Below are 64,529 nucleotides of genomic sequence, written 5' to 3' on the forward strand. Positions count from 1 at the left end.
AGCAAGAACCAATGAAATTTTTTAAATATTATTTTTCTCAGGTGCTCCCTGTTTGAGGGCGTAATCACCTGGGTCAGAGGTGAGACCAACATGTGGTCTTTTGTTTACTACTTAGCGGCTGTGTACCTGTGGGTTTATTCTGTGTGTTAATGGATGTTCTAATCTTGGTGTTTTTCCAGTGATTTCTCTTGGTGCAATCCAAATACAGTAGGTGTGTCTTGTTTACCTGAGATTTGCAAGAGTTTGAGATGGCCAACATGTTAGTTTTTTTCATATGGTTGATTACTGGCATGTTGATTTCCCATTTTTGAGCCATATTTTCAACTTTCTTCGTCATTTTCATATAGCAATCTCGTCATATGTTAACATTGTCGTCTATGGAAATTCAATTAGTGGTATGAGCCCTACAAGTGTGTCAGTCTTAGTTGAAAAAGAATCCCACAATACATCTCTTTCTCCGGATTTCCCACTCTGCACTGCAGGGCTATGAATGCGCAGAACACTAAATAGTATACCAGTTGTGCGCACAGTGCATGTGCCTGCTGTCTGCATTTGACAAACAGAGACCAGGTCTATCAAATTTACGCGACTAATTCGATGAGAAATTATTTTTTTTACATCCACAAAAGCTTTATCGTCTGTTTTGGGGTAAGTATGGCTAATCGTGGAATCGTGCGTAGAGATATCACCGCCAATGGCACAAGTTTACTTAGCGACATGGCGTATAAAAACCACGCCGAGTCGGCTTCGTTTTCTTCTTCCTGGATTGTTTTTCGGGTCGAAAATTCTTCTCGTCGCAAATCGTTCTGTATTTCTATTTTAACGCATTCTCTGTTGTACCGCTTAGGTAATTTTTCGATTTATGCCGGTATAACCAATGTGTTTCTTTACTGTCGCTATCGGTTCTGTAAATTATCATGTACGCCATTTTGGGGATCCATTCATTCGCATTGTTGTCGTTGACACAAAAAAAACTCTCCAAACTTGCGTTTCGGTTCAGCGTGTAGGAACTGATCTCCATGCCAAGTGGATGTGATCGCGTATTCGTTGCCAGTAACATTCCGTGAATGGTTGGCTCAACTTTGAAGTATTTTACTTGAGCTGTTGGTTATGGATTTGTACGGTCCTTGCGTATTAGTCCAATAGCGTTTTTGGAATCTGCCAATTGTCCTGACCCCATTTTGAAGTTAATTGAGTTAGATAACTGTATTAGTATAGTTCGGCTACATTAGTAGTTGCAGTTAAGTTCGTAGACGTTTCGTCAGGGAAAATGGTTTGAAGTTGGTGTTAGAAATGGAGACATAATTTGAAAATGCGGGTCATTGTAACTAAATGTCAGATTTCCTTTGACCTCTGAGCGAGAGCTGTCAGAACAAGTTCAAATGTAGATAATAGACGCATTTAGTTTAATTACCATCATTGTTTATTATGACTGATTTCTGTTTGGTCTGATTGCTGTATTTGTCTCTATACATTGTAGGTTTGGTAAAGTTAGTGTCCTTGAATTTTAAATATGGTTGTGGTTTTTAACATGGCATGTTCTTTTGAGCAATCAAAGTGTGTAAAAGCATTATTTTTCACTCTTATTTAATTTCAATATTTTGATATTTGATCATATTCATGTGTTTTGTGATTGAATTTCCAAATGAAACCAGTTTTATTGAAATGTTCACATAATTGAATTTAGTAAATTTCACTTACCAACAAAAAATAACAAATTTGGTGAATTATCTGTACCATATCTACTCTATTAAAAAGACATCTATTACATTTATTAATAATTGCGACTTATTTTAATCATTGCTATGTGCTATTAATAGAGCAAGCATGGTATTTATTTGTAGAGGCTTTGGTCACTTTCAGAATACAGCTACATTTGTATATGTATTACAAACTATTTTTGAGCTACATTTTGACCAATAGGCTATGTGATTATATTTGACTCGCTCACACATTGACTGATAATGTTCATGAATTTTAAAACCCATTTAGGTAGCAAAAAATTGAAATGTGATCACTAAAAGCAGTCATTTATTTGTTTTTATCTGCAATAGTTCAGATAATTAAGCGTTTTTGGTCTGCATAATTTTGTCTGGCTTTAATTTTCCTGCGCCGGTGTTGATGGTTCAACGATAAATAGGGTTTAATGAGAAAAAAAAAATGTACTTGTGAATTACCATCTAGTTGTGATGTACATACAAAAATAACTCGAATCATTGCTTACTTAGCTATGCATGGCCCTCTGTAGGTTGAAAAGATATTTAGCAAACTGGTCAACAAGTCATGGTTTTGTAGTTAATTTCAGGCCTGCCATATACAAGTAATACAGTACAGTATTTAGCCATTAAGAGGTAAATTCAGACTTTGATAATGGGTAGCAGAAGCCCTAAAAGAATAAAAATGCTATCTGATTTGCTGTGATAGTAATGTAAAGCAAGCTCAAATAGCTGCATACAATTTTAGTGAATTTAACTCCATGCATTAATTAACTGAATCTTAATTTAGCTAAATTACCAACTATCTAATTGTGAGAATATATTTTGTTGAATTAGCAAAATTACAAATCGGATAAAAAAAATGTCATTTAATAATCAAATTGCTTTGTTACTGCAAAATATTTGTTACCCATGGTATGTTTGAAGAAGTTAATTTGATAATTGTCATAGTTGTAGCATTTTATGATTCTTGTGAAAAACTGATAAGACTGTATATGGTTGTTGGTTAAGGGGTCAAACTAAAAAAAGTACTAGGTTGTCCAGAGGGAATATTGTGTAAAAACATCATTTGCAGTACCGTAAAAACTCTAAAATTTCGACCGGTTTTAAATAATTTGTTGTGGAAATGTGACGTGTTTTTAGAGTCAAAATTAAGGTGCATTTTCGAACGGTTGAATTTTTCAGAATAGAAATCAACAAATGAAAAAATGGGATGATAGACAGTGTGCTTCGTTAGTTTTTAAAAAAATGCAATGTCCGTCAATTGACGTAAACTTCCCCATGTTTCACGGTAAAAGCAAAGGTCGTGGCAGAGTTGTACGCCAAACAACTCAAAATCAAAACAAATTCATCAATCAGTGAGTATTATGACAAGGAAAACAAAACATCAAGACGCGGAGGAGAGGTCAGCACAAAATTAGGTAAAAAGACAAAGCTGTCTCGCACTACCTAGGAAAATTTGCGAATGTTCGAAGTACAGGTACCCATTGGACAAAAGATACATGGAAGTTTAGCAAACTATCTCCCCGACCCAGTGCAATGTATCCCAGTGTTCTCCCCAGAAAAATGCATCAGAGTGGCGGCTAATTTGCATATAATTTACATATCATTAGCATTTGTCTGAAGATAAAGAAAACAATAATGACAGGCTTGCATGGATGAAAATGTGTCTTTATTTTTTAACAAATTTATGTAGAAGATTAAATGAATCTGCTGCTGTGTGATTTCTATGTAATGTTGATTTTTCGGACTTTCATGGAAGCCCAGTGATCTGCAGCTTTTGAGAACGCCGTGATTTTCTTTGCTTCCCACTTCTATTAAATGACATGGCCTTCTTGTGCATCTCCGAGTGTGCGTGTTTATCGATAGCATATTTCGTAATAGTTATACATGGCATAGAATTCCATACCAAAGAACTATTTCTGGATGTTTTTAAGTTGAATTTTCCACATGTGTCACAGCATTCCTAAAAGATAAGAAATAGGAGCGAATCAATACTTGTATTTAAAAAATATCGTCACGATCAACACGAAAATAAACAAGTTGCCGCCATTTTGAAAAGTCGCTAAACTTAAAAATTGCCACGATAAACTTTACCCAACTATTTCAAAACACAATACTAGTATTAGTTACTTTGATAAATCGTAGCCAACAATTTTTGAACTTCCAGAAAGAAGGTCGTTTCCAAAAAAATGTTTCGACGATCGGCAAAAAATGAAGCCATACAAAAATTTACTAAACTAGGTCAAAACTCGCTTCCAAGTAAAACGCTACAAATAAATACTTGTTTTACCTTTGCCATCGGATGTTTCTCTCAGCCACGTATATTTTGTTGTCCATTGTGCATCAAATCTAGAGTTTATTTTTTTGCACTTTTCGTTGTAACATCATCTTGGACACGTTTAGTACCACTGCCGACAGGGGTACCGGTGACCGCGTTGCTGGTGGGTTTATCGCTCGCAACCAGGGGCCCAGCAGGGCGTTCTACGCGGAACTACAACGTAATATTTCTGCTGTTTGACATCGTTGCTTCTTCCAGCCAAATATGCTACTGAGAAAATACTCGCTATTACCCCAATTAAATAGGGCGAAAGTGTTTATTGTCGAAGTAGGAAGCTGTATTAGTCCATTGTCTTTGCGTAATCACTGACATGTTTCCATTCACACCTGATTTGGCTCACAGTACCGGACGCTGATGACGCTGACTAACAGATTCGCACGTGTATTAACAAGCTAAAACAAAGAGTAACAGGAAATGCCACAGAGTAGCGGGCAATCTCTCAGAGTAGCGGCATAAATAATGGAGTAGCGGCCCCGCTACGCTAAAACGCTTTGGGGAGAACACTGTATCCGGTTAGAATCAAAGCACACATGTCCCTTATTTGAGGGACCAGATTCTGCCGTAAATTCACCCTTGGATTAAAAAAATAAAATGGGACTTTTAAGGTGTATTTTGGCATCATTTTTCGGACATTTCAATCATTCCTGCCGTAGTCATTGACGTCTATTCAAGTATATGATTTTTATCGTGACTAGCGTGAACGGGTAAGCTTAGTTTCGAGAATGAGCTGTTATCACTGTGAACAATGTTAAATTATTCTTCAGATGCCCAGTTTATTTTTTAAAAACAACTAATTTTTTGATTTAAAAAAAAATCATGCAGTTTTCGCATCAAAATCCAAGCCAAAAGATCGTACTACAACATCAATCTCTTCCGCATTGCGTTTAATAACATTAACATATTTAAATAAGCTATGGTAATTTGAACACGTTGGCATCATCCAGCTTTTTGATTGGTTAATTAGCGATTTGACCTAAGAGAACATGGCGGATATCCTACAGCATCAAACGTTTATACGGGACCTGAATCATTCGCTTACGGCGAAACTAAGTTGACTTTTATTTGTATTTCATAACAATTCAACGAATTTATTTTGTGTACATTATTATAATCACTTCTGAGTAATAATCAACAAATCAGAAACGCAGCATGCCGAGATTTTTGTGTTCGTTTTTATTTGAAACTTCGTTTATTAGTCCCCGTTCGGACGCAGTCCGAAAACGGGGACTTATGTTTTGCCCTGTGTGCGTCCGTGCGTCCGTGCTTCCGTGCGTCCGTGCGTCCGTGATCACCTGTATCTCGAACATGCATGGACCGATTGAGTTCAAACTTCACTCATACATCACACATTATATGGGACATATGCACATGCATTTTTTTCATGATCCGATTAACGATAGCCGAATAGCGGCCATTTTAAGGCCGAAAATGCATCAAAATCGCACATTTTCACCATTCCGGACCCGGATCTCAGTTATGCATGGACGGATTTTGTTCAAATTTGGTACATACATTAAACATAATAGGACCTTGATGCACGTCATTTTTTTTTTTGGATCGGATTCGAAATGGCCGACTGGCGGCCATTTTGTTTTAAAGAATTCAGTTCTGGATCCGTATCTGAGACATGCTTGGATTGATCGAGTTCAAACTTCACACACACAAGGTACATCATGTCACAAATATGTATGTGCATTTGTTTCATGATCTCATTAACGATAGCCAAATGGCGGCCGCTTTAAAGCCGAAAATGCATTGAAATCGCACATTTTCACCATTCCGGACCCGGATCTCAGTTATGCATGGACGGATTTCATTCAAACTTGGTACATACATTAAACATAATAGGACCTTGATGCACGTCATTTTTTTTTTCGGATCAAGTTCGAAATAGCCGACTGGCGGCCATTTTGTTTTAAAGAATTCAGTTCTGGATCCGTATCTGAGACATGCTTGGATTGATCGAGTTCAAACTTCACACACACAAGGTACATCATGTCACAAATATGTATGTGCATTTGTTTCATGATCTCATTAACGATAGCCAAATGGCGGCCGCTTTAAGGCCGAAAATGCATTGAAATCGCACATTTTCACCATTCCGGACCCGTATCTCAGTTATGCATGGATGGATTTTGTTCAAATTTGGTACATACATTAAACATAATAGGACCTTGATGCACGTCTTTTTTTTTTTCGGATCAAGTTCGAAATGGCCGACTAGCGGCCATTTTGTTAAAGAATTCAGTTCTGGATCCGTATCCAAGACATGTCTGGATTGATCAAGTTCAAACTTCACACACACATGGTACATCATGTCACAAATAGATATGTGCCTTTGTTTCATGATCTGCTTAACAATAGCGAAATGATGGCCATTTTAAGGCCGAAAATGCATCAAAATCACGTATTTTCACAATTCCAGAACCGGATCTCAGTCATGCATGGATGGATTTTGTTCAGATTTAGCACAATGTGTTGTACATATGCAGGTGCATTTCGGTCATGATCTGCTTTGAATGTATATGTCACTCAAATATGAACGGAACAGGGACGTGTCATTGACAATGACTTGTTTAGAATATATTTTCGTTACCAATATAATAAAAATCTCTCAGTCAATCAGAAACCCGGATTCATGCCTTGGGGGGAAAGTCCCGTTTGAACGCTCACATCGTTTTTTTTTTTTCGTTTGGGGGAAAACCAAAACTGGTCGCTATTTTCGAATAAGAACGAGTCGGCAATTTTTAGTGGAGTCGAAAATTCGGAGGTAAATACAACACCGAAAACCGAGAAATAATTAGGCGAGCAAATTTTTAGAGGGGTCAAAATTTTGGAGTTTTTACGGTAACTGGTAAAATCGGTTGTCCACATAAAAATTGAGGTGTTTTGGTTTGTTTTTTTAAATTTAACAACAAATTCAATTTTGGTCTCTTTTACATGGAATACACCAGAATTATTGTGCTGCTATAATAATGTAAATTTATGACAAAAAAAACCTTAGTAACTACTATGTTTTTCATTGACATTGTACAATTACATGTTAAAGTTGTGATTCCTGTGGGCAAATGGACAACAAGTTTTCTTTTCTGATAATCCAAGACAAAAGTAGTTCTGGACAAAAGTTGGTTGTGTCAATTTCAACCCATGGGGTGTTTTAACTGGTCTTAAATGCTGTCAATTCTTTACTTTCATAATTCAGTTACTGTAAATTACTTTATTTTCGCGGTATTTTATTTTCGCGCATAGCCATAAAATGACTGTTTCGCGCGATGTTATTTTCGCGCAAAGCAGTTTGAAGACTTCCGGGGTACCGGAGTTACTCCCATTTACGCCTGAAATTAAAGTTTCTTTGTTCGATTTGTCCCGTCGCGAGCGCGCGCCCGTAGTATTGTTTACATTCAATGAAACTGTGAATGTTTGACTATTGTTTCTAAATGAAGTGATAAAAACATGAGTGGTAAGACTGTCTTGGTGCAATTTTTTGCTGAGCAGATGTTACTCGTTAACAGGTAGAAGATGATGATAAACCCGTTGATTTCCGGGAAAACCAAGCTGTGAAATCTAACAGCTTGCCGATAAGATCAAACGAGTTTTGTCCATTTAAGCGGCGATATTTCGTTCAAACGTCATTCTGATCCTGTTTTCAACAAACGTCATGTCTCTAGTTCGCTGGTTAAAGAAAGTTAATTCTCCTCGAACTCCTGGTCTGCCTGATCCGAATCTCTGTACAACAGAAGAAGAAGCCACGTCAACTCAAGCCGCCAATGATCAAATCGATCAACTTGTGGCCACTTCATCAACCCGTCGAAAAAGAAAACGAGGCCAGTACAGTTTCTACAACGCTGAAACTCGAGCTAAAATAGCGAAGTCTTCAATCGAAATTGGCGTAATGAAGACATCGAGAAAATTCAGCAAAGAGTTGAACATAAACGTGAACGAAAGCACAGTTCGAAGCATTAAATCGAACTTCCTGAAACTGCAGGCAGCCGCCAACCACGCAGATCAAGTTTCAACTTTGCCTAAAGGTCAGCGAGGTCAACCCCTGCTGCTCGGTGCTCTTGACGCATCGGTACAGAAATGGATACGCGACGTGAGGTTAAATGGTGGGGTGATCAACAACAGAATCGTTATGGGTGCCGCTACTGGTATCGTAATGAAACTGGACAAATGTAAACTGAAGACCACGCGTTTTGTTTGTATGCGTGAGCTCATTAATATTCATGTATATATAATGAGCTGTTCGCGTTGACTTTATTTTCGCGCAAAATTGGTCTCCGCGAAAACAGCGAAAATAAAATCCCCGCGAATATAAAGTATTTCACAGTAATCACTGAAATCTACAACAAAGTATCTTATTTACAGAATAGTTTTACTTTACTAAAATGTCAGGTTCTGTGACAGTGTTGTATGACATTCTTGACCTATGGAGTCAAAGGACTCTTGTCACTCAACATACTGAAGTCATCGTCTGTATTAAAAAATATATATAAAAATAGTATTTCTTAGTTCATGCGTGTTCTTACGTTCCTATGTTCTACCTGTACGTTATTACACTTTCTTCTATGCTATCGATAAAGAGCCATTGCTCGAAACGTCTAGCTATTTTTAATATTTATTTAGGACTACGATTACCAAATATTATCTTCTATATAGTATTTCTTATAACATGCAAAAACAGAGGGTAGATCTGATTTACATTTTTTAAAGATTTTTTGACGTCTTGATGCCCAATTAGTTTTCCCCTTATGCCCTTTGGTATTCTGTTATTCCTAAGTGTTAAAAGCAATTTCATAAATTTTGGCCTCGATAGTATGTGCCCTCTGAACTCCAAGTCGTGCGTGTTTTAGTGATGTCCTCTCAATTTGAGCTCAATTTTGGGCAATGGTCTTGTTTCATTCAAATCATAATGAAATTGTCATTTTATAATTTTTACCTTGCCCGTACCATCAAAGATGGAAGGGAAAGGTATATTAAGGGAAAAATTTTGTCCGGTGTTGTCGTTGTTGTAGTCGTCGTCGTTAATAATTGTTATTGTGTGCATAATAACTTTACTAATTCTATTCCAAACTTTATCAAACTTGGTCACCTTATTCATCAGTATAAAGTCTTCCCTGAGTTTGAACAACAGATGTCCTGTATGAAAATATCATGCAAAAATTGAGAAAATCTGATAAAATATTTTGACTGTTTCCACTTGACTGATCACTGGTGATACACATCAAAGGTCACTGATCCAGGGTTCTCCCCAGGGCTTTTTAGCGCCGAGGTCCGCGGCGCTATACCTGTGAATCTCGGCGCTTCACTTGGGACCTCAGCGCTATGTGTTCCCACCTCGGCGCTTGATTTCATATTTGACATGCCAATATCAGATGTGAAAAAGCTTTGTTCGCCACGCCGGTCGGCCCCGACCGTCACTCAAAATTAGTGACCACCACAGAAATGCTCCCGACGAGGACTATTGTCGGATTGTTGGTATAACTACGTACCGACCGACACGCATCCTGCCAGTCGTGGATTATAATTTATAAACAATAGACCTAGTCGCACGATACGTAGCGGCTAGTCAAATTTGTGGAATTAGCACCTCTTTGTTTGTAAGTAAATACTTTCTGTGATAGACACAGTCTTTAGATTGAAAGCTAAAATTATTTCAAAATCAATTCCACCTCGATATAACATGGTCAAATCAGAGTTCACGATCAGTTCACGCTAACTCAAGAAAAAAACGTGTTTATTGCGTGATTTGGTAAAATACATTTGAACTGTTATCATTGCGAATCATGTAAAAACTCTTCTTTCAAGACCTAATTTACCTTTTAAAAATTGCAAATCACCTCTTTCGAAAGCTGTCATGCAGTTCTCAATTGAAATCGATGCCAACACATCGTGCTACGACATCGCTTTACTTTCGCAATGTAATTTTTATGATCACTACCATTCGGGAAAACTTCGGGTTCTACCGGCATTACCATGCAGCATTTTGATTGGTTAATGGAATTCTTGACCCATCGGGTCAAAGGACACATGCTAATGTTTCACAAACATCATGGCGGGTCTGTTTTTTTTTACCGAAGCGATCAAGTGATCAAAAATAATCGCTCCCGATAAAAATAAGTCGGATTTTACTTACATTTCATATCAAAAAAAAAAGAAGTAAAATTTGTTGAGGAATTATTGCTATAACTGGTGTATAACATGGCCAAGTAAGTTATGTCACGTCGTAACTTTGATGATCGTTTTGAAGCTTCATTTGTTCGCTCATTACTGTAATTGTAAACGTTTTAGAAGTTGATGGTACGAATAATAAATTGCAACAATACGTCAATTAATTACGTGATCGATTTTTTGAAGGAGAATGTTTTTGGAGTGAATAAAATTATGAGATTCGTGAACATAAATCTGGCTTAACGTTTTGAATGTGTTTCCTTTAACGTTTTACTAAACAATTAAATTGCAACAATAATGTATTTGTGTTTGTTTTTAGTCTGTAGCATTTGTATTTCGAGAATGTTTCAAACTCTTCTAAATTGTGAAACATAATGTGTTGATTCCATTAAAAAAAATATTTGCCCTGTGACTGAGCTCACTAATATTCATAATTGTAAATAAGTTCTGTTAATCAATGAAGGAAAGATATGTAAATGATATGCAAATTAGCCCCGGCGCTATGCATTTTTTCTGGGGAGAACCCTGACTGATCTCAGTGGAAATATGCATTGTTGTATGTGTTCAATGAAGCAAATAATTTATCTTGTAATAATATCCTTGGTAATGTATCTCAGAATCCCATACTGGGTTTCAAAACCAACTCATGGAGAGATTGCACAGTCTGATACACATTTGCAAACCTTCCAATAAAATCTTTACAGAAAACAAGAAAATCAATATAAGCACTCCTATGAACTGGGTGCCAAACTTTGATCAAGATCAGAAGCTAATAGAAAATCTGTTTAGTTCGAAGTTATCAAATCAAAAACAATACATAAAAAATACATTAAAAGCAAAACATTTCATCCACATTTTATAAAGAAAATTGTTCTAAAATATGTATTCTGTATTTGACAAACAGTTCATTCGACAAATGAAAACTCACAGGAATATGTTTCAGCTATTAGAACAGAATGATATAGTTTTATAATACTAGTTTAAAAACACACTTCAAAGATTGCAGTGTTTGAAGATGTAGATTCTCAGGAGGCAACAGTACTGTTGACTTCTCCCTCCACTGAACACCAACTAACTATTTAAGTTGATTTGCATACAAAGCAGAGCTTGCAATATGATAGCTATTCATAAAGGTTTTTTTTTTTTTTTTTCATATAATACAGTAGTCACACAATGAGGCAGTTCATATTTGTCTCAGTGAATCATTAATTTTTGACAGACACCTGTACAAAATACTTGGACAAAAGCCAGCTAAGATTTTCTGTTATCTTGCATGTTTTATGAATCTATTCACGCATAAATGCAGCACTTTTTTTTGCGATGAGGCATTTTTTTTATAATAAAATATCTTAATTACTTTGAATGAAGCTAGAAATTATGTCCCTTAAAATAATTAAACAAGGCACCAATGTTTTTGTAAGATATTTACATCTTTAAAGATATTTACATCTTCAATCGGTAGGCTGATTCCCCACTGTTGGTTCAACCTCAAAACTTGTTTGTATTCAAAATTAATAGTGACAATGCATATTTATATTGAAACAAACTATGATAAAGGGAATTATATTATATAACAAAGGGCAAGGTCACCAGAGTTCAACTATGTTTATTAATGTGGTGTTAATTGTCTCCACAGTTTTAAAAGTTCATCGGTCATGGTCATGGCAACTCCGAGTCCCGAGTGTGTAGGACGAGAGTTTGTCAGACAGTACTACACGCTGCTGAATGAAGCCCCTCTTCATTTACACAGGTAAGCAAGCTTTTCATTAAGTACTGTGAAATATTTCATTTTCGCTTGGAATTAATTTTTGCTATTTTCGCTAAAGTGAATATACCTTTTTTCCTATATTTTACATTCAACTTATCACTAATCAGCGAAAATTAATTCCAGCTAAAATAAAGTATTTTACAGTACCACTTATCGTTGTCACTGGCAAGCTGTGCTAGTCTTTTATTTGAAGGACTTGTTACTGTTCCGACCATCTAACATGTCTAGATCGGTTTTGTTCAGCTTACTGTGACAGATCAGTGTTTTTCCCAGCATAATACTGACATGACTGCTGGGAAAGAACACTGAACTAAAGTCATTTCTTGATCTGGGTTTGGACAAGCATACAATGGACAGCTATTGTTTAAAACTTTACCATAGTGTTTTACTAGTGTCGTGTCTCTGACATGCCTTGACTGATTCAGTGTTTTCTCCGAAAAAATTGTCATTTTAAACTCGTCAGCATACTAATTAACATATTGTACAGTTGTATTTTTCGATAGAAATTTGATTTACTGTATATAGCGAATTAGGTAATTAAAATGGGTTATATTACCAAAATATAGTATAAGGTTATTACGAGGATCCTTCAAAGTATGCACGAAGACAGTACAGTGGGAGTATTGACAGATGCGCAGCGGAGGTAGATGCGACTTTGAGGTCTCCTTGTAATAAACTTGTTATTATACATCTTTTCCTTCCAAAGATACATCATGGGAATGCTGAAATCCAAAAAGTTTAGAACAGAATCTGTGAACTTCTGTGTGTGGCGTCTAATTAAACCCCTAGTGGCAGCCATGTTTGTTTTTATTATCAGAGGATGCTTACATGCGTAATCATTCCATATTACAAATACCCCATTAAAATTATGACACACTGTAACTTATGACGTTACGGTGACAGATGTATAATAATATTTAATATGAAATCGTTGAAAATAGAGATTTATACTGTATAAATTTGAATGCCCCCAACACCCATAATAGCTTTGCACTTGTGCTGGTAATTTGAATACCACATGTTGCCATTAGGAACTATCCATTTCAGTCCAAGTCTGTTTGGAATTTATTTTACTTGCTTAATACACCATTTAGTTGTGCTTGCTCAACATTCTAACTGTATTTCTGTTTTAATCAGCTGAATATGAAAATGTGTTTCTAGTAGCATAATTGTGATTTACCAACAAACCTCCTTCATTGTGTCTACTCATTCAGCCCTTCATGGTTGTAAGTTGTGCATGTTGTCATCTCTCTACCACTCTTGCTACCATATTTACTTCAAAACTTGTGTATTGATTTTAAATTACTGCATTAAAGCTGTTTTGGTTAGCTGATTTTTACTGTATTGCCGACAATTATAGCCTAGTGCCGTTTTTAACTTTTGGATGCAACACAAACACCACGCTTCACGCTCAGTGTTCTCACCAGGAATTTAAACCACTGTGTTGGCCTAATTTGCATATCATTTACATAATAATAGAAATTGACCATCGCACATTTACACCCACACAAAGAACAACATATTTTCAAAACCAAAGTCGCAGATATTTAATGGCTTTGCACAGTGTTATAAACACTTTTATTTTGGACACTTTTGTAATATTAATGAGCTCGATCACAGTGCAAATATTTTTTTTTATTAGAGTCAAAATATTACGTTTCACAATTTAGAAGAGTTTGAATTTAAAAATAAAAACTTTCTCGAAATGCAAATGCTGCAGACTAACAAATAAATTGTAAAAGGTTAAATGAAACTCATTTGAAACGTTTCAGCCAGGATTATGTTCACGACATGATCTTATTTACTACAAAATTCTCCTTCAAAAAATCGACCACGTAATTATTTGGCGGATTGCTGGTTATTATTCAGACTATCGGCTTCTACAACGTTTACATTTACAGTAATGAATGAACAAATAACACTTCCAAGCGATCATCAAAGTTACGACGTGACATATCTTACTTTGTGATGTTATACACCGGTTACTGTAGAATACTTTATTTTTGCTTGGAATTTATTTTCGCTATTTTTGCTGAAGGGATGATTTCGTGAAAATAAAATCCAGCGAATATACTTTTTTTTCTATATTTAACATTAAACTCATCAAAAATCAGTGAAAATAAATTCCATACAAAGCACCCAAAAAGCCTTTTCAGCGAAAATTAATTCCAGCGAAAATAAAGTATTTCACAGTATACCAATAATTCCTCGTTTTCGGTCATGATGCTAGAACTAGAAATAAAAGTAAAATTTGACTTAGTTTTATCGGGAGTGGATATTTTTGATCACTCAATCGCTTCAGTTAAAAAAAACCCACCATGTTTGTGACGTATTAGTTGACTGGCATGCGTCCTTTGACCCGATGGATCAATAATTCCATTAACCAATCAGAATGCCGCATGGTAATGCCAGTAGAATCAAAAGTTTTCAGAATGGTAGTGATCATAAAAATTACATTGCGGAAGTAAAGCGATGTCGTAGCACAATGTGTTGACATTGATTTCAGTTGAAAACTGCATGATGGTTATTGAAAGAGGTGATTAGCAATTTTTAAAAGGTAAAATGATTCTTGAAAGAGTTTTTACCAAATCATGCAATAAACACGTTGATTTTTTTTTTCCTTGAGTAGCGTAAACTGTCAGATCGTGAATTCCGCTTTGACCATGTTATATCGAGGTGAAATTGATTTTGAAAAATTTTTAGCTTTCAATCTAAAGACTATCGCAGAAAGTATTTACTTACAAAGAGGTGCTAATATCACAAAACTGACTAGCCGCTACGTATCATGCGACTAGGTCTATTGTTTACAAATTATAATCCACGACTGGCAGGATGCATGTCGGTCGGTACATAATTGTAATAACAATCGGACAATAGTCCTGGTTGAAAGCATTTCCGTGATGGTCGCTAATTTTGAGTGCCAGCCAGGCCGACCACTGCCAACCAGCGTGGCGAGATCCCTGACTGTACTGAATCATGCAACTTCACCATTTACTGTAAAATCTGTATTAGAAGTCACAGCTTCTATTGGAATAGTACAATGCAAAAGAGAAATGATGAATTTTTGGTTCCAAATTGTTCAAAAAGAATGGATGCGACTTCTATTAGGGATGCAGCTTCTAATACAGATTTTACAATACTTAATTACAATTACAATTTACATAAGCATATGAACTAATAAGGTATCTTGTAGTAAAAACCTGTGATAAAGGTACCTCGTACCTCCTCTAATTCTAAGTGTCCGTCTCCTAGTCTAATTGTGTATGCGTTTCTTCAACACAGTTGCCTATAGTACATGTACAATTAGATTTGGGTGGCATGTTGAATGCTGAGTGCCATCATTAGTCAGTTAAGCCATGAAAGCTAACGTTTCATAATTTTAATGACTTGTGTTCTGTGTTATATTTGGTCATACTTTGTGTTTTTCAGATTTTACAGCAATAATTCTTCATTCTTACACGGTGGAGTTGATCATGAAGAACCAGTTATTGGCCAGGCAGTAAGTAGAGATAGGTTTGGTTACCATCATACCAACCTACACTGCTCTTATGTATATTCAGTTTTAATTTCATGAATTTGTCAAGTAAACATTGAGTTTCGTTATTTTACATGTTCACATAGATTTAATTTAGCAGGTTTTTGCTTATCAGCGAAAATCGCGAAATTTTAAAAACCCGGTGAATAATTAATGCATTTACAGTACCCACAATTTGATAAATGACATGTGTAACTATCAAATAGACAGTCATAACACAGATGGACTTGTATAGAACGTGAATTTTTTTTATGGATAGGCAAAAAATGATAAAAACACATCTGAGTCGGAATTTATTTAAAAATTTGATATTTATTATTTATTGTTTTCTGAACTAAGATGAATCTGCAAAAAAATTTCTGAACATGGTCTTTATACATAACTTTCATACCTTGGGTTTGCCTATAGTGGTCACTTGTAGACAGGTTGGTCTTAGTATAAAGGTGGTCATTAACACGGGTGTGACTGTACATATGTTATACTTTGTACATTACAAGTTAGTACAACTAATCATTGCATTGTTACAATGAGGTGTTCACTGATATCATAGAGCTCGTTGATAAGATATATTATATCAATAATAGGCATAAGTACTACCCTTCTGTTAAGTTTTTCAAAAAAAATTGCACTGCTACATAATTTTTTTTTGTATATGTACTTGCTAAAACTTTCATAAAATTTACTGTACCATATCGTTTTTACACAAACTTTACAACTGTGAATAATATGCATCATGGTTGTGATAAATATTGATATACAATTTGGACTTCAGCTATTCCTTGACAGTCAATGGCAAATTTTTCGTTTAGATTTTTTGTCACTTTAGTTTTGCTGGATCCAATAATTGAGTTTTGCCTTGTAGGGTTCTCCACGGTTTGAAAATTAAACAGGGCGCGCAAAAGTGAAGTGGGCGTGGCACATTTGTAACTTGCATCATTGGCATGGATGTTGAAAAATGGAAACCAAAAAATCTATTAATCTACATATTATTCCATATGCATAATATATATTTATTATTACAAAATAAATGAGAATTTTGAAGAGCTATTAAGTAAACGTCAGCACGTACAATCAGCTGATTTTTAGCTGCACGATTCATCACACGGCGACATCAGTTGTTTACCAGTAATGATCGCGTCCAAAAAAAAGATGTAACAAGTTTGTTAATTTATTTTTCCAAATAGATACATACATGCTTTATTTAACTTTTAGCAAAAATTTGTATTTATGATTTATATTTATTTGGACGAAGCAATGTTAGTAATTGGTTCATTAAAAAAACCAAAACCAAAAAGCAAGATGAAATAAAAATAAATAATGAAATAAAATGTACACAATGGAAGATTTTCGATCTGCAGTTAACAGTAACTAGCAAAAATAATAGAATTAGGTATAAAAAACAAAATACATAAAAGAATAATTTTCATTCGAATCGAAAGTTTGTTGATGTATGCTTCGTTGAAAGCAGCTATTTTACTGTGCACCCTGATACTATGTAACGATGTTTTTGATTGGCTAAAGCCACACATTGACGCGAAAAGCAACCAATCAGAATATTTGTTCCAAGAAGAACACAAGTAAATTTATTTCCTCCACTTACGATGCGAGTTGAAAGCATGGCAGTTGTACCAGGGTTTTTAAATCGCGATTTAAAGAATATTGACGATGTTGCTGCTACAAGTCACGGCGTGAGCTTGGTTTTAACATGGAACTATAAACCCCAGGAAGAACAAAGAAACTAAGAGGATTAAGAAAACCTTTGTCTTAATTTACCTTGCAGTGCTTTCGCTTTGGTTTCCAAAACATTAGTCATACTCCATGTTAGTTGTCGCCGATACGCTCGTATCAACCACTATGCTGGAAACGGAAAAATTTGAAAAACAAATTTCATATCTGCGCAGTAAAATATTTCGTTCACTACGCGTGCGCAAACAAGTCGGTCTGCAGGGTGACCTTCAGTGTACCGGAAATCATGCAATGGGTTGGAGTTTTAGCAAGTTTTCATAAGTTTCAATGTCGTTTTTAGATTACTTCTTGTTTTTTTCAACCCTCGAAAAAATGAGGTTGCGAAAGTTTGCGAAACATGAGTTTTGGTATGCGGTTTGTTGTCGAGATATCCCGACTTATTCCGTGTTTCCCTTCGATCGCCAGAAGTGGCAATGTGTTTTATCAGTGTTTTTGTCTAGGTGCCATTGTTTTTTTATGCTATAACCGAAACAACTCGATCATGTGATCTCCCGAAGTCGCCCGATTGACTCCGAAAATCACTGATAGTTAGAGATGAACGTTCAGTTGCGTAAATCGACTTACTTTTTAATGCGACGAAATAAAGTCAAAATAAACATTTGACATCGCGGCAACTATCATAGTTCAAAGGAAACGAAGTGGTTGTTCTTCCTGGGTTTATAGTTCCATGGTTTTAACCATAGACCTTATGTTTTAACAAATGGTTTTACCGATAATGATTTTTGACTCTCGTGTGCGAAGCACAAAAAGGGAGTCTTTGCAGTTAGTGTGTCTGTCTGGGTGTCTGTGTGTGTGTGTGTGTCTGTTCCATCGATATCTCAAGAACCAATGTTCGGATTTCAATGAAACTTGGTATATACAGTACAGCTCAAAACTTGCTTACCTAACGTGTTGACTTGCGTTAACGCCACGTTAAGATCGCGTTAGGACCATGCCAATGCCTCGTTAACGCAGGTTAGCTTTGCGTTAACGCAAGCAGCTCATTAACTTTGATAGCTTTGTTTGCATGCAAATGAAGAGAACAATAGTGTTCTGTGTTATGTGATCGCGTGTGCAACAAAGCTGGTCGAAAAGACTCAGTCTGTAGACTTCAGTATTTGAATTTGCGCGAACGTTTTTACAGTTTTAATAAAAAATAAAACTACGTATTCATGTTATTTTGATCTAGATTCAAATATATAAAAAAATGTAGTAGTCACGTTGCAAAACGGTTATTTAGAATGATGCAGTACGACATACAAAGTATCATTTTTTTCTTGCGTCGTAGGCAAAAATGTGTGCATTTGTTTCACACGCGATTCGGTAAATTACGTAAAGTCGTACAAATTGTACTTCGATTTTTGTACAAATTCGGTAATCGTTCGTTTCTTGGATATATCAATTCAGTTTGACAATAACGCCTTTGATTTGTGTTCAGTGAAAGAAGCCTTCCACAAACCTCAGACTTGTATTACTAGTCTGAGCGCAAACCCAAACAGACGTGCTGTGCCGTGTCAGACGGGAAGTGACGCTGACATGTCTTATTTTGTTATGGACGCTTAAAGCGCGGCTCCGCAATCCAAGGAATTGCACCAGTGCATCATGGGAAATGTAATTTGCATGGTCCGCCCAGTTGTTTACTTGGTACACAGCTGTTATAATTTCAACTGAAGGCGTTAATTCCGTAAGCTAACGTCATGCATTACGCTATTATCTGATTTGAAAGGACTTGCTGAATCCCGTTGTTCGACGTTCACTGGGCCTACGCACTCTTTTGAAAGCCGTTTTCTGTGTTTGTTTCGCTCGTGGTCGACTGTAAAGCACAATTTCTGTAAATGGCGTGACGGCATTGTAAGGTTCTCTCTGAATTGAGCTCATGCCTTTGCTTTCTTGCTATTGTACTAATATGTTACAAGTGCGACCTTTTTATACAATGTATTTATTCATTCACTCGTACGTTACGAGTGCGACGTATTCATACTACGTACTGTGCTATGTTGCCGTGGGTTTATTTATAAATATAATTAGTACGTAGTTGCAACAAGCCAATTATTATTAAAAATCTAAATAGGCAAAGTTATGAGTAAATCAATATAGATACATCGAACATGCAACGTGCGGTTCATGAATAAATAGTTATCAGTAAACTTTTGGCAAAAATCCGTTGCCGAAAAGTCGGGGTATTAAATGGTGACTGAAACTTTCATTCACCACTTCTAACTTGAACAGATCAAAACAACATGGTAATTGTTGCCATTGCTTCCGCAAAATGGCTGGCACAATAAAACAATGGACTACTCTGTTATTTTAACTGTACATGTATTTTTTATTTAAAATTATCTTTACATCGTTTATGTTTTACTTGTTTTGTCTAAAACATTTGCTGCATCAATCTGTTCCAAATATTCGCACGCCAAATATACGTCTTCGAAGTCAGGTTTCGTTTACCCGACCTCCTCCTCGGACTGTATCCCAATCTTCCAGGCGTGCCTTATATGGGTCATCTCTGGTACTGCAAAAATATGTGTCTTTCATTGATACAAACGAACCAAACGGCCCTTTTCAGGGCCAACAAATATTCTAAAAAGAGAACTACCGTATTGACAATTACTTGCATCATGAAAAAAACTGTAGTTTATTTGAATGACCTACACAATGTAGTTGTCGTACAACGTTTGCCATAATGTGTCTTGTCGGCTCGGCAATAATGACGTTATGCAACGTCAAAAAAACAAAAACAAAAAAAAACTGTATTATACGTATACGGCTGTGCGGCACGGGTCCGACGCCAAATATACATAAATATATGCGCGGCTCATACTAGTACGTGACAAAAAGGGCTAAATATTTCACTGCGGGGACATGTTTCAGGGAACATTATAATTTTTTGTGAGACCTTTCAATTTATTTATTTCGAGAACGAAGAGAAATTTGAGAAGCATACTCGACATATTGTAGGGGACGTATTTGGGACTCCCTCGACTCTTTTCATCGATATCAGAGTGAAACCCATTTTTTTACAGCCCTGTAACCGCGAATGTCTTTCTTTGCGCACACACACTACAGAAATTATTGGTATGTTTACGCAAAGTACCTCCCCTCTCGCGCACACCCCAGCTCGTGCGATTCGCACTCGCTCGGGTCGGACCGCTTCGTGGAGCGCCGACGATGTCCCCTGAGATGAACGGACGGACAAACAGCTCACAGCATATCATTTCTTATTAGCTCCACGATATCACTTACATGATCAACTCCGTAATTACATAAACATACCTAGAGATTGAACAAATAACTCGGGATTAACACCTTACATTTGCATAAACCCATGACTGACAGCCAGTTTGAGCAGTCAAAACGACTGTTTGAATCATGCTTTTCCGTCGCTTTTACGCGGAAATCGCACTGACATCGCACCGAACTCGTAAATTAACATCGCAGTTGTATCGCGGACATATTCATGTTTGTGTACGACATGAAAATAAAGCACCACAGGCGTTAAGATTGCCGAAAAGAGTGATTTTGCGGAGCACCCTGAAGAGATGTTTCACGCTTGAGTGTCATTTGCATACTGAAAAGTGGCGGCCATCTTTCCTTTTATACACCCAGACCCGCGGTTTAACATTTTATTTTTTGCGCGTACATAATATAGTGTACTGATTTCCGCCCTGAATTACATGCTACATTTTTACTAATACAAGATTTGAATGTAAGAAACCACGGTATAACCGGGGATATTTAAGGGGAGAGTAGGAAATCGAACGGGCGGTTCACCACGGTCATCGCCGCAGACTGCTTATAATTTGGGGTGGCCACTATGTACCGACTGCAACAGCAGTCATAGGAAAAGTGTGAAATACGTACTGAACCGTTTTCTTTGTGATCTCACGAGTCTTTGTTTCAAATAGCTGTTTTTAAATCGAGCAGTTGCGAGCATCGCTGGCGTGGAAATACTAAGTACATGCACAGTCCCTCTGGACTGTGGTACATGGTAATATCGGTCCACGTATTTTAATAAAGTTTAAAATAGCTGAGCCTTCCTGATTCGAGCCTCTTGTTGATTTGACAACGGTAGGTATCATTAATGTTTATTCTTTGTCTGTATCGCATTTCAGACAAAATGTTCAAGATCGGTAAACAAGAAATGGACGAACTAAAATGTCTCGTGTGTTTCACGTGCGATGTGGTTATTAAAAAACAGCGGTCATGTACGTCCTATAAATCTAACCTTGCACGCATAATCTTGCATTGACGTGTTTTGTTTTTTGTGTTTTTCTTCTTCAAAAAACGACGTTGCCTTTCTCTTCGCGTTCATGGTATTTGTGAAATACATATTTGCGTTATTTGACAAGCAGCACACTAAGGGAAGAGTAGGAAATCAAACTCGCGGTCATTACCGCGGTGGTGGTGGGTGCTCGCCGGTCGACCGCATTTTATGCAAATTTATGCATAGATTCCATGACCCCGGTTTACCGCGGTCGTGTGTGGTAGGCTCGCATGGCAATTTACACCCTATTGTTAAGACTATGAATGGACACAATAGACTGGGAAACTAAAGGTTACTTGCCGCCAAGTTCAAATAATAAAATCGAGTGGCACCAGAAGATTGGAAAAATCGTCTATATTAGTTCGCAGAAGAACACTATTTTATTTTCACGAGTCTTGGTATAACATCGCAAAGCAACCCAGAATAATGTAGACCCCACATAATGTAAAATATTATCACATTATTTTGAATTTACATCATGTATAGTCTCAGGATTTATTTTAAAAGATTAATGTTTCGCGTATACCAATATAATTGGGCGAAGTATAAATTCCGAGTGTAAAACACTCGATGAGAGGCCACAGTTTACGTTACCTCGAGACCATGCACTAAGTAGGAAAAGCAAGCCGAAGTCGAAGAGGGAGTGTCACACACTTGGTGCTACAATATATACTACAACAACTGGGTGATCAGCGAAAAAAATAGCGCACTTCTTGGCGAAACTGACTATAAATCTAATAAACCTTGGCCCAAGTTTAACCCCAAGTCACGCGCTGAACAAGTGGGTTGTTACCTTGGTGACCATTCGCGCTCCGCGCGTTGACCTTTTTATTATACACATCCCATTACGCAAATTTTTACTGGCTCTGCATTGCCTACGTAAAAATTGTTACCGTACTGGCTGTGAATATTTCACCATTGCCGACGTGATAATGCGTTGCCTTTGTAATAATTACGCAAACTTATTTTCCATTGCTTACGTACTGGCTGTGAATATTTCAACTTTGCCGACTTGATAATGCGTTGCCTTTGCAATAATTACGCAAACTTATTTTTTATACCCCTGTCGACCCCTCGAGTCAGGCTGCTATCACCCTTTCTATTTCAGTAATTGACGGTCTGTCACCTCCAACTGATTGAGCGGGCAATTAAATACGCGATAATACCAGACTTAGTTTTTCTACTTTAAAACTGACGGCAAAACACAATACAATCGTCCGGAGCCATCGAACTACGCGACTTAGTCGAAATCACTACTTACTGCCTCAGAGACGGGGCCACTGAATAACTGTTGTTGATAATGATATTGTAAACAAACACGCACACACAAAACATTAAAGCCAAAAAAGTCAAGTCAAGAAACAACATTTCAAATAATAATTATGGTTTGACATCTATATCATTTTGAAATAAACTAAATTTCATGTAAATAAAATCCACGCGTTACAATTTACTGTAATTTCAAACTCGGGGCAGCGTACTTGGAACGCAGAGTATTCGATCGCTTACATTTCCAGTGAAAAAAAACAAAACAACGTCCGGTGCTTTTGAACTACGTGCGGTTGGCACAGTAACGGGCAATGACCTCAGCGGTTCACACGCAATGAAATTCTAATCAAGCCAGCTAGCGTTATCGTACGGTATCATAAACTCAATAATTATTCATTCAAAATGCCTTTCACACTCACGAGTACCATGGAACACGAACATGTAACAGAAAAATAACGTCTTTTGTTTAAAAAAGATTCTGTCAACCAAGAATACATGCGCAAGGCAAGATTTGTGAAACGAAACAGAAAATAATCATGTCATTGTCAGTGCAATGCAGACAGCCTGACCTGTTTTGATTAGTTTGCCAGTTTCTCGTTTGCTAGCCATTTTTTCTGGAGTGTGACACAAATGGTGAACATGATACTGCCAACTCAATCAAGAACCAGGATACGGCTTGGATACGCTGAAACTTTGTAAATCGTCCTCTTTTCAATTGTAAACTTTATTCCAGTGTTACGCTAAATACATGTACTAAATACTAAACAAGCGCACGTATCGTATTCATTTACAGCATCGGATTTTAAAACAATGACTCGTGGAATCACAAAGAAACTGTTAAGTACGTATTTCACACATTACCGAGGACCGCGGTAGAGACCGGTACAGCCGTAGAGACCCCTAATTATAAGCAGTCCGCGGCTCTCCCCGGCGTTCTGCGGTACACCGCGGTAATGACCGCGGTGCACCGCCCGTTTGATTTCCTACTCTTCCCTAAGTAAACGATGTTGAAATATTCAAAGCCAAAACACATTTGCATACAAGTTGTGTTATTACAGTACCGCCGGATATATTTTACTAGATCGACGCGCGGACCACGAAAGAAAAAGGTTGCTAAGGTAACGCGCCAGTTCAGCGTGTGACTTGGGGGTCAAACTTCGGCCAACACACACTTGATGTCAACATCGCCACGTAGCATGTTGTACCAAGTCCATGATACACCCAGTTTCGACTTCGGCTTGTTTTTCCTTCTTAGTGCATGTTCTTGTTCACGTAAAATGCGACCTCTCACCAATGTATCAAAACACTTTGAATTTATACTTATGCGTGATTATATTTGGTCTACGTGAAACATTAATCTTTCTAAACATTTTCTGAGACCATGCATGATGTGTATTTACAAAATAATGCGATCGTATTTCATATTATGTTGATCTCTACTACGTCTTTCTGGATCGCTTTGTGATTTCATTTCAAGACGCAGGCAAATAAAATAATGTCGACTATTATAGACTAGTTTCCAAGCTTTTGGCTCAGCCAAATAGATAATTTTTCATTGGAACTTAGTGATCATTTTAATTTGCCAGTTGTTTGTGTTCATTAATGTTCTTAACAATAAGTGTGAGTTGCTGTGCGAGCCTTCTGCAGACGACCGCGCTCAGCCGGCGTCGAGGAATCTATGCACAAATTTGCATAAAATGCAGTCGACCGGCGAGCGGTCCACCGCTCGTTTGTTTTCCTACTCTCCCCTGAAACAAATCGTTTAAAGTAATCTATTTGTAATTTTATTGTTTTTTGTACACGAGTGTGTTTTCGGTGGAATACTAAATGATCGTTTATGGAAATATATGCGACTCATGTTGGTCAGCAATGTTTTTTTCAGTTTTGTGAGGCAATAGTGTCCAATATTCAGTTTTACGATCATCGGACAGTGACCCACATACAACTTACGTACACTGGTAGGCAAATGTTGGAAATGTACGTGAGGGGCAATGTTTCTGTGTTACCTTGGTGTAAATATTGGCAATTTGTATTATTGTCATCCAACTTATTATGGTGTGTATTCCACCTTTTTGGCCGTGGGTATCAGTTTTAACTTAGTCTAAGATTTCGTGTTCTCGTCACTGAGCTCCATAACGAATATTTAGAAGATGATTCTTACCTGCATGGTTGTATTTTACGGCGCTTTTATGGCCTTGAATACGTGAAAACTTGGTCGCATTGACCTACGGTAAACATAATTTTATACACAACATAACATTTTGCCAAAAAATGGCACGTTCTTAATATTAATAGTACATATTAATTACAAAACAACGGGCATAATTAATCTTGTGGTTGGATATGACTGGAGATCTTCTTGACTTCGTCCCTGGCTCAGATTTGCGTCTTTTGAAAGTTCACTGACCCAAACTTGCGTCATTTGAAAGCCACACTTACGCGTCCAAAGACCTAATTTACTAACCCGTTCGTTGCCTTACAATGTATATAAACAGTTTTAGCTCGATACTGAGAATCGTCTAGATAAAACAACACGACGCAAGACACAAATTCAAACATCGATTCAAGCACGCTGAAATATGTGCTGGGTTTATTTTAAAGCGGTGCTCCAGCTTAGAATAATACTGGTACAATGTGTTCAGTATAGTACGCATCTTTCAAATTTTTCACGGATCTGGAATTAAACTTTCCTGGTTTCCACAAACGCGACATACAAAATCACCGGAATCCGTCGAGATACAATTGTAAGCCTTCATTCTGTTTTTATAAAACACTCTAAAACTAATTTGAATACGAACAATAGAAACAACTGCACGGCAATTAACGCTGAATATGCTAACGCCCTGGCACGTTACCCACTCGTTAGCGTGCGTTACAACTGCGTTAACGCAAAGCTAACATCACGTTGACTTGCGTTAACACCAGGCTAACATTTTGGTAAGCGAGTTTTGAGCTGTACTGTAGCTTGTCTGGGGCAATGCGCAGATTTGATTAGTTTTTGGTTGACATCCATCCATCCATGCATATTAATGAGCTCATCTGCATAATGTGTGAATTTTAAGCTATTTCAGTTATATCTCAAAAAGCATTAAAACGATTTTTATGTAACTTGGTAAGAATGTTACTAATGATTGGCTGCTGCAATTCATTGTTGTATTTTACATTTTAATTAAAATTTAGCATTTGTTATGTATGTTTTTATTATTTTTTTTTAAGTTTGTTATGCCCAATTGCATGAATACAACTAATAGGAATCGGTGAGTGGACTAATTTGCATAATGATGCGCATGCGTATTCTATTTTTTATGACCAGCAATTTATGGTGTCGGCCATTTTGTTATTTCCAGTGTGTTGTACAAAAACGAAGCAAGCGCTCGGGAGATGAAATGTATCAGTTTACATTATGAAAAGGTCTAAGAAATTACATGTATGATTTGTTATTATCGTATAAGTAAATAAATAAATAAGTAATTGAACAAATGTATAACCTCAATGACTGTGAAACGAATTACAGTGCAAGCTAGTTTACATTCACGTGTGGTGTACAATTACATTCAAGCCACGGAACATTGAACCCTGTGTGAGCCCAGTCAAGAAAATAATGAATGTGAGATTCATCATCGCCAAAACCATGGCAGTGTTGAAGATATGAAAATGGTTGGTAGGTTTGATTTCATGGTAAAATGTTGTGTAAATTCGTTGTACTTGTGAACCCTGATTTATCACCGTACTATTGAACGCGAGAACAAATATGGTGACCTCCAGCATCAATGTAGTTGTATCAAGTCGCTGCCGTAAGGAGATATTTCCTTTGTATCGCTTACCAACATTGTATTGTACTTCTTTCCTTTATTTTCCTTTACACATTTGGAAACTTACATGGTGCACTTTCACCCCCACCTTCCCCAAATTACGAAGCTATAATGTCGATTAGTAGGTATAGGATGTCTATGTGTGTTGATGACTACGTCGTTGTGTAAGGGCTTCTCGTACGTAAAATGGGGCACATTCCCAGTAAAAATATCTATTTACACAGGGCTGACAAAATTTGCCTACATGTGTAAATTCATGTTGGGATTTGGAGAAAAAAAACTCGTGAAACATACTGAATTTACCGTGACAGGAGTGATCAATTTTGGTGCCGATTGTTGGTGGGCTGATCAGCATGTTGATTAATTCTGAGAATGTTCTTCGTGTGGGAAATCACAAAATCATTAGCACTAAGTAAGCTGGTTTACTTTATTTTTGTGTCAGAGTACCCTGTACAAATGGCATGAATCGACATGCGATGGTTACCAAAACAATTTGACAATCAGTGTCTCATTTGTTCACCGCCCCCTCAACACGGTGATTTGTTATGACGGTGGTTTGTTATGAGCGGTATTTTTTCCCCGGCCCTTTTCGTCGGAAATTACGAATTAATTGGCTCTAATATATCCTAGTTTACTTTAGTTGTTTCATCCGATTATTCTGTACATTGATTTTACCTAGCAAAGGAAACAATCGGTGTCTGGCTTTGTTATATTTACACTATTGCAACACCTTATGTGGGCCCCCAGCGTGAGCCTCGTGTTTCACTATTTTTTTTCATTGAATATTACACCGCACGATATCCCTCAAATCGGAAGGCACATTTATTGCTAGAGTTACTGTTCCTATTAAGTTAAGCCATGGAGCAAAAAAGAAAATATGATTAAGCTGAATACCATGCTTCATGTGGAATGTATAGACCGTGATGTCGGCATTAACTACTGGATGCACAGTGGAAACCACTGGGGCAACGCCACGCTGACCGGCGTCTCCTGCCTGGTAAAAAAAAAACATGCGGGACGGGCTGCAGGGTTTTAAGCCATCGTAGATGTTTTCGAAACGAAAATTAGCGAATAGGTTTTGTTTCGAGCCACTTTAAATGTCCTGTGTGTATTTTTGGTTGGTACTCATCGCGTGCGATGTGCCCCAGATAGTGTCAATTTATACGCAGTAACAAATGAGACGCGATGGGGATTACTTTGAATTTTATGTACCGAGAAGTACGTCTGCCGTAAATTATTAATATTTGTTGTGGTACTGAGCTTGTACGATGGTTGTAATTTTAACATGTCGATTTTCGGGATTCACAAACCAATCCAAAAGATTGTGATGCCTTCCTTATTAATATACGTAACTGAAAATAAATAAATATAATATTTATTGACACACATATTGATATTAAGAGTGGTTTGAATTTTAGATATTTAGATGGTGATTGTTTGTCAGAAATTTACATAGTTGTTCTTGCTACTTCACGTTTTCCGTGTTAACTAAATTTCTAAAATATTTTTAAATTCCCTAGTTTATTTTGGGCATTTATTTGTTTACTATTTTCATTGCATTTCATTTTCCCCAATGTTTTATGAATTATTTCAGTTTTCTTTTTAATGTTGCAATTTTTTATGCATATTTTTAAGTAGGCTTATTGTAGGTATACAATGTCTATGTGTGTAGATGACTACTGGTGGCTCCTTATTTAATAGATTATTCATAATTTGTTTATCATTTTCAAATATTCCCGAATATTACATCATGATCCCTATTCCCTCAGCACACGGGAGTTCTTTCTAAGCTTTCTTTGATATATATATTTGACCCTGGCAGTAAAAATGTGGGTACGGTAATGCACTTTTCTAGGCCACATGTTCATTTTTAATCGTGTTATCACCTCACGGTGATCTGCTACGATAACAAGCCGGAATTTTCACAATTGCACCTTAAAACAACGAACCAGTTACCCTGAGCACGATGAATCATTTCGGTAGACAATGAGTGTTGGCCTGTTTTGTAAACAATTCTTTATCTGGGACCATGCAGAAGGGTGCACAGGAAATATAACAGGGCGCTGACAATTTAAACAGGGCGCCAATTTCAGATAACGGGGCGCGGCACCCTGTTAAAACCCCTGGTGGAGAAGACTGCCTTGACTGTGAATGGTTTATCAAGTCTTGTCTCTTGTCATATTGTAATGCATTTACAGTTGACAGCACCCCTTATGTTTCAAGATTGTATTAGTTTAATCCAAATGTCAATGTTTACATTGTTTTAAAAATGCTTTATCAACCATACCACTGCTGTCGAACAATGCATCATGTACACACTGGTAAGACATCAAGTGTGGTTGTTTGTGATGTGAATATGTGATGGGAGTAAATGAATACAAATATTGATGTTTATTTTTTGCAGGCTATTCACAAAAAGATAATGTCACTCAACTTCCGTGATTGTCATGCTAAGATTCGACAAGTTGATAGTCATGCAACATTGGGTGATGGAGTTGTTGTGCAGGTCACTGGTGAACTTTCTAACAACGGACAACCAATGAGACGATTTATGCAGACATTTGTACTGGCACCGCAGTCTCCTAAAAAGTATTATGTGCATAATGACATCTTTAGATATCAAGATGAAGTGTTCAATGATGATGAGGAAACTGATAACCTTGATGCATCACCAGTTGGTGAGTTGTTTAATCTAGAGTGCAAGTTACAACCAAGAAATACACTTAAGATATCGCCAATTGTTTATGCTTGCCAAGGCTGATTTTATTAGCTCCGCCGTCGACTTTGTCGAGCGGAGCTTATCATATGAGTGAGTGTCCGTCGTCGTCCGTGTCAATGTTTTACTTTTTCGACTTCTTCTTGAAAACTACAAGCCTGAATTTGTTGATACTTGGTGTATATGTACCTTGGGTAGACCTCTCTCAGATTTGTTCATTTCATGATGATATCTTCAATTCTCTAATTTTGGTGAATATTTTTGTCATTTTTGGTAAAAAGTGATATTTTCGACTTCTTGTGAAAAATTGCAAGTCCAATTGCTTTGATATTACATATATAGGTACTACATGTGGACCTCTCTCAGATTTGTTTATTTCATGATATTTTAAATTCTCTAATTTTGATGAATATTTTTATTATTTTTGGTAAAGTGATATTTCCTTGTTGTTAAAAACCACAATCATTTATGATGAAAAATGATATTTTGGAATTCTTGTTGAAAACAGCAAGTCCCATTGCTTTGATACTATACATATTGTTCATTTTCTAATGATATCTTCTGTTCTTTAATTGGAATGTGCATTGCTAACAGCGGAGCTATCTCAGTCGAGAGGCTGCTTGTTAAAACCTATTGTCAGCTAATTGGCTGACAAAACTGTTCTCTTGCAATCAGTGTTGATAAGAATCTACGATCTACAGACTTCCTGAAAGCCAAGTAGCTAACAATATTGTTGGCTACAGGCACAAAAAACACAGTAAAATTCAAAGGCGCATTGACAAGTGGCACACATAAACAAAAGTTTCTATTTATTGTGTGCATGTTATTTACGTGCATTACTAATAAAATAAAGCAAGTTTGGTATTCTCAGTTTGGTAGTTTAGTTGACTAGTAAAACTATTAAGGTACACTGTTGGGTTGAGTAATTTAATAAATGTCTATTATAAACTTTTGTTAATTATTTTTTTGTAGAATCTGAGGGTGAAGTAGAAGATGAGAGGTCAGAAAGTCCTCCAAACGCTGTTGATGATATGCGGGATCCAGCCATTGCCTCATTCTATCATTCTTCATCGGTTACGTAAGTGTTTTCCTGCATTGATTCCATTTTCTTCCCAAGTCAAACATGAAAGGTGTTCATAATTATTAATGTTATATTTGAACATTTCCCTTTAAGTTGATTGCAGAAACTCGCTAAGTGTCACTGACAGCGCAAAATGATTTTTAGGTAAAAAATGATCTTATGAACCTCATGGTTGAACAATTTCGGTGATAAAATCAAGTGGGCGTCGTCTCTTTAGCAGCCATAACCAAACTACTTTTTTTTGGATGACCTGTGTTTTGTCAGGGTGTACATCAATTTTGCTACCATAATGTTCCTAGAGGACAACTAAACACTTTTGGTAATGTTTGGCAATTTTGTTAAATACTGTATAAAGTTAATTATATATCTAGCCTAAAAACTGGGACTTATGAGTTGACCTCTGTGCGATCTATATTTTAGACATGCCTGGACTGATTACATTCAAACTGCAAACATACATCATACATATTATACATATGCACATCAATTTGTTCCATGATCTGATTTAAGATGGCTGAATGGCGGCCATTTTTGTGCTGACAAACATAAAAAAAATAGAGTTTTAGTGCCATATAAATGATATTCTTTGACTGATTATGTTCTAATTTTATATTCATTATACATTATGTCATAGATATACAGATGTATTTAAAATGGCCAACCGGTGGCCATTTTGTTTTTATTAATGCTTTTCCCTGAGCTGGGTTCTCCACGGTTTGAAAATTAACAGGGCACGCCAATGTGAAGTGGGCGTGGCACATTTGTAACGTGCATCATTGGCAAGGATGTTGAAAAATGGAAACCAAAAAATCTATTAATCTACATATTATTACATATGCATAATATATATTTATAATTACAAAATGAATAGGAATTTTGAAGAGCTATTAAGTAAACGTCAGCACATACAATCAGCTGATTTTAGCTGCACGATTCCTCAAGCGGCGACATCAGTTGTTTACAAGTAATGATTGTGTCCAGAAAAAGACGTAACACGTTTGTTAATTTATTTTCCCAAATAGATACATACATGCTTTATTTAATTTTTAGCAAAAATTTATATTTATGATTTATATTTATTTGGACGAAGCAAAATAAAATGTATGTCGCACAAACGTTCGTAATTGGTTCATTAAAAAACTTGCATGAATGGCACCAAAAACGAAGGTGATCAAACGAAATAAAATGTACACAATAGAAGATTTTCGATCTGCAGTTAACAGTTACTATCAAAAATAATAGAATTAGGTATAAAAAAACAAAGTACATACTTAAAAGAATAATTTTCATTCGAATCGAAAGTTTGATGTCTGCTTCTTTGAAAACAGCTATGACCCGGAAACGGTTCATTTTACTGTGTGCACCCTGATACTATGTAACGATGCTTTTGATTGGCCAAAGCCACGCAATGACCCGAAAAACAACCAATCGGAATATTTGTTCCAAAAGAACAAGTAAATTTATTTCCTCCACTTATGATGCGAGTTGAAAGCATGGCCTTTTTTTAACGGGGTTTTTAAATCGTGATTTAAAGAAAATTCAACTTTTAATAGTGACATTTAAATATAAACATTTACATGTTCAAGCAAGCATTCGTGTGGACTTCTTGGTGATCAGCAATGTCTGTGATGGTACGTCGGCTGCGCTGGTCGTTTGCAAGTGCATAGCTGCCTGGTTGCTGCCTTTGTTCCACATTCTGCTGCCATTCATGCATAAGCAATCAAGACTCTCACTAAATTTCATCTTTACATTTATTTGTTATAGTAATGGCACTGTGGAAGAAATTCCACAACCAATCCAGGCTGTGATGAAACCGGAAGTAGAAGACATTGTGGAAAACTTAGAAAATGTAACTCAAGCAGCTCCAACATCACCAATGACTCCATTGTCACCTGAAATTCAGCCATCACCTCCTTCACCACCACAGCAGCAGCAGCAGCAACAGCAACAGCCAGTAGAAGAACCACAGACAACCACTCCCATTCAGACAATGATTGAAAATCACACTGGATCACCAACCTCCACTAAAGATGAACTACAAGAACTAGGTACACCTAATATATACTTACCAAACACTGGTGACATTCTATTACTGTCAATTTTACTACAAAATTTTGTGGAACACTGTCCAAAATCTTCAACACTTTTTTTCTTGCATTGATGTTTTTAATCTCACTCCAATTGATAATGTACAAACATTGAAACTGGACATTGTGTCATAATAATTGAAGATATTGATAAATATACTGACAAGAGAAATGTTCTTGATTGCATAATGATTGTGTAGAAATTCTCAATGTATGAAATGAATTCCAGCTCCAATGTAAACATGTCAAAAGTGTGAAACACGGCATGACCAGACTGTGATTGTTTGCTACAAACTAAGCAATGCATTCGTGTTTGTTTTTATTTGAAACTACCGTAAAAACTCCCAAATTCCGACCGGTTTTAAATAATTAGTGTTGGAAATGTGACGTGTTTTTAGAGTCAAAATTAAGGTGCATTTTCGGACGGTTGAATTTTTCAGAATAGAAATGAGCAAATGAAAAAAATGGGGATGATGGACAGTGTGCTTCGTTAGTTTTTAAAAAAATGCAATGTCCGTCAATTGACGTAAACTTCCTCATGTTTCACGGTAAAAGCAAAGGTCGTGGCCGAGTTATAACTCAAAATCTAAACAAAGTCATCAATCAGTGAGTATTATGACAAGCAAAACAAAACATCAAGACGCGGAGAAGAGGTCAGCACAAAACTAATAGGTCAAAAGACAAAGCTGTCTCGCACTACCTAGGAAAACTTGCGAATGTTCGAAGTACAGGTACCCATTGGACAAAAGATACATGGAAGTTTAGCAAACTATCTCCCCGACCCAGTGCAATGTATCCGGTTAGAATCAAAGCTCACGTGTCCCTTATTTGAGGGACCAAATTCTGCCGTAAATTCGCCCTTGGATTAAAAAATAAAATGGGATTTAAGAAAATAAAATGGGACTTTTAAGGTGTATTTTGGCGTCATTTTTCAGACATTTCAATCAATCCTGCCGGCTAAAATAGAGTAAGTTTTACCGTAGTCATTGACGTCTGTCTATTCAAGAGTACACGTGTATGATTTTTATCGTGACTAGCGTGAGCGGGTAAGCTTTCTTTCGAGAATGAGCTGTTATCACTGTGAACAATGTTAAATTATTCTTCAGATGACCAGTTTATTTTTTAAAAACAACTAATTTTTTTATTTAAAAAAAATCATGCCGTTTTCGCATCAAAATCCAAGCCAAAATATCGTACTACAACATCAATCTCTTCCGCATTGCGTTCAATAACATTAACATATTTAAATAAGCTATGGTAATTTGAATACGTTGGCATCATCCAGCTTTTTGATTGGTTAATTAGCGATTTGACCTATTTGACCTAAGAGAACATGGCGGATATCCTACAGCATCAAACGTTTATACGAGACCGGAATCATTCGCTTACGATGAAACTAAGTTGACTTTTATTTGTTTTTCATAACCATTCAACAAATTTATTTTGTGTACATTATTATAATCACTACTGAGTACAGTAATAATCAACAATTCAGAAACGCAGCATGCCGAGGTTTTTGTGTTCGTTTTTATTTGAAACTTCGTTTATTTAGAATATATTTTCGTTACCAATAAAATAAAAATCTCTCAGTCAATCAGAAACCCGGATTCATGCCTTTGAGGAAGGTCCCGTTTGAACGCTCACATCGTTTTTTTTTTCGTTTGGGGGAAAACTAAAACTGGTCACAATTTTCGAATAAGAATGAGTCGGCAATTTTTAGCGGAGTCGAAAATTTGGAGGCAAATAAAACACCGAAACCCGGCAAATAAATAGGCGATCGAATTTTTAGAGGGGGTCGAAATTTTGGAGTTTTCACGGTAATAATTATTCCATTTCAACGAAACTTAGTACAAAGATGCTCTAGGACAATTTACAAACCTAATTAGTTTGGGGTAAAAGTCTGTTCATATTAATTCCCTAATAAGCATAATAATTCATAATTTTTTGGTTCTAATCACATTTCAATTAAACTTGGAGACATAGATTTTCTGTTACATTGCGCAGACCTCATTAGTTTTACACTCAAATCTGGTCATATTAATTTTCTGATTTGCATAATTAGTTTTCAGCTAAGTAATTTCGAATTATATTTAATGTGTCTCTAATACTCTCAGCACATGGGAGTTCTTTCTAAGCTTTCTTTGATTGAATTTTTACGGTACTACTGCCTTGGTTGGACATCAAAATCTGAAGATGTGTATTCTAGAGGAAATTCCAAAAAATGAATTTGTCCTTTTTTTTTAAATGAAGCTAGATTAATTTGTCATTAAAATATGTAAAAAGTTGAAGTAGCTAAATTGCATTGTCTAGAAAGTCATGGAAATTAACTAGTGACTCAAGGTAAGTCAGACCAGGCAGGACAGAACTCTGATTTACCTTAACCACATGCAATGCACTGCTTTGCTATGCCTTTATGGATTGGAATATTCTCTAAAGATACTTGCCTAACCTTGTTTAATTTTTTGTTTCTAGAAACCCCGAAAACTTTGTCATGGGCAGATCGTGCCAGGCAGAATTCTCCGATGATTGTCAGTGCTCCAAATGTTGTCAAACAATCTCCTTCACAGGTAATTATTAAGGTCGTTAATGTTTACACAACTGTAAAGAACAGATTCGTCGTTATTTCAGTTTTGTTTAATTTCACACAACAGTACATGCAATGCAACTTAAAAATATATTCATCACTGCAATATGTTTACATGGTAATGTTTTTATTTATTTAATTATTTTCATTAGCCTGGATCTCCCCCATCTAAAGAACAGAATAAAATCACTGAGTCGGGCTCTGGAAGAGCTGAACCCCTTCCCCAAAGGGCACCTCGACAAAGCGGTCGAGGCATGGGTCGTGGTACTCCTCCCAATATTGGTAGTGATGGGGCAATGAGTGACCAACCAATCCGATCTCGTCCTCGACATCCTGACAGCCACCAAGTTTTTGTTGGCAACTTGCCACATGATATTAACGAAGATGAATTAAAAAATCATTTTATGGGTATGTTTCAAGTCTCATTTCTTGTTGTCTTTTAATTTATTATAGTAAATTGTCTTGCTTGACATTGCAGTTAATCTTAGCTTTGTAAATATTTAATGGTTTTATTGAGTGAAAACTTCAGCTTTCTCAATGACTTCATACTATTGTATTAGCTATACAAAGGAGGTATACGATTTCACTCTATTGTTTTTTTACTTTTTCTTTTTTGATAGCTTATGGCAACGTGGTAGAAATGAGAATCAACACTAAAAGTGGTGGTGGAAAAATTCCCAATTTTGGTTTTATTGTCTTTGATGACCCGTCACCAGTTCAACGTATTCTTAGTGAAAAAGTGAGTACATTAATTAGTAGTCCGAAAACGGGGACTTATGTTTTGACCTCTGTGTCTGTGCGTCCGTCCGGACCTATATCTTAGAAATGCCTTGACCAATCACAATCAAACTTCACACATACTTCATACATGATATTATACATATGCACGTCAATTAGTTTCACGATCTGATTCAAGATGACCGAATGGCTGCCATTTTTGTGCTAAAAATCATCAAAATTGAGCATTTTTCGGCTGTTTACAGATGTATTTTGTTCAAAATTGGTATATACGTTACACATTATAGGACCTTGATGCACATCATTTTGTTTTTCAGATAAGATTCAAAATGTCTGATTGGCGGCCATTTTGTTTTAATGAATGTGGTTCTAGTGTCATAAATCAGACTTGCTTTGACTGATTATGTTCAAATTTTAAATATTCATTATAGAGCATGTCGTAGATACAGTACAATGCGTCTAAAAAATCACGAACGGACTAGCCCATTGTGCACCGCTTAAATGGTGCACTCGGCGCACCCGGTGCACACAATAGTCAATAGGCGCACCACACGCAACTTGCAATAAGTGCGCCGCATCAAGGCGCGTGAAAATGGTGTAATGAGAAACACAGAAAATATTTACGTTCGTTAAAAGGGTATGCAATATTAAAAATGTGTCAATACTAAAAAAAGTGATAGAATCTACTCTTGAGAAACAAAATTTCGTCCAATCTTTCGAGAAACCAATAAAGATCGATAATTCACAAGATATATTTTGTGCATATATAGTGGCATTGCCTTTCAGGAAAGTACTAGAACAGAGCGTAATCGAAATTGACATACATATTCAGTTCATTGTCTATGTATACGTACCCCATTTCTCTGCACTTGCCGTTGCATAATGAGCATGATTTCCCGCAGAAAGATGTTAGTACTCGTGCTCTTTTAATAAAACATCTGGTAATAAAACGGCATGGTGTGAAATATGAATCTGTTCGAACTGTAATGTCGAGTTCTGATTCGATCGGATATAGCGAGAGCGAAACAAGAAATGTGTATTGAAACACGTACCCAGGTGGATTTCAAATTCCTATTTTAAATAGGTTAAATGTGATTGAAAGTAAGAAAATGTGGCATTGCCCGGTTTTGGAATTTTACGCAAATTGCCGTCCCTTGAGTGTGCAAATGTAGGTCGTTGGATGACACCGCTGTGTGAACTTACAATAAAGTTTGTTTTGATACATTTGCGACGCACCCAGACTTCTAGCCACTGTCATTGGACCCACAACGCGTTTCCCTTTCAGTGTGACCGTACATGCGATTTCCAGTAGTTTTAATAACGGATGATTCATCAAACCAATGTAGTTGCTCTACATCATAGTTGGTAACAATATCTATGAAATCAAGAGTCCACTCTTAGATACGTTACGTCCTAGACTAGGCGGCAACACTGGTCAACTTCCAGTTTCTCCCCAGGAATTTAAACCACTGTGGCGTCCTAATTTGCATATTATTTGCATATCATTTACATAATAGGAATTGACCAAAGCACATTTACACCCACACAATAAACATATATTTTCAAAAACAATGTGGCAGATATTTATTTGCTTTACACAGTGTTATAAACACTTTTATTTTGGGCACTTTTGTAATATTAATGAGCTCCGTTACAGTCAGTGCAAATATTTTTTTTTGGAGTCAGAAAATTACGTTTTTTACAACTTAGAAGAGTTTGAATTTTAAAATGAAACATTCTCGAAATGCAAATGCTGCAGACTAAAAAGAAACAAATAAATTGTAAAAGGTTAAATGAAACTCATCTGAAACATTCCAGCCAGGATTATGTTCAAGACTTTCATGATCTTATTTACTACAAAATTCTCCTACAGAAAAACCGACGGATTGCTGGTTATTATTCCGACCATCAGCTTTTACATTTACAGTAAATGAACGAACAAATAACACTTCCAAACAATCATCAAAGTTACGGCGTGACATAACTTACTTCGCGATGTTATACACCGTTTATACCAATAATTCCTCATACTCAGTCATGCCATGAAAAAATGTTACTTATTTTTTATTTGAAATAGACGTAAATTTGAGTGATTATTTTTGATTACTCGATCGCTTAGGTGAAAAACAAAGACCGCCATGATAATTGTGACGTATTAATTATTCCCGCAACCTGTATGAGTTTGAAAGCATGGCCGTTTTACCTATGATTTTAACCTATGGTGACATTCGTGATAACATATCCATTTGCGTGTTTTAGCAAGCCTTGATGTGGCCTTTTTGGTAATCACCAATGTGTGTGATGTACGTAGGCCGCCGCCGTTGGACATTTATCGATCATGCAAGTGGCTGCCTTCAGTTTGTTCCTGCTCGACGGTAACATTGCTACTGCTACAGGTCGCGGCATAAACCTAGTTGACTCCTGTGTGCGAAGCACAAAAGGGAGTCTTTGCAGTTACCCGGTCTGTATGTATGTCACTTTTTTTGTTTGATCGTTATCTCAAAAACCACTAATCAGATTTTGGTGAAACTTGGTACATAGATGCTCTGGGATAATGCGCAGAGTTGATTTGGTTTTGGTAAAAATCTATGAATATTAATTACCTAATTTGCATAATAATTAACTGATTTTAAGCTGTTCTATGACTGTTCCATTGATTTTTGAAGAACCACTCATTGGATTTCAATGAAACTTGGCACATGGATGCTCTGAACTAATGCGCAGATTTGATTAGTTTTGGGTAAAAATCTGTTAATATTATTATTTACCTAATTTACATAATGATTAATCCATTTTCGGCTTTTCCACTGATATCTCAAGTACTAATCATCACATTTCAATAAAACTTGGTACATAGATGTCATATGACACTGCACAGACCTGATAGTTTTTAGGGTAATATCAGTACATATTAATTACCTAATTTGCATAATTAATTATTTTTCAGCTTTTGATATTTCGAGTAGTAATGATCACATTTCAATGAAACTTGGTACATAGTTACTTGAAGACTGCAGAGACCTAATTAGTTTTTGGGTAAATATTTGTGCATATTAATCACCTTATCACCTTATTAGCATAATTAGCATAATTAGTTAATTTTCAGCTTTTCACCTATCCATCCCATTTAAATGAGACTTGCGACATAGATTTTTTAGGACTATGCAGATACCTGATTAATTTTGGGATAAATAATTGTGCCTATTAATTACCTAAATTGCATAATTAGTTAACTTTTTGCTGTTCCATTGCTGTTGCACTTATGTCTAAAGAACCACTCATTGGATTTTAATGACACTTCAATGAACCTAGGACTATACACCATATTAGTTTTTGATAAATATTTATGCTCCTTAATCACCTGTTTATTACAGAGTATTGCATACTAACCCCTTTGGTTAATGAAATTTTAATTTCATAAACAAATGGGATAATTGCCAATTATCATATATACTGGTTAAATAAAATCGAAATAACAGTGGATAGCTCCCGTAGGGGGCGTCCTTCCCCTGTCATCTGATTTGCATACTTCCATTTTTAACCACGAGATTGATTCACGGTTGAAATTTGGGCTTGCCAAAATATCATTGTTTTTGCGGTGGAAATACATTGTTACCACCCATCAACACAGCCACCGAACTATTAGTGTGTCAGGAAGCTCTTGTGGACATCAAGAACTTCGTACTTAGTCACCTTGAGTAAAAAATTGTAGTTTTAGTAACGAAACTCAAAAGCCCGCCTTCAGTTTCAAGATGGCGGAAAATATGGATACCGGAGAGTTGAACACCGTTCATCCCAGCACTTCGGATTCAAACACTTTCGGACGAAAGTGTGAAGAGTGCCATATATCGATGCTCACTTACGATGATCACCGTATTTGCATTCCATGTGGCAGAAAATGTAATGGGCACATCAACTGCGGTGTTTGCTTCGCCTGGCCGATAGAAACTTGGAACTGGGATTCCCGCCTACGCAAGTCAACGGGAAAATCAGGAAAGAAGAAATCCAAAAAACGTCATTTGGAGGAGTCTTCGGTTTCATTGGTACCTACCAACGCTGAGGACGAACTATTGGCAGACGAACCCAACCAAAAACGTCCAAAGGAGACTGACAATGAGCAAAGTGTTATAGCTCATTTACAGAACAAGGTGGATCTACTGACCAGAAAAATTAAAGTTTTGGAAAACCCAGTAGACGAAGAGGTACCACCAAAAGCATGGAGTGTCAGCGCTCTCCAGGCGGAAAAGAAAAAATCCTACACAACAGTGGTGCGAGAAAATGTTGAAGACGCACTGGCTGAGGCAGGCGTGATTTTTTCTACTGAAGATGCTACAAGCAACGCGGGGGAGGCCGGCTCGTCGAAAACCACAACAGCGAGTGGTACCGACAAGGAGGACCCAGAATTCAAAATCCGCTCCGATGCTATCACGAAAGGTGCGGTTATGGTCAAGAAAATCTTACCTCTACCGATTCCACCGATGGCGGACGCCCCACGTTTCTCGATCGGTTTGTCTACACTGCCGAAAAAGGACACTTTTGCGACTTCAGCAATGCTACCATGGTCTCCCCGACTGACACAGGGCGCTGCTATAACACAACGCGTGATCGGAGGAGGCAAATGGGATCGTGACGTTACCGAGAAAACCGCTACAGCCACCAAGGACGACTTTTTGGGGACTAACCGAGACGATTGGAGCAGACGCTACCAAAAAGTTATACCGCCCGCTGATGAGTGGAAAACACCGGTCGGTACCGACGCCAGCCTGCACGAACGACCTCTCGGCGTACAACCACCAGAACTGGAGCCATGTGTCCGGGAAATGGTCGCCGAAGGAAGTATAACGAAACATCCACTCGGCAAACCACAAGTTTACATCCCGTATTGCCTGTCCCAGTCAACGCTATGTAGATTGGAAAACAACGTTTGGGACACTTCTCTTGCATTAAGCCATAGAGAATTTTTCACTACTACTACACAAATTCAGTTAGCGAAATTCAAAACAGGCAACATCACCAAGGATGAACTGTTTAGCACATTAGAGCCGCTGTTGGTCGCGACTAACGTCGTCGACGCTGACATAATACAGAGTCATCTCCAGTTACGAGCGACTATTCAACACTCTCGCCGTGCAGCAGTTTGGTCCGCTATGCTAAAGACAGCCGCCAACGCTGAAATCAAGAACGAATTGGCGACGATCGATTTCAGAGGGACCAAATTATTCGACGGAAAACTCAGCGCTGTGAATTCTAAGTTGAATGAGAAAGCAGCGGCAAAAGTTAACAGTGTGATGATCGAAGGCGCCTTTAAAGCCAAGCAAGCCGCTAATAACAAACAGAGCATCGCGACCAAGGCGAAGCCAGTTAACCAAGCTACTACGGGTCAGCCCAAGGGAAACGCAAAGGCAAACCCGAATCAGGCAAAAGGAAAAAGTGAAAACCAGCAGCAACAGAATAAACAATTCTCGAAACAGACTGGTAACACTAAAAAGTCTTCCTGACTATACGTCAGCAAATATGGTAATGTATCAAAACAAGGTGCGATTAAACATGCCAAATATGACTCAAGTCTTAGAGTATTTTTGTCAAACAAATCAAACCACAGATCCCCTTACACATATACCACTTGCATTAAACGATTCGGTTCAGTGCCCAGGTCGGCGGGAACCAAGTCGTGCAAAACATCGTGCATTAAGCGATTTTGTTCAGTGCCCAGGATGGCGGGAACTCAATCGTGCACAACAAAAACACGGTCGGCCGCACCTCAGGTCGGTGGGCGATCGTATAAACAAACAACCGGCCGAATGCGTGGACCTAGGGAGAATGACGCATCGACCGGTGAAAAAACAGAAACCCGTAAGGCAGAGTCCCTACTCCCCTCCAGGTTGGAAAAAAAGGGGGGGAAGGACGTTAAACGGGGATATAACGCCGCATTCACTCCAGGGGGAAATAGAGAAATCGGCGATGTCAATGTATACCGCCACAAGCGACCGAGGGTTGGTGAGTCCCTCGACGCCGGTGGCACTGCGTCTGCAGAAATGTATTCCCCGGTGGAAAGAAAGGATAAACGATCCGTATGTGATATCGATAATAACACATGGGTATCGAGTACCGTTGATAAAAGAACCGAAATGCAAAAAAAGAACATGTATTTCGGGGCAACCGGGCTCTACTCAGTCAACAATACTGAAAGAAAGCGTGGAAATACTACTCGAAAAAAAGGTAATTCAGCGGGTACAAAACCCGAAAAATTCTTTCATCTCGAGGTTATTTCCCGTCAAGAAATCCAACGGTGGGTACAGGCTGGTGCTGGATTTAAAGAAGTTGAACAAATTTGTGAAGAAAGAAACGTTCAAAATGTTAACTCCGGCACTGGTGAGAGCGTCAATTCAAAAAGGGGACTGGATGACGTCCCTCGACTTGACCGACGCTTACCTGCACATACCAATACACACAGAAAGCAGGCGCTTGTTACGATTCGTGGTGAACGGTGTAACGTATCAGTACACCGTCCTACCTTTCGGCCTGACGTCAGCCCCACTTCTGTTTACAAAAGTTCTACGCACAGTGGTGGCGTTACTGCACAAGAACGCAGCAGACGTCAACCCCTACTTAAACGACTGGCTGATAAAAAGTCAAAATCGGAACCTGATTTGTCAATCAACCGAGCGGACTGTCAGTCTACTGCTAAAGCTAGGTTTTCTGATAAATATGGAAAAATCAGAATTAATACCGACGCAGAAAATAGTCTTTCTGGGCATGGAACTGGATGCGGAGAAAGGCATGATCTGACCAGCCCAGCACAGAATCGACAATGTACAAAAAATGATACAATCATTTCTAAAACAAAAACAAGCCACACTACGCCAGGTAATGCGACTAGTGGGGATGTTAACTTCGATGAGGGGCTTAGTACTGAGAGCGGCGCTACAGTCCAGACCGATCCAACGCCTAGTGTTAGACGCACAGTTAAAAATGCGACTATCAAAGGACGGGATAAAATACGAAAAACCGGTACTGTTCACACCGGCCTTTCTGGAATCACTTCCGTGGTGGGGCAACCTCAAGAACCTCACGGCGGGGATTCCCATGGACAAGGCGAAACCGACCGTAACGTTGGTGACGGACGCATCCATGACGGGCTGGGGAGGGCACTGCATGGACGGGATTGCACACGGTCAGTGGAACGAAAAACAAAGGAAATTTCACATAAACCGACTGGAAATGCTAGCGGTGCAGTTCTCCCTGCAATCCTTCAAAAAAGCGGTAAAAAACCGGGCCGTGTTAATAAGATCCGACAATCAGACTGTAGTAGCTTACCTCAACAAGGAAGGGGGAACGAAATCACAGTCGTTAAACGACCATGCTGTAGCAGTGCTAAAGTGGTGTGCACAAAACAAAGTCGAGCTGATGTGCAAACATATACCGGGAGTCCAAAACGGTGTAGCGGACTCGCTATCCCGGGGGAAACCCTACGACGACACAGAATGGGAGCTGTCACAGACGGCAGTAAACCTAGTGTTCGACATGTGGGGGGAACCCCAGGTAGATCTGTTTGCAACACCGGAAAACAAAAAACGTCCCGTTTTTGTGACGCGTTATCCGGACAAACAGTCACTGACGTGGGACGCACTTCAGATGGAGTGGGGCGGAATGTTCAGTTACGCATTCCCACCATTTCCATTGATCCACCGAACGTTACAAAAACTGGAACAATCGGAGAACTCGCACATGATTCTAGTGGCACCGAACTGGCCGCCTCAGACTTCGTTTCCGTTACTGCTGTCTCTGCTAACGGACCGTCCGAGAAGCCTGCCACAAGAAATCACGTTGACACAACCCGGCGGTTATACACCAACCAACCCGGAGCTGTACCAACTTCACGTGTGGAAACTATCCAGCAATTTAGAATTGCGCAAGGGTTTTCAAGCCAAGTGTCGCAAACAACGACGGCCGGGCTTAGGGAGTCCTCAAATGGATTGTATCAATACCACTGGGAAAAATTTCGTAATTGGTGTCTTGCAGGGGATATACATCCACTCTATCCCTCTTTGCCCCTAGTAGCGGAGTTTTTTTCTTATTTGATCAACGAAAAAAAGTTGAAACCGGGGACAGTAGAAAACTATAAATCGGCGATCAACTCTGTACTCAAACTAAGCCTAGGCAAAAACATTTCGGATGACCCGACAATCTCCGATCTGTTCAAGGGCTTTATTACACAGGCGGGCCCCATTGAGAGGTACAAAGCACCTGCATGGAGCTTGTCAGTAGTCCTTGAAGCGCTACGACGATTCCCATACGAACCGAAGGAATTGGCGTCACTACAGGACTGGACGAAAAAGACTGTTTTTCTACTAGCACTCGCTTCAGGGAGGCGAGTTAGCGAAATACACGCTCTGTCATTTGAAGACAATTTTACGGTGTTTTATCCCGATAAAGCGATTTTAATGACATCAGTAAAATTCAGAGGAAAAAATCAGAAACTGCACGAGACGGCGACTCCGATCGTTATCCCGGCACTGAGCAATATTTCCAATGAAAAACAAGACAGAATTCTTTGTCCGGTACGTGCGCTAGCTTATTATAAAAAACGTACTTCCGGGGTCAGAAGGGGTCAAAGGTCGATGTTCGTTTGTTACCAAAAAGGTAAACAAAGCTCAGCGGCGTCGAAATTCACGTTAGCGAGATGGGTAAAAGAGACAGTTTACCACGCTTATAGTGATAAGTATTTGAGCACAGAGGCAGGCAAAGTCACTGCCAAGATGCATGACTTAAGAGGCATAGGTAATACACTGGCATTTGCTAGCGGAGCTTCTTTAGCCCAGGTGCTAGCAGCCGGGTCCTGGAAAACTAGCAACACTTTTCTCTTATTACCTGAAAGACCTAGCGGCCGAGTCACAGGGCCTACACTCGTTAGGCTACCTAGTGACAGGCCAAGTTGTAACGAAACAATAGGGCATGTAACTTCCCGCAACTGCAAGAATTATTCAGTTAGCGGGAGTTATACAGTTAGGGGGATGGAATTTTTTCAATTCCATAATCAGGTGGGGTAGTATTTATCTGCCAAGAGATATTCTCTGGTAATCTGTCCCATTTGTTTATGAAATTAAAATTTCATTAACCAAAGGGGTTAGTATGCAATACTCTGTAATAAACTTTTAAAACTAGCGCCAAAGGCGCATATTAGTTTTTATGTTTATATAAGAGATTGCATACTTACCTTCCCACCCAAAACCACCCCAGATAAATAGCTACGAATCAATATCGTGGTCAAAAAGATCTGGAAGTATGCAAATCAGATGACAGGGGAAGGACGCCCCCTACGGGAGCTATCCACTGTTATTTCGATTTTATTTAACCAGTATTATATGATAATTGGCAATTATCCCATTTGTTTATGAAATTAAAATTTCATTAACCAAAGGTAAGTATGCAATCTCTTATATAAACATAAAAACTAATATGCGCCTTCGGCGCTAGTTTTAAAAAATTAACATATTAATTAATACTGATATCTCAAGTATTGATCATCACATTTGAATAAAACTTGGTACATAAATGCTCTAGGACAATAGACAGCCTTATTAGTCCCTGTTCGGACGCAGTCCGAAAACGGGGACTTATGTTTTGCCCTGTGTGCGTCCGTCCGTGCGTCCGTGATCACCTGTATCTCGAGCATGCATGGACCGATTAAGTTCAAACTTCACTCATACATCACACATTATATGGGACATATGCACATGCATTTTTTTCATGATCCGATTAACGATAGCCGAATAGCGGCCATTTTAAGGCCGAAAATGCATCAAAATCGCACATTTTCACCATTCCGGACCCGGATCTCAGTTATGCATGGACGGATTTTGTTCAAATTTGGTACATACATTAACCCTTTTCCGGTCAGGGGGGTTTCACGCTATCAGGTTAAGTCGTTGAAAAACGGTCATGATTCAATGCACTCCAGTAGCCAGCATCTGTGCATGCTATCCTGCCAGACATTTTTGCAAAAATAGGCCATAGTTAACAGACTGTATCGACCAGTTTTCACATTTTTTGCAATCTGTTTGCATACACACTTCATTACCACCATGGACAACAATTTTTCGTATAAAAAAAAATCACTGTTTTATTTCAATACACATTTTTTACTGTCGTTAAATAACGATGTTTTGCCCTTTGTACAGTCTCAATAAACACGTGTTAAACATTGAAATAAATATTGCTTAATTGAAAACACATTACAAGCAAGTACAAGGTCACTACATGAATGCAAGTTCGAAGTAAGAAGAAAAAAAAACGCGCGAGTATGGGGATATTTGGGACATGTATGGGGGAAAACGTGTTTGACGTACTCGACTCGTTAGCGTACATTTCAAATTGCAATGTATATTCAACGACTTGAACTACATGTGTAACATATTACAACGTACTTTCCGTGACTTAACTGATGTTATATTCAAGCTCTAACGTATATTAACCGACTTGACCGTATGAGTAAGTCCACACTTACAACGTATATTTAACGAGCAAACTGAGACTGAAACGAACGAGAACGTAACTGCAACGACTTGATCGGGGTTACCTTCACACGGCAACGTATATTCACCGACATGACCACATTAACCAACTAAATATTTCAACGTATATTTAACGACTTGAAATAAAACGAACTAGCGAACGTAACTGCAGGGACTTGGCGTGTATATATACTCATGCAGAAACGTATTTCCACCGACTAGACCCGATGAACTATCCTGACATTAAAACGTATAAATACCGACTGAGCATGAAACTAAATTAACGATAACGTATTTTCACCAACTCAAACTATTGTACAGTTCGTGACGCTGTAATAAGTCCCAAATTTATTTGTTGTACGCCTTTCTTAGTCGTCCACCCCGGCGAGCTGCTCCCATGCGTCTGCCTGATGTCGAGGGCTGCTCTTCTGTACTTCGTGTTTGTGTTCCCACGGTGCGTTTTCCCCTCAGTGCCAAGTTGTGATGAAAAGCAGCAAAACATTCGCCCGCGTGAAGGTGAACTTTACAAATTGGGCATCCTTTTGATGTTTCTGATAATCTGCCACTCGCAGTTTTTCTCCCGTCCTTGCTGCACTGCTTACACGATTTTTGACGCCCGGATAGTCTGCATATTTCGTGCGAATCCATGTTTTCACTACGAATAAATGACGTGTTACTTGGAAGAGAGCCAACTTCTCTTATGGATTTTTGAATTCTACTCGAGTGTCCACCAATCAGTTGTTTACCTGTGCGGATATTGAAGAATTTGTGCGTTACTTTAGTCGTGCGATTCAATGCCTTGAAACATTCATAAGCATTGACCAATGCAACATCTATGAGGTAACAGGCCATGTAGATCCACCAACGATTGTTTTTTCTGCCCGTGTGATAGTATTTTCGCCTTTGGTTAGAACGATCCACGCCACCCATGTGATGTCTGTAACATTGTAACGATACAGGCATGTGTCTCTCGTCATCTACTGCTTCTGCCGACGTAGCCAGTGGGGGATAGACTGTATTTAAAATCAATATTTGCGCGCTGTCATCCTGGTATGCAGTAATATTGATAGTGTCGTCCGGTCTAGTTGCTGCTTTCATTTCACCAATTTTCAATTTCAGCTTCTTGCTTTTCCCTTCAGGAATTAATTGCGGCGGCATGGTTTTCCGATTTCGTCTGCTAAAACTACCGACCATGTACACTTTCTTGTCTTGTAATTCAAGGGCTGTGTTAACTGACGTAAAAAGCGAATCACAGAAAATAATATGGTTTTTTTCTGTGAAGGGCTGTAGCAACCGGTGTGTTGTCTTCTTGATTGTCCCAGTTTCTTTCTTTCTCCCCTCAATTGTAGTTTTATATTTCACCCCCAAATATGGTTCAAAGTTTGCAATGTAAGACGTTGTCGAGTCGCACACCTGCCATATTTTGAAGCCATCACGGTCGGGTTTGTGGGGCAATCTCTGCTTAAACTTGGACCGTCCCTTGAATCTAATCATACCTTCATCAATCGAAATTTCCTGTCCCATCTGGTAGTATCGCCGACAATTTTCGAGTACGGGTTTCAGCCACGGGTTGATTTTATACAACGGGTCGGCCTCTGATCGTTGACGGCGACGATCAATGTCAGGATCCCGCCGTGGGTCATTTACTGGATCAGCTAAATGAAAATAACGCATTAGCATTTGAAATCTGGCCCGAGTCTTTACTGATGCAATTCCCATGTTCTGCTGAAAGGGGTCACTCGACCAATAATCGTTGATTGCTGATTTGTGATCAACACCCATACATATCATCACACCAAAGAATGCTTGCATTTCAATGAAATTTGTATTACGCCAGCGAGCATTTAATTTTTTTGCAATGCATTTTTGATGATATTTGGCGTATTTATTAGTCTCGGTAGAAGCCAGTTCTATCAGTTCTGGTGGGATAAATTTGTAGAAATATTCCACCTCACGAGCATATGAAGGCAGTTCGAAAGTTGGTCCAGGTTCGGGTTCAAAAACTGGAATAGTAAATATATCGCAGTCTTCCTCCGTGGCCATTCTCCATTCACCAGTGCCGGAGGCAACATAATCGAATGTAGCACCAATTTCAATGTCGCTATCGAGTACAGGTGGGTAACGTTGCTATAAAAAATCGTCATTCTCAGCACGATCTTCATCGATTTCTGAATCTGTATCGTCGTCAGTTGCAACTATGAAATCATCTGGTATTTTGTGTCGTAGCTCACCCGTTTTTTCGTCCAATACAAGTTCATCATCACGCGTGTCCATTGGCGATGCGTGTGCATACACAACACGTTTTTTAATAGTTTGTTTTTCGGGGAAACTCGCAAGTGTTAATTGTTCTGTACCACATACATTTTCTTGTACCATTTCTTTGGTGACATCGACGTTTTGTTGCGTACTCGCTGGGTCGATATGTTCAGGCCCCTGCTTTTCTGCGTTGGCAGTTGTGGTGGATGTCGACGGTTCCGAATCGCAAACATTGTCTTGCAAAAATTGTATCACATCTTCGACGGCACGTTGTATTTCAGCGTGACCAACTTCCGTTTCTTCGGCATCTGCTTTGTCGGCAGCTGGCGATTCAACCACTTTACGGTTCGTCTTCGATTTATGTTTGCCTCCTGGTTTGCCCCTGCAGTCCTTCAAACGGTTTTCTTCTGTAATCGCATGTTCATTGACAGAGGAGACAGTCTCCGACTTGCGTTTGTTCTTATTCTTTTTACGCCTTTTCTTGAGTGGACTATTATCACTGGTGTCCGTGGTACGCTCGGCTGGTAACTCACCGACGTCAAATGTTTCCTTTGCTTTGGATTTCTTTCTTTTTCCACGCTTTGCTGGTGAAAAATCTGTCGTGTCAATGTCAAACTTATCACTCCCCGTGCCACTGCACGATTGACGCGTTTTCTTCAGTTTCCTTCTTGCCTTCATAAAACACTTTCTATCTGTATAGGACGGCATATTAACGTATGTGTCGGAAAGGAGGCACACAGCGAGTCTGGGCTTTATCTCACTTTCTTCGGCCATATTTATACTGAACGACCAGATGTCCACAATTTGAATATTTATTTATTGAATATTTATTGTTATGTAAATAAATATGTTATTTTTTCGAACACAGATTGGTTACAATTTGCATACACATAAAATTGCATATGCTAGCTCAGACGGTGAAATCACGTGGACTTTAATATTTCCCACCAGCTGTCCCGGTCATTTTACGTTGGTGATTGCCGACATTCCAAGCTCAGCCATTGGAATCCGTTATGCTATTCATTCTAAGTGCCGGGACTATTTGCCAAGCTGGTCAAAATACGTTACTACCGTTATAACCGTGAATCGTGTCGTTCAAATACGGTTGTAATGCTGCAGTTTGCAATGTGGTCAAGGCGGTTTTTTTTACGTTGTCGCAAACGTCGCGTTGTGACGGTAAAATAGTGAAATGAGCAGACAAGAGTATAGAATTACATTCTTTATTACTTGGTTAATTTATTTGACTTGGCGTAATCGAAAACAAATTCTCTCCCTCCATAATTTCGCAAGTGTAAAATATCAGGTTCCGTACAACTTATTATAAACGCTTGACCGTCTGAGCAACCTAAATAACGGGCCGTTTTTCAACGACTTAACCAGTTAGCTAGCTGGAGTGGGAAATTCTAGCATACCCATATTGACGGCGGTTTTTCACCGACTTGACCGGAAAAGGGTTAAACATAATAGGACCTTGATGCACGTCATTTTTTTTTTGGGATCGGGTTCGAAATGGCCGACTGGCGGCCATTTTGTTTTAAAGAGTTCAGTTCTCGATCCGTATCTGAGACATGCTTGGATTGATCGAGTTCAAACTTCACACACACAAGGTACATCATGTCACAAATATGTATGTGCATTTGTTTCATGATCTCATTAACGATAGCCAAATGGCGGCCGCTTTAATGCCGAAAATGCATTGAAATCGCACATTTTCACCATTCCGGACCCATATCTCAGTTATGCATGGATGGATTTTGTTCAAATTTGGTACATACATTAAACATAATAGGACCTTGATGCACGTCTTTTTTTGTTCCGGATCAAGTTCGAAATGGTTTACTGGCGGCCATTTTGTTAAAGAATTCAGTTCTGGATCCGTATCCAAGACATGTCTGGATTGAACAAGTTCAAACTTCACACACACATGGTAGATCATGTCACAAATAGATATGTGCATTTGTTTCATGATCTGCTTAACAATAGCGAAATGATGGCCATTTTAAGGCCGAAAATGCATCAAAATCACGTATTTTCACAATTCCAGAACCGGATCTCAGTCATGCATGGATGGATTTTGTTCAGATTTAGCACAATGTGTTGTACATATGCAGGTGCATTTCGGTCATGATCTGCTTTGAATGTATATGTCACTCAAATATGAACGGAACGGGGACGTGTCATTGACAATGACTTGTTAATTTTGGGTTAAAATCTGTTCATATTAGTTACCTAATTTGCATATTTTTTGGTTCTAATCACATTTCAATGAAACTTGGTACATTGTGCAGACCTTGTTAGTTTTACACTTAAATCTGTTCATATTAGTTACCTAATTTGCATAATTAGTTTTCTGCATTTCCATCAACATCTCAAGTTATTTTGAATTAATTTTGAATGTGTCTCCAATACTCTCAGCAGACGGGAGTTCTTTCTAAGCTTACGGAGTGAAAATCGCAGAGAAGTTGTGCGTAATCCAGACGATATGAATCGTCAGGCGTTTTGGGGCGCATACCCCCCCTCCCCCCCCCGATCCGCCACTGCTTTGAACAACTGTAATCTCTGCAATCAATCAGACTGTAGAAAAATACAATAGCAAAACTTTTACATTATTAAATACCCAATTTTGAATGTGAAAACAGGACAAACAAAGGCCATTAACCGATTTTCGCTAGTGACGTCAAAATATTGAGTGGGTTTGAACAAACGCAAAAACATGTTTAGTTGACGATGGCCTTTTTTTGATAAACTATGGGTACCAAAGGGAAATCAAAGTTTCAAAATCACTCTATTTTTGCAGCAGACGTTCGGCCCACGACGCTCACACATAACGCAATATTTCATATGAGTACCGAAAATTGAAAATTGCCTGAACTGAAACAACGAAAAGGCAGGCGCGAGTAAAATGGGGGTAACGTTAATAAAAACAGTCACCTGAAATATGAATCGCCATAGTGAAAGTAATCCAACGATTGCATAATATAACACTTTTGTGTTTTTCTCGCCTTCCTGTTGTCCATACAAATTATCGTGATACGTTCGTTTATTGCACTGCACGTTCATTCGTTTGTTTATCGCACAACACATTGACTGCTGTTAAATAACTTTATTTCCGCTTTGAATTCTTTTCGCTGAAGGGCTGATTCAGTGAAAATACAACCCAGTGAATATACTTTTTAGCTCCGCTGTCGACTTTGTCGAGCGGAGCTTATCATATGAGTGATTGTCCGTCGTCGTCGTCGTCAGTGTCAATGTTTTACTTTTTCGACTTCTTCTTGAAAACTACATGCCTGAATGTTTTGATACTTGGTGTATATGTACCTTGGGTAGACCTCTCTTAGGTTTGTTCATTTCATGATGATATCTTCAATTCTCTAATTTTGGTGAATATTTTTGTCATTTTTGGTAAAAAGTGATATTTTCGACTTCTTGTTAAAAACCGCAAGTGCAATTGCTTTGATATTACATATATAGGTACTACATGTGGACTGCTGTCAGATTTGTTCATTTTGTGATGATATCTTAAATTCTCTAATTTTGGTAAATATTTTTGTCATTTTTGGTAAAAAGTGATATTTTCGACTTCTTGTTAAAAACCAATAGTTCAATTGCTTTGATATTACATATATAGATACTACATGTAGACCTTTCTCAGATTTGTTCATTTTGTGATGATATCTTCAATTCTCTAATTTTGGTGAATATTTTTGTCATTTTTGGTAAAAAGTGATATTTTCGACTTCTTGTTAAAAACTGTAAGTCCGATTGCTTTGATACTATACATATTGTTCATTTTCTAAAGATGTCTTCAGTTCTTTAATTGAAATGTGCATTGCTAACAGCGGAGCTATCTCAGCCTATAGGCTGCTTGTTTAATTATTGTACGACGTACGCAAATGTGTTAATCTAGTTTTTTGAGGAATTGATCATAAGAAAGGGCGGATGCGAGTCTTTCTTGGTTTTGGGGCAGCATATCGTTAACGTCATACGGTTACTTTTAGAGCGGCGCCCTTCACTGTATATTAACAAGGTCAGCTTCAACTTTACATGTATAGGGTTTTTAAAACATTTTATATAGGCAAGTCCATTTCATAAAATTTGTTGAGAAATTGATTATAAGAGAGTGGATGCAAGTCTTTCCTGGTTTAGAGAGCATATCGTTAACGTGCGCCCCTTCACTGAATATTAACAAGGTCACACACGAAACGAAACAAAACAGATGATATTGCTGCACTCAACAGAAATGTTGTTTTATTTTAATATAATTGGATCAAATGTGTAATGACTTACCTTAAATATAAAATATAAAAACTAAACCTCTCAAAATCCCCAACTTCCTGCAGCATTCATGCCATGATCGCTTGTAATAAAGTTAAACATCAGGGTATTGTCGGTTCCCCCCTGTCCATGGTTACTAGAATAACCTAGAAACCGTGTCCTGTCTATATGTGTGGCACAACTTAGAAAAGTCTGGGGTTCCCGTGTTTTTTTTATTATTAATTTGTAGATTTTATGTCGAAAACATGCCGAACTTGGAAGCACCAATGGCTCGGCAACATAATATATATTCCGAAATGCCTGTGAAAATATCAGCCAATTCCCGGCGAAATCGGCAAACAAATGACCACCGTACAAAACTCCCTCAACTCTCATGTCCCAAATATGAAATGAGACAAGACATGTAATCACTTGGCAATCAGTGCCTACTTATTATAAAACCTGTTTTGAGACTTTAACCAATCGTTCGGGAGTGAAGAGACTGTTATACGGCGGTATTTTTGTCGCTTGGAATCAGTTGATATTTTCACATTCCTATTTTTTTCTTTAATCTTGATAACCATGTTTATTTTCATGTTACAACCGACTGTGGCATAACAATCACTGCAACTGACTGAGCATGTGACTGTTTCTAAGCAATGACCTACTTTGACGTAGACTGATAAAATGCTGCCTGCACTGAATGCGCATTTACAGTATAAAAACAGAATACATTTTTACACGTAATACAAGCAAATGTTATACACTTTCGTATTCAAATAAATCCATTAAAAAATTATTGTTCATGATTTGATTTATATGATCTATATTTAGAGTAAAAACAAATTTGTACGAGGAAAAAATATATATTGCGCGCAGGATTCGAACGCGGTATCAAATAAATTAGCATTATGCAAAGTCAAAGTTTTACCGCTGCGCCACGCAGTAACTTACGTCATTGGTATGTAATTAGTTGGCATCGAGGTCTGAGCGACGAAGGTAAAACAAACAAAAAAATTATTTCCCAACGAAAGTTGTTGGATTGGTCATGATTGTTAACAGCGTTTTGGGAAAACATGAAACTGTGTAGCAAACGATCGTGTTATCAGGTCAGTTATCGGCGGCAGCCGTGGCGTGATCAATTTGAGTTGACCTGTCACCGCGTTGACGAGCTGCTGCAAACCGGATCAGATTTTAACCACGTTTGTAAAATGTTTCTTCTACCGATTTTAAAATATACTGACAACTAATAATTTAGTTCCTTTAACCTGTACACTACATAGTATAGTAGAAACAAAACATAATTAAAAGTGGTCGAATCAACAGGCGTGCGTGCGTGTGATTATCTTTGTACATTTTTCTAGTTCTTTACCGTGTTTTACGCACGCACAATAAGATACAAAGTACATTGTATGGCCAATCGAATTGCTGCTGTGCAAAACACGGCTGGTAGCAAGCTTTGTTTCAACAAACCACAATCCCCCCAAAACCTACGATCCGTGGAATAAATAACGTATTCTCTAAATAATAAATAACCAACAGAAGAAATTCACCAGAAACATACAGATGTAAATTAATTCTCCTGCAGAGTTTTTTTTTTTAAATTGCTGTTGATTTATTTACAAACTGTCTTGACTTGACTAGAAACAAAGCGAAATATACACTATCTGTACGTGTTTGAATTTACAGTTACGGTCGCGTACTGTACACGCTCTTCTGGAGAACGTATACGTCACGTAATTTTTCCCAAGCACTTTAATTTTAAGGTCCACGCATTTCCCAAAAGCAGCATTACTTCACAAAGTGTAAATAGTGAAAGAAACAAACTTCCTTTAGAAAAGCAGCACGCCGACCTGCCAGCATTATGGGCGCACTCTTTGGAATTGGCGAGCCTCTTTTAATCCGGCGCACCCACGCAAATTCAAGGCTAGTTTTTCACTGCGCCTCCCTGCTCGCCGGGATCGCCCACGGTGCATCCTCGTCTCGCCGCTCGTGGTTTTTGAGGCGCATCGCACTGTATTCAGATATATTGGTTTGACGCTTCTATTAAAAATGGCCGAACAGTGACCATTTTTGTGCTAAAAATCATCAAAATCTAGCATTTCCCGGCTGTTTACAGATGGATTTTGTTCAAACCTTGTATATACGTTGGACATTATATGACCTTGATGCACATCATTTTGTTTTACGATCTGATTCAAGATGGCCGAATGGCGACCATTTTTGTGCTAAAAAATGGCGGACTTTGTTTTAATGAATGGGTTTCCAGACCCATATGTCTGACTTGTTTTGACTGATTATGTTCAGCTTTTTAATATTCATTACACATCATGTCATAGATATACGGATATATTGGTTTGACTGAACTTTTTAAAGTGGTCAAATGGTGGCTAATTTTTGTGCTAAAAAAATCCTCAAATATCAAGTATTTCTTGCATTTATGGATGGATTTTGTTCAAACTTATAACACACATTAGACATTACAGGTTCCTGATGCACGTCATTTTATTTTTCAGATTGAATTCAAAATGGCTGACTGGTGGCCATTTTGTTTTAATGATTGGGCTTCTAGAGCCATATCTCTTAAATGCTTTGACTGATTATATTCAAATTTTATATATTCGTTATACATCATGTTATATATATATATACATGTATTCAAAATGGCTGATTTTGAATGCTGTTCCAGAGCAATATCTCAATATGGACAAGTACTTGTTTGACGATCAGATACAAATATCAATCATTTTAATGTTAAAAAAAATCATATTCCTGACATGGTTATATTCCAGCTATATTACTATGAACAAAACATCTTAAAATCTTAAATTTGATAACGGTGACTGTGCCATGCATGGCTTATTTTTACATGCATTTATTTTATTCTTTACTAAAATGTATCAACTACTCGGTGGAAGTTTTGGCAGAGTTGCCCAGTGTGTATGCATGTCTGTTCCACTGTTATCATAGGATTTTAATGATACTTGGTACATAGATTGAGATTTAAACATGACAACTTGCAAAAGCTGCATATTGTCTTAATCAAGTTTATATAATGCTTATTTTTTGCACACAGTTCTTTCTAAACTTTCTCTGATTAGATCCTGTGTGTACACTCTAAAAGTTAGTGAAATATCAAACTTGAGTTTTCAATTTAAACAGACAAGGTGTTCATTTGTGTAATGAAAGTTTTCAATTCACCTGGGTTAGTTTAGTTTAGCTTAGCTTGGAGTCAGATGGCTGGTCTTGAACCTAGAATTCTGTGTTTAACCCTAAGATGAGACTGGTGTAAACAAGGTCTGGGGGTTTAAAACAATATCTGACAGTGGTTTGTTATTTAGGTTTGTCAGCATGTTACTTGTTTTAATGGTCTTTAGACTTAGTTTTATAGGCCTTGTTAGTCCCTGTTCGGACGTAATCCGAAAACGGGGACTTATATTTTGCCCTGTGTGTGTCCGTCCGTGATCACCTGTATCTCGAACATGCATGGACCGATTTAGTTCAAACTTTACTCATACATCACACATTATATGGAACATATGCACATGCATTTTTTTCATGATCCGATTAACGATAGCCAAATAGCGGCCATTTTAAGGCCGAAAATGCATCAAAATCTCACATTTTCACCATTCCAGACCCGGATCTCAGTTATGCATGGACGGATGTCGTTCAAATTAGGTACATACATTAAACATAATCGGACCTTGATGCACGTCATTTTTTTGGGGGGATCGGTTTTGAAATGGCCGACTAGCGGCCATTTTGTTTTAAAGAATTCAGTTCTGGATCCGTATCTGAGACAAGCCTGGATTTATCGAGTTCAAACTTCACACACACAAGGTACATCATGTCACAAATATGTATGTGCATTTGTTTCATGATCTCATTAACGATAGCCAAATGGCGGCCGCTTTAAGGCCGAAAATGCATTGAAATCGCACATTTTCACCATTCCGGAACGGGTCTCAGTTATGCATGGACGGATTTTGTTCAAATTTGGTACATACATTAAAAATAATAGGACCTTGATGCACGTCACTTTTTTTTGGGATCTAGTATGAAATGGCCGACTGGCGGCCATTTTGTTTTAAAGAATTCAGTTCTGGATCCGTATCCGAGACATGTCTGGATTGATCAAGTTCAAACTTCACACACACATGGTACATCATGTCACAAATAGATAAGTGTATTTGTTTCATGATCCGCTTAACAATAGCTGAATGATGGCCATTTTAAGGCCGAAAATGCATCAAAATCACGTATTTTTACAATTCCGGAACCGGATCTCAGTCATGCATGGATGGATTTTGTTCAGATTTAGTACAATCTGTTGTACATATGCAGGTGCATTTTAGATCAGACCACTGAAAGTGGTCTGAGATTTTGGTCATGATCTGCTTTGAATGTATATGTCACTCAAATATGAACGGAACGGGGACGTGTCATTGACAATGACTTGTTTCATTTTTGTGTTAAACCTTGTTGCATAAACTCTTGTATCTTGCAGCCAATAATGTTTAGGGGTGAACATCGCTTGAATGTTGAAGAGAAAAAGGCTCGTGGTCCACGTACAGATATTCGTGGTGGGAAGATTGACTCGCGCCCGATGGGTGGTCCTGGTCGTGGTCTTGGTGGACCACAGGGTGGTGGGAGGGGTGGTGGCAGGGGTGGTGGCATAGGGGGTGCTATGAACAAAGGCAGTGGAGGAGGTGGCAGTGGTGGTGGAGGAGGAGGAAACCGTTTCAACACTCGACGTTAATTAACATACAAGACAGTCTGTAATGTATATTTGGTGCTTTCAGATGGTGTGCAGTTTTGATTGGAAACATGTCACTTTTTATATATTATATACATATCTTTATTTTTGTTATATTCTCAATGTTTGATGTGAAAGCAAACTTTCTTGTGAGCAATTAGATAACAGTATTACTGTAAATGTGGTTTGGTAATTTTTGGGCAAATACACACAGAAAGCTTTTCTTAGCGTGTGACTTGGTGTCTTTGTAATTGTGATTAACATTGTAGATATGTCTAGGTTGTCTTTTCCGGACTTTATATCAAATTTAAACATTTTGTTGTTGAAAATGTAGCTTTTTTGTATACTTAAAAGTTGTGAAAAAAAATAATGAAAAAAAACTGTCCTTGTACAGAGATCCAGTGCAATTTTAGCTGCCATTTGAAGACAAATGAAAGACGAATAATATTAGCGTTTTATTTTTACTACAATGAAAGTTTGCTTTTATCAAGCATCCATTAGGGAGTGGGCGTGAAATAAAAAAAAACTTGGTACACTTTCCAATCAGAATTGCATCCGTGTTAGTTTGCAATGAACGAATTGCACTTGTAACAGGATGTGTCTGTTTCTTTTATTTACTTGGTTTTTTTTTCCTGAAAAAAAAATAAACCAAAAAGCCTCTTTAATGTATTAAGTTTCCTTCCTCTTGACTCGGTTGTAAATTTGTTGAAGCCTTATCATTTTGTATTGGCAGTTGTTTAGCAACAAACCAATCTTTGTATGTTATCAGACAAAACTTGTAGCTCTCAGGTAATTTGCCAAAAGAATATATACAATGTACTGCAATTACATTGTAGTAGTGTATTTCTTGTTGGCTGCCTTGACCTTGTTCGTAATAAGTACATTAATTTCAACTTTTTTTTTCTATGCGTAAACAACTTTATTGATGTAGTGCTGTGTGTACCCACAAAATTTAGATCGGATATCAAGGTCTAAACAGTAACAGTAATGGTGTTGATAGTAAAATATATTCCAGAACAAGGAGAAATGACAAACCCCCCCCCCCCCCAATTATGTAAAATTAGAAATTTTGTTTTTACCCAAATTATTCACCATTTTTGCCTAGTTCTGCAGAATGAAATGTCTATTGATGAATAATTTTGTTTTTAGTGTCCTAGTTTCAATGTGCCAAAGATTTTCTGTTCACACAGGTATGCCATTTAAAGTTGAAGTTTACCAGTTGATTTGCACTGTCTATAAACAATGTAATTTATTCTCATTTCGCAATGTTCTTGTAATTTAAGATGTTTTCTAATTGGCTACATTGATGATGTAGCACCTAACTGATTACCACATTGCATGTCTATCCTCAACAGACTTACCAAAAAAGCAATGGCGAGAAAAGGTCAGCAGGCATTGTGTTGAAATAAGATCTTGTTTGGTTTTCTATTTAATTATTGATTTTCCTATTTTTAAGATTTCTTTTACATTTCATTAAAAATAAATGTTAAGATATGAGAAAAATAAACAAGAGAAAATCTCAGTAAGATCTTATTTTTCTTAAGTTGGTATGGTAACTAGTTCTGGTTATGTCGGGAGATTTTTCAGTAAATGTTTAAGGAGTGACACCAACCAGGAAATGTTAAATTATTTTGTGGAACAAAACGTTTCAGTGAAAGTGATCAATGTAGAATAATGTCAAATTAACAATAGACTGAGTAAATACACGGATATGACTTGACTTTAACATGTTGATAACCCTAGTGTTCGTCAGGAACTCTACACAATTTACCTTAAGCACTATGGATCTTTTAAAAGGCCATACTCGGACTTGAACTAGGCGAGTGATTTTGTCATTTCTTTCTTTCTTTTTTTTGAATCTTGTAAAATATAGCAGTTTAGTTGACTTAATAGACCAGTTTCACTCGCCTTGTTTGCTCCCCCTAATTATTAAATGGTGTTGTCCATATCAGATCTTAATTCTGGCTACACAATTTTTTGAAAGAAAATAAAAATTCCTAGAAAATGCCTATATATTGTTGTGCTTTATTCAAAGTGGCATTTCCACTTTGTTCTGAAGAAAACCCTTGTTGGCCTTTTGCTACACTGGCAAAGTCGTATATAATTGGCAATTTAGCCCTTTTAACGCGATTGTGAAAACAAGCGTCACCGCAAAAGGAATCCTGAATGGACGCATCTGCAGACGACCCCCCGCGTTGGAGTGAAAACCGGAGCGGAATCGCTCGGGTGATTATGCTAAGTAAAAGTTGGTGACTAGTATTGACACCAAATCAGAGTAGCTGTATATGTAATTTCTTATCTATCGTTATGTTAATGTACATGACCTTGCTCTTCTGAGGTCCCAGCGATTTTGAAAGATTAGTTAAATGCATTGGATATTTAAATCTACTTGTTTTCAGTAAACATGAAAGTATTGCCTTTGCACTTAGAAAGTTAAAGTATTCATCTCTGCGATTGAATCAAATCGACCTTTAAGGTAGCAAGAAGGGAAATTGTCACTTTTTTCTTGATTATTCAAAAATTGATTAAACGGTTACTTTAGACCTTGATGCATCATCCCAGGTTTACAAAAGATCGAAATTGTGAAATAACGTTGCTTAAATTAGTGTTTTAAAGTGCTAGCAGAAAAGACTACAACTGCCGTTTCGTGGATATTTGCATAATGTTTATCTTTGGAAGGGTTTAAATGATCTTATCTGTATACTCTGTTGTTGACGATTCTGATATAACGGGTAATAAGCTTTCAGTCGCAAACAATGTGCGTTTATCTAACGTCCATTGTCAGCATTATTGTCAGTCGAGACTTCGTCGGAGCATGGAGTACAGTCCGGGCATACAGTACTCATTTCGCCCAACCTTCCGCTTGTACATCTATCGCTTAATTTCCGACCACGCGGTATTGTCCGACCGGATACCAACCGCATTTTAATTGCGTTTTTTTTCCGCTCGCTTATTGAAACACCGACCGCTCGCCCAAACACTGATCACTGGCACGCGAGTGGTCCAAATGGTGGTTTTGATAGTAAAGTGTGAACATTCTGAACGACACTTTAAATCTCATAGTTGTATGACACTTGTGTCGTGAAAGCAACTGGACCTCTTGTTACGTGTTTTGGGTGCTTGTTCTAGATGTAATATTTTATATTATTTTAATGAGACAGTTACGTGAAAAAAGCAAGGGTAAATCATTTTGACAGAGCCGAGAAACAAGGAAATGTTAATGATTAATTTCAAAAATAACGATACCAAATCCACGTCGGTCGGTCTGGTAAAATTTGACATTCAATTTTCAAAAATAAGTCACGATCATTGATTCAGAATGAGTCTATACCGTATACATACCGTAAAAGTGTTCCCACAAAAAATATTTTCGACTAAAAACGGCCACATGCCCTAAACAAATCGAATAGAGCTTGACATGTATGAATAATTTATTGGGCTTAAAAAAAACTTGTCAAATTTAGTTATAGCCATAAATATTTGGTGGCCAGTCGATGAACAATTCGAAACTCAGGATTCACACGGAAGTCCCCCAGGGCTTAAAATCATCGACCATACTCTGGTTTACTTTATTTCCCAACTTGCAGTGAAAACTGATTCGCCGTGGACTCTAATGTATCTCAGTCTAGTATTTTCTTTTTGAACCGAGGTCAAATTCCATCCGTTTGTCAAAATATACCGATGTTTTGAAGCCTGTCACAGCACAAAAACACTGTGAATCGACGCCGGAAATTGGATGGTACGACGACCCTTCAATTAGCGTCAAATATGCTTTGTTACAATATCACTGATTGGCTGAAACTCGCATGATCGAAGCACGACCTGGGTCACATATTGTTGAGAATTCTTTGAATTTGGTCTTCCTTCCATCAATTTGTTTTTTCAGCAGTTGAATTGTCGACTATTCGGCCATTGTTGCGAGCATCAAAAGGTTCTGAGACCACAAACCTAGTTTGAATATTTGGGCAAGAAAAGTGGCAATTAGGCAATTTTTCACTAGTTAGTCCCTGTAGATGCAGTCCTAAAGCGGGACCTCCATGTGTCTTTGTATCCGTATGTCAGGACCTATATCTTATCCTCGGGGGCGGACATCCGGGCATTTTCTACCGCCTGGCAACCCTTGCGATGAAAACAAATATCAAAAACTCGCAGAAAACGGTCCTTTGCGATGGTTGTTGAGAGTCCCCTGAACAGTGTAACAAGATTAGCCCTACATGTGTAACATATATGAATTTGGTTGTTTAGGATTACTTCAAAGTTGAGTTTGTGTTTTCTTGAATTTTCACCGGCTCCACCGGCGTTCCACAGCAGCGCGCACAACGCTCATAGAAATACGTGGTACAGTGATGCGCGTCTTAGCAACGTAGAACCTCCGCCCCCGAGGATACATTCCTGGACCAATAGCGTTCAAACTGCACACGTACATCACATCATACATAATATACATATGCATATCAATTTGTTTCGCGATCTGATTCAAGATTGTTAAACTTGGCACATCACGTGTCCTTGATGCATGTCATTTTGTTTTTTTCAGATTAGATTCAAAATGGCTGACTGGTTTGTATTGTAGCTTAGCTGAGCTTAGCGGGTCATCACCAGCTAGTTTCACTTTTTTAAGAATGCAGGCAAATTAGTATTAGTCTTTAATCTTTTTTCATAGTTTTTTTGTTCCAGATCTCAATAGTGTCCATTTTACCTGTTTGTGTATAAAATATAAATATACAAGCAACTTGACAGCTGAAATAGCTCAACTGTCCTGCAAGAACAGTGTGGTAGCCAAGTCAAGTAATGTTTATTTTGTTTTTTTCGATAAAATAAGATATGGGAGTGTATAATAAAACCAACATAGCATGTTAAACATTTTGTCGTAACCCAGCTTCATCATTTACACTTTCATGATATTTTATTTTATTGAAAAAAGGCCAAAAAATAAACAGACTGTATGCAAGTCTATATCTGTTGCTGTTCTCGGGGATTAGGAAGATAGAGATTAGCATTAGTTTATAGAGGATGAAGGCATTTAAATTACCCATGAGCACTTGGTGCAATATCTGGATGTGATGCCTGATATAAAATGACTAATGTTACACCAACCAATGTTTGGTTACTTGTTCCCAACAGTTGAACAAAAATGTCCAACACTTCATAAACGGGTATAGGATTATGCCAAAATACAAGGACTCTTGTGCTAATTAAAAATGGCCTAGTACCTCAACCAATAGCAATGCTCTACTGCAGGACTTTATTAGTCCTTTTCAGATGCAGTTTGAAAATGCACCATTTCTAACTTGGACATACTTGTGCTGATCACTTTCAAACTTGGACATACTTGTGCTGATCACTTTCTAACTTGGACATACTTGTGCTGATCACTTTCTAACTTGGACATACTTGTGCTGATCACTTTCTAACTTGGACATACTTGTGCTGATCACTTTCAAACTTGGACATACTTGTGCTGATCACTTTCTAACTTGGACATACTTGTGCTGATCACTTTCAAACTTGGACATACTTGTGCTGATCACTTTCTAACTTGGACATACTTGTGCTGATCACTTTCAAACTTGGACATACTTGTGCTGATCACTTTCTAACTTGGACATACTTGTGCTGATCACTTTCTAACTTGGACATACTTGTGCTGATCACTTTCTAACTTGGACATACTTGTGCTGATCACTTTCAAACTTGGACATACTTGTGCTGATCACTTTCTAACTTGGACATACTTGTGCTGATCACTTTCTAACTTGGACATACTTGTGCTGATCACTTTCTAACTTCACATGTAAAGCAATGGGTACATACATTGAACACAATTTTCCTTGATGCACACACAATTTTGTTTTTCAGATCGAATTTGAAATGGCCGACTGGTGGCCATTTTGTTTGAATAAATGTGGTTCTAAAGCAATACATACAAACTTTATAAATACACCATACTGCATAATCTGATTCAGGATGGCCAAATACCTAAAACTTGTGCACACGACAGGGTCATTGACCTATATGATTTTACAAGTTAGTGCATAGATATTCATGACTGTAGATCTTGCATATAGAGTACACCTACCACCATTGTAGAACAATGACTGCATTTTGAAAGTTCAATGCTTGCATACATCTGTACTCGCACATTTTATAATATTCAATTTGGAAATATGGGTATAGACCCCCTATCATATTAAGAATTTTGTGCAGAAAATTGGCAGAACTCACTTTAAAAGTCTGAGGATTTCCCAAAATGTATATCTATAAAGGTTTTGGGGCTGTGGTATTTTAAGTTGGATAAAGCTCTCGCAATCATTTGGCGATGCACATTTCCCATTGTGTACTTACCGGTAATATTAAAGACCATACTAGGTGTCCAAGGTCATTCTTTTTACAAGGATGCAATATTGTACGAATTAGTATCAAATTTTCAAGTAAATCTTATCAGAATTTCATGGTTACAAATTTATTATCACCAAAGTTTTCAAAATTCATGGTATGCAGTGAAACGAAACGTATCCATATAAAGACCATTATAAGAAAGTCTTTTTAATTGGTTTGACTGTACCATTCATATTGATTCTCCATGGAAGCTTTCTACAGGCATTCTACACATTTTTACCAATCTCCAAAAATTCACACACCACCACTAAACAGCATTAAGATTGTACACTGGTACAAAAATTATTGGTTATCTTTTGCCTGGTTACCTTACTATTTTGCAGGTCCTTAGGCCAACTCCATACTAATTTGGGAGCATTACCCTGATGTTGATTTATTCCAACATTCTGAAGAAAGATGTCTGTTGTACATTGTTAGGGAAATTAGCATATTCAGATTAGAGCACGCTATAATTATCAACCAATCATACATTTCCAGACTAATAAAGAGTGGACCAAAGAATCTGCAGAATAATAGGCATAGCCTAACCTGGTTACCTATAAAG

General features: G+C 37.8%; 1 protein-coding gene across 1 annotated transcript; it reads left to right on the top strand.

The window, feature by feature from the left end:
* The first annotated feature begins 500 nt into the window (after nucleotides 1–500).
* Nucleotides 501–59,597, top strand: LOC100374145 (ras GTPase-activating protein-binding protein 2-like). Its single transcript, XM_085493897.1, has 10 exons — nucleotides 501–648; nucleotides 11,861–11,974; nucleotides 15,422–15,491; nucleotides 29,002–29,275; nucleotides 30,286–30,391; nucleotides 32,159–32,442; nucleotides 34,954–35,048; nucleotides 35,218–35,473; nucleotides 35,686–35,804; nucleotides 57,338–59,597. Exons 2-10 carry the CDS (start codon nucleotides 11,880–11,882, stop codon nucleotides 57,587–57,589), a joined length of 1,551 nt encoding a protein of 516 aa, XP_085350023.1. The 5' UTR covers nucleotides 501–648; nucleotides 11,861–11,879; the 3' UTR covers nucleotides 57,590–59,597.
* Nucleotides 59,598–64,529: the final 4,932 nt, after the last annotated feature.

This window comes from Saccoglossus kowalevskii, chromosome 19, assembly GCF_978046115.1.
Source record: "Saccoglossus kowalevskii chromosome 19, keSacKowa6.1, whole genome shotgun sequence".
NCBI classification, from domain to species: domain Eukaryota; kingdom Metazoa; phylum Hemichordata; class Enteropneusta; family Harrimaniidae; genus Saccoglossus; species Saccoglossus kowalevskii.

Bases quoted from the DNA above. Each gene is read 5' to 3' on its own strand.
- LOC100374145 (XM_085493897.1), top strand. From the start codon at position 11,880: ATGGTCATGGCAACTCCGAGTCCCGAGTGTGTAGGACGAGAGTTTGTC. The intron at 11,975-15,421 runs GTAAGCAAGCTT...TGTGTTTTTCAG, and splicing joins GCCCCTCTTCATTTACACAG to ATTTTACAGCAATAATTCTT. The intron at 35,049-35,217 runs GTAATTATTAAG...TATTTTCATTAG, and splicing joins TCAAACAATCTCCTTCACAG to CCTGGATCTCCCCCATCTAA.